Genomic DNA, 72089 nt, shown 5'->3' on the forward strand with positions numbered 1-72089 from the left:
TTTGAATCAGCTGCTTGGTGCTAGTTGGGGGGGGGGGGGGTATTTAGGGGACTGTATTGCCTAATTGTAAAATGAAAAGTAAAATGATAATCTGGAAAATGTATAAATCTGTATTCGGGAAGAAACATTTTCAGTCTATTGATTTGGTATTTTCTCATTTGAATTTCAAGGTTCTCCGTAGCACTTTCTGATCCCAAGACTACCTTCAACACTGTACGCTTCACGGAATGGGACTACAGACAATTCAGGACATTAATCAGTACTGCTCTGGACGTCAGTTCTTGACAACAAAGAATCATCATTATGGGGTGAAATGACACATAGTCCTAGGGATATGGGCCTACTATAGATATTGCTCTGAATGCATATTATATTGTTTTAGTTTTTTATTTATATATCAATTATTAATATAATCGCCATGTTATGTTATGTGAACTTTTTATGTTCTAGGATCAATATTATGTGGAAAGGCTATATTTTGTTATATAAACATATCGACATGTTAAGGTCCATTGTAGCTATTTTCTAGATTAGTCTCTGACGGAAATCCCAGAGGCCCCTGTCTGAACGGCAGGTAATTGAACACAGACTCTCCCCAAGCCAGACCCAGAAATGCAATCCCCTGCATTTTACCATTTTTGACACTACATAAAAACAGTAGTCAGGCAGGTTTGCCTGTGCCACAACAATTGCATTGCCAAAGCAGGCCGTAAACCCTCAACAAAACGTTGTGTGGCCTGGGGCACTGAGCTTGGTTTCACCTGCATGTTGACATTACATGGACATTTGGGCTATACTCGTAACTGTTCACTGAGTAGGCTGATTTAGTTTTTATTCATGTGCACAAACTTCTAAAATGTATATTCCACCAGACTGCATTTTTTTAAATGTGATTTATTTTATATTTTACTTCTTAATATTCTTTAGATTTCAGTTGCCTTACCAACATATAGCTTTTATCTAACATGACTGACAATGAGCATGTGCATATCAAGTCATTGTACTCAGGGCGTTGCCTGTCTGTATGCTTATGTTACCTAATCCTGGCCTGTTGACTCTGCTTTGCGGTCCTTGGTTGAATAGGTATTGCACAGAGGTAAACCAAACTCTCACGACTGTCTGACTGGTCAAACAAGGTACTTAGAGGGTGAGGTTTTTCACTGCAGTTCCTCTTTCTGTCATGATGTAGGAAGCATGAAATAGTAAATAATTGTGGAATGCATCCAGCAGACTAAATATAAACTGCTGATAGAATCACTGAAATATATCTTCCCAACATACAGTATCTTTTCCCACACTGTTCATAATGTTACATGTTATACATATATGTTGATGTCATCATTTTCATATCAAATGCATTATTATTTTATTTTTTATTTTATACACAGAGGCATGGTGCATTAGATTTTTATTTATTTTAAATATACATCCAATGATCTTGATAAGTATACAAAATAAAAATAGTTATCTAATGAGATTATCCATTTCAAGCACTGTCATTACATTGCTGCAAGTCAGGGATCGCTAAGGAATAAGGTTAGACCATTTGGCTTTTAAATTTGAATGGATCGTTCAGAGTAGTACAACCTGTTGATGTGGTTGGATACCAGTTTTGCTGCTGTTTCCTACAATGGAAGAATTTGAAGGCGTGCTGAAAATCAGAAGAATGCGACTTGCGTTTTAAAAAGGTTGTGGCTGGAAAGGCCTCTCCTCATTCTTGTAAAGTCCTCAGCCGACAGGAATCCAGACCGCGTCCATGTCCCTGCTATGGATACCTCTTCTATGGGTCGCTGTGTTTTCTTTCTCATCCTGGCTTTGGTCTTTGACGTTGTCGGTCTGATCCTATTTTTCCTGGGTATCTTTGCTCCTCTGAGTTTCTGGGACTTCTTTGTGCTGTCGGGGCCCCTGCTCATCTTCCTCAGCCTGGTCTTCTGGATATTCTGGTACCTGGGGAGTCTCACAGTGCCTTACGAAGAGCTCATCTTGCCAAAGTGACACCTTAACATGGTCAAAGGTGACTCACCTGACCAATGGCTGGTCCCCCTGGACTGACAGCTTGACCCTCACAACTTTAAGGAGTTGACAGAATTCTGGATTCGGGGTGTTTGATCATGTTTCTCATTGGACTGTGAACCGGAGGCCCTTGTTTTCTTTAAAGAAGGTTTGAGCTTTAGTTCAAGCGGTGTGTGTCTGTTTCTGATGATGAATAATGAATAATGAATAATGATGAAGACATGGCTGTTGTTTCAAAAAATATATATACTTTCCTCTATCCAGGAACCTGTTGGACCCTGGAACAACTCCAGTTGGAAGTGAAGAATGGCATATGCACCTTATTCTACCCCTATGATGTAGAATGACAAGATGTCATGTACAGACATCCAGGATTTCATCTGTGCTGGGTTGAAGTGGGACATGAACTCTAAAGCACTTGGGTCCATCCTTAAAGACTGCATCAGCACATATATTTAACGCCTTTTATAGAATGTGTAAAATAATAAATATTTGTTAAAATAAATGTTTATTTTTTTATGTTTATCCTCAAAAATAATATCAGAAAGAGAAGCTTCAAAATGTGACAGACTCAACATTTTGAATGACTCATTGACTCATGAAGTGCTTCGAGAGACTAGTCAAGGATCATATCACCTCCACCTTACCGGCCACCCTAGACCCACTTCAGTTTGCATACCGCCCCAACATGTCCACAGACGACGCAATCGTCATCACACTGCACACTGCCCTATCCCATCTGGACAAGAGGAATACCTATGTAAGAATGCTGTTCATTGACTACAGCTCAGCATTCAACACCATAGTACCCTCCAAGCTCATCATCAAGCTGGAGGCCCTGGGTCTCAACCCCGCCCTGTGCAATTGGGTCCTGGACTTTCTGACGGCCGCCCCCCAGGTGGTGAAGGTAGGAAACAACATCTCCACTTTGCTGACCCTCAACACTGTGGCCCCACAAGGGTGCGTGCTCAGCACCCTCCTGTACTTCCTGTTCACCCACGACTGCGTGGCCATGCACGCCTCCAACTCAATCATCAAGTTTGCAGACGACACAACAGTAGTGGGCTTGATCACCAACAATGACAAGACAGCCTACAGGGAGGAGGTGAGGGCACTCGGAGTGTGGTGTCAGGAAAACAACCTCTCACTCAACGTCAACAAAACAAAGGAGATGATCGTGGACTTCAGGAAACAGCAGAGGGAGCACCCCACTATCCACATCGAAGGGACAGCAGCGGAGAAGGTGGAAAGTTTTAAGTTCCTTGGCATACACATTACAGACAAACTGAAATGGTCCACTCACACAGACAGTGTGGTGAAGAAGGCGCAACAGTGCTTCTTCAACCTCAGGAGGCTGAAGAAATTTGGCTTGTCACCAAAATCCTGACAAACTTTTACAGATGCAGAATCGAGAGCATCTTGTCGAGCTGTATCACAGCCTGGTACGGCAACTGCACCGCCATCAACCGCAAGTTTCTCCAGAGGGTGGTGTGGTCTGCACAATGCATCACCGGGGGTAAACTACCTGCCCTCCATGACACCTACAGCACCCAATGTCACAGGAAGGCCAAAAAGATCATCAAGGACAACAACCACCTGAGCCACTGCCTGTTCACACCGCTACCAACTAGAAGGCGAGGTCAGTACAAGTGCATCAAAGCTGGGACCGAGAGACTGAAAAACAGCTTCTATCTCAAGGCCGCCAGACTGCTAAACAGCAATCATTAACTCAGAGAGGCTGCTGCCTACATTGAGACCCAATCACTGGCCACTTCAATAAATGGATCACTAGTCACTTTATACAATGCACTCTAAATAATGCCACTTTAATAATGTTTACATATCTTACATTACTCATATCATATGTATGTACTGTATTTTATACCATCTATTGCATCTTGCCTATGTTGCTTGGCCATCGCTCATCCATATACTTACATGTACATATTCTCATTCACCTCTTTAGATTTGTGTGTATTAGGTAGTTGTTGGGGAATTGTTAGATCATTTGTTAGATATTGCTGCATTGTCGGAACTAGAAGCACAAGCATTTCGCTACACTCACATTAACATCTGCTAACCACGTATATGTGACAAATAACATTTGATTTGATTTGGATTTATTTGAAGAAGATGAGTGCTAAATGTACACCGTCCTACAGTTAAAAGTTAAAACTTGTAGTTTGGCTTTATACCACAGCTTTTTGGATCAAATGTTTTATATGAGGCGACAGTATAGAATGTCATCTTTTATTTTAGGATATTTTCATACATATCTGTTTGACCATTTAGTAAATGAAAGAACTTTATGTATCTAGTTACCCCATTTGAAGGTTTCATAACTATTTAGACAAATCCACATTAATGTAAAAGTGTTTAAAAACATATATTCTTATTTACAATAAAAGTGACTCCAAAATGACACAATACAGTACATTACTTACCATTCATTTCTATTGGGCATAACATTATCTGAAACACATCCAAAACAACCTGCTTTTGCATCCAACAAGTTCGCAGAGTCACAAGCTTAATGTAGTCATTGTGTGCTAGGAATATGGAACCAAATACTAAAGTTTTGACTAAATGTAAAACACTATAAGTCAGGGGTAGACAACTAGATTCAGCCGCGGGACAATTTTTGTCGGTCGGTGGGGCTGAAACATAAATATAATAATTTGTCAAATTCAAATTATTTACAAGGAAGCCCAAAAAGAGATTGTATTTTTAAATAAAATCATTTCATACCTTGGTTATATTGAGACATGATCACATATGTCTCTCTTTTTATTTGAGGGAATAATTGGAAACAGATTTTAAACACGTTTTTTTTTTACAAAAAACTTGGGGGGGCAAAATAAATCACTTGTGGGACGGTTTTGGCACAAGTACTAATGACAACTCCTAATGGGGGACTAGACACAAAAAGTGTTTTCTTTTTTCTAATCGGTAAAACAGATATGTATGAAGAGACCCTAAAATTAAAGGTGACATTTTCTGTCGCCTCATATAAAACATTTTATCTCTAATCCAAAGTATTAGAGTATAGAATCAAATTAAAAGTTTTAGCTTCACTGTCTAAATAAATACATACGGGAGTGTATTAGTAGTGAGGCTGCCTGAAACTAGTCTAACTAGCAATGTAGGTTCTGCTTTAGGATGTGACAGTAGATCCACCCAACCAAGAGACAAACAAAAAGAGTAAACATCATTCTCCAGCAATGACTAAGGATTTCTAAAAGGACGGCGACAGAGACAAGTCTAGCTGAATAAAGCAGGGAGACTACAGAATCATTTGACTGACATATCAACCCTAGTGTGCACTGTTTTTAGTGACATAAAATTATATTTGTGTGACATGACAGAGAACACAAAATAGTGTTATAGTCAAACTTATTACCTTAAAATTATACTGAACAAAAAATATAAACACAACATGGAACATTTCAATGATTTTACTGAGTCACAATTCATATAAGGAAATCAGTCAATTGAAATAAATTAATTAGGCCCTAATCTGTGAATTTCAATTGACTGGGCAGGGCTGCAGTCATGGGTGGGCCTGGGAGGGCATAGGCCCACCCACTGGGGAGCCAGGTCCACTCACTGGGAAGCCAGGCCAAGCCAATCAGAATGAGTTTTATTACAGACAGAAATACTCCTCAGTTTCATCAACTGTCCGGGTGGCTGGTCTCAGACAATCCCACAGGTGAAGAAGCCAGATATGGAGGTCCTGGGCTGGAGTGGTTACATGTGGTTGTGAGGCCGGTTTGACGTTCTGCCAAATTCTCAAAACGACTTTGTAGGCGGCTTATGGTAGAGAATTTAACATTATATTATCTGGGAATAGCTCTGGTGGACATTCTTGCAATCAGAATGCCAGTTGCACGCTCCCTCAAAACTTGATACATCTTTGGCCTAATGATCCTGCTGTTTAATCAGCTTCACACGTGTCAGGTGGATGGATTATCTTGGCAAAGGAGGAATGCTCACTAATAGGGATATAAACAAATTTGTGCACAAAATTTGAGAGAAATAAGCTTTTTGTGCGTATGGAACATTTCTGGGATCTTTTATTTCAGCTCATGAAAAATGGAAGGTACATGTTGCGTTTATATTTATTGTTCAGTATAGTAGCATCTATTATAAGTACAGAATATTGCGCAATAGACGGTATACAAACATTCAGAATATTGATTCAGTCAAACTCAAACAAGTAACAATTACATGTGTGCTTGTGTTAGTTGTTGTATGTGTGTATACATTGTGTGTTCCCTTTATTCACTCTGAGTTGAAGTTTGACTAAGGAGAGGAAGTTTTCATTATGCCTATCCTCTGCCTCTCGCCCCCTGGGATTCCCCTTGCCCTAATCAGCACTCTGGGCAGCATTAGCTCCCTCTGACGCCCTCACGGAGAGTGTTATTAATGAGTCCATTTGGCTGTGGCCCCGGCCAGAGGTAATGGAGGAGAGGCATTAGAGCAGCTTCTCCTCAGGAGCAGTGGTATGGAAACCACGCTGATCAGAGCCTCGCGGGACCCTGGGTTTCCTGCTAATGCTCCATTTCAGGTTGCCATGGTGGCGTGAGTCATAAACATCAGTAGCACATTATCACTTCACACTCCAGTGGCAGAATATTATAAGGCCTTGACATGGAGAGGTGAGGCAAGAGTTATGTTGCCTGTTTTACACATTGTTTACAATTATGGGCTTGTCCATCAACCTACCACAAATATATACTCTAGCATATTCTCACACAGGTGAGGCAGTCTTTTAATACACCTGCGTATCACTCTTTGGTATACAAGCAGTTTGTATACAAATAAGTACAAGCTGTTACATACGAACCATAACAAAACAGAATAATCCTTTCACAAATATTTGCTCTTGTACCATGAAATATCAAATAATTTCGATTGTATGATTGCCAAATCTATTGAAAGGGTTACTGCCTACTGTATGTTGCCAGCATGTAAGAGATCCATATAGGAAAAATAAACATGTGTTGTAATGATCCACATTGTTCATATGGTTCATATGGCTTCTGACTTGAACACAAACAGCTAAAATGGAGAGTGCACGTCACATTCTATGGCCTGCTAAAACAAACTGGGTTTAGCAAAACACTAGCTGATGCAATACTGTCGTGTTTTTCATGTTACAAAAACAGTAACATAAGTCTTCAAAGCATTTCATGTTCATAAATAATGTTATGAAATGACTGAACATGATTTATCAAATCAGTTATTATGCCAGGATATGCATTATTCCTGTAAACCTCTGGTACAGTTTACCAGCATTCTGCTGCGGTTCTCCCATCTTGTGAATATTGTTAAGGAAGGTGCATGCCTCCCTCCAGTGGTAGCTGGATATTCATATAGTTTATTAGTGCATTCATCTCGAAATAATAGTTTCTGTGGTGGTCTGTCCAGAAACAACCACTCACCCCTACCCCTGGCACTTGTGTAGCTCTTAAAGAATTTAGGCATTTGTAAAATAACAGACTTTCTATGCATCTTGGAAAAACAGAATCCATCGGATTTGGTTCCAGAGTAAAGATTTCAAGGTTCCCTGGTTTAAGTGTCAAAGGGGGCTACTCGTGGTCTGCTACCATGGGTGTGAATTGGATAGGTACATGACTGGTGATACTATGGCACTGAAAGCTTTAACAAAGATAAACCAAAAAAGTACATTCCTAGCTCAGACCTAAAAAGGTCTTTATAGTGACTCTGGCATGTACACTGGTTCAGTGTCACCTTAATTATGCATGCACATAATGGTTCACCAGCATCCATAAACATCTAAAGAATAAGCTACAGACCAGCCAAAACAAGCATGGAAGAATTGTTCTTAACCCAGAGCCCCTGATATTGATTGTTTAAAACGTAAGATTCTATACGTAAGAATACCTTTCTATATATGAAGCTGTGGAGCGGAACAAACTACCACAACAACTTAAAGCCATACCGACCATAACTTCATTAAAAAGGACCTCAAAAGCTAGCTGATGATTGAACAATAGAACTATCTTCATGTCTGTACCTATGTAATAATGTATTTATGTCTGTACCTATGTAATAATGTATTTATGTCTGTACCTATGTAATAATGTATTTATGTCTGTACCTATGTAATAATGTATTTATGTCTGTACCTATGTAATAATGTATTTATGTCTGTACCTAGGTAATAATGTATTTATGTCTGTACCTATGTAATAATGTATTTATGTCTGTACCTATGTAATAATGTATTTATGTCTGTACCTATGTAATAATGTATTTATGTCTGTACCTATGTAATAATGTATGTATGTCTGTACCTATGTAATAATGTATTTATGTCTGTATCTATTGAATGTAAGAATGTTTCTATGTCTGTATCGACTGTATGTAATGGTTTTGAACCATGCACTTTAGGGACCTCAATGGAAGTAAGTCATTGACTTTTTACAATTTTATTTAACCTTTATTTAACTAGGCAAGTCAGTTAAGAACAAATTATGTGCCTAAGGTATGGGGTTGTTTTTGCACCAGACCTTATTCCTCACCTTTGGCAGAGAGGAAGAGGCAAATGATCTTTGTCTTTAGAGCATTGATCTTGAAGAACCATAGGGGAAAGCAAATCCCCTGGGTGGGCCACTTATCCTATATTCTGAACCAGTGACAACCCATCACTCAGGGCAGGTCACCTGTTTGAGCCCCACCTGTTTAGCTAAAAATATATATATATTTTTAATGTAGTTAATAAAGCCGCATTCAAACATTGTCTCTTTTTTGCTTTCTTGAGTAAGGCAGCTCCAAAATGCAGGTGTTTCAGCCTAGCTCAGTGCTTCTGTGGTGGTGGAACAGTCAGCGGAAAATACATGGCGTAGGGGTTGGTAATGTTCTCTAGTTGCGCCATGATTGGCTCAGTCTTCTGTCACTTATGGGGACACTACATAACTACAAAATCTACGGGGAGAGCTTGAAAATTCAAGCCCTTTGTGTGCTGCCGTAATGTTACATAATAAGTGCCCATCCAAGAAGGCTCAAGGTCATTGGCCACAGATAGAATTACATCAAATCACGTTATATGTACCGTAGCTTTGATTGGACCGATCATGTGTCACGCCCTGATCTGTTTCACCTGTCCTTGTGATTGTCTCCACCCCCCTCCAGGTGTCGCCCGTCTTCTCCATTATCCCCTGCCAGTTTGTCAAGCTTAACAGCGTTTGTCCTGTCAGCTCCTGTCTTTTTCACTGCCTCGCTTTCTCTCGTCCTCCTGGTTTTTGACCCTTGCTTGTCCTGACCTTGTACTCGCCAGCCTGACCACTCTGCCCGTCCCTGAGCCTCAACTGGAATCCTACCGGTATGTCATCTGTGCCCTTACAAGCACCTGGCATAGTGCTAAGAAAACACTAAGAATAAACAGTCCAACAGGTCCTCCACTACAATGCCAGACTTTGATGACAAAATTTTCCCACAAGGACCGCAGCGCCACCTTCCTGTTCAAGTGAGCACAGCACAACAAGGTGAGTCCAAAAATGTCTTGTATGCTGCTGCATAAATATGTTGTGTAGTAAGATGTTAGTAGCCCATGTGCCTCACTGTAATAATTTGGTCCCTTTCCCCCTCATAACTTAGCATACGGTTCTGACTTGGCGTACAGGGAGAATACTGTAAGAACAGCCCATGTTCTGAATTCTGTCGCTGTACATTTCAAAAGTACTGAACAAATAGTTATTTTGACTACGTCCGCACTAGCTCGCTCATTTATGTCTTAATCGAAATTAAGTATTTCCTCTTATCAACTCGTCATCCCTTTATGTTTGTACATCTCAATTGTCAGTAGAAACCACATTTGTTTAAACTTCTTATGGCTGCAGGGGGTGCAGGGGCAGCCATAAGAAGAAGCTTGGATGAAAGGTGCACAGAGGTGCCCATAGTAAACTGCCTGCTCCTCAGTCCCAGTTGCTAATATATGCATATTATTATTCGTATTGGATAGAAAACACTCTGAAGTTTCTAAAACTGTTTGAATGATGTCTGTGAGTATAACAGAATGTGGCAGGCAAAAACCTGAGAAAAAATCCAAACAGGAAGTGGGAATTCTGAGGCTGGTCGATTTTCAACCAAGATCCTATTTAATTCACAGCGAGATATGGATGAGTTTGCACTTCCTACGGCTTCCACTAGATGTCAACAGTCTGTAGAACTTTGTCTGATGCCTCTACTGTGAAGGGGGGCCGAATGAGAGGGGAATTAGGCAGGTCTGCCATGACCTGACCATGCTCTGACCATGCGCGTTCACATGAGAGGGAGCTCTGTTCCATCGCTCATCTGAAATCAATGTAATTCTCCGGTTGGAATGCTATTCAAGATTTATGTTAAAAACATTCTAAAGATTGATTCAATACATCGTTTGACATGTTTCTACTGACTGTTACGGAACTTTTGGACATTTCGTCAGCTTTTAGTGAATGCACTTCCTGACGTTAGATTTGTTTATCAAACACGCTAACAAAACAAAAATAGCTATTTGGACATAAATGATGGACATTACCGAACAAAACTAACATTTCTTGTGGAAGTGGGAGTCCTGGGAGTGCATTCCGACGAAGATCAGAAAAGGTAAGTGAAGATTTATAATGCTTTTTATATGAGTTTTGTTGACTGCACAATTTGGCGGGTATCTGTATGGCTTGCTTTTGTGGCTGAACGCTGTTTTCAGATTATTGAATATTGTTTTTTGCCGTAAAGATTTTTGAAATCTGACACAGCGGTTGCATTAAGAACAAGAGTATCTTTAATTATATATAAAACATGTATCTTTCATCAAAGTTTATGATGAGTATTTATGTTATTTGACGTGACTCTCTGCAATTTCTCAGAATATTTTGGAGGCATTTCTGAACATGGCGCCAATGTAAACTGAGGTTTTTGGATATAAATATTAACTTTATCGAACAAAACATATATGTATTGTGTAACATGAAGTCCTATGAGTGTCATCTGATGAAGATCATCAAAGGTTAGTGATTCATTTTATCTCTTCTGCTTTTTGTGACTCCTGTCTTTGGCTGGAAAAATTACTGTGTTTGTCTGTGATTTTGCGGTGACCTAACATAATCGTTTGTGGTGCTTTCGCTGAAAAGCCTATTTCAAATCGGACACTTCGGTGGGATTAACAACAAGATTACCTTTAAAATGGTATAAGATAATGTATGTTTGAGGAATTTTAATTATGAGATTTCTGTTTGAATTTGGCGCCCTGCACTTTCACTGGCTGTTGTCATATCATCCCATTAACGGGATTGCAGCCATAAGAAGTTTTAAGGAAGTCAGCCATATCAGCTATGTCTTTAAAAAAAGGCAGTAAATGAGGCTGAATGAACTGTTTTGCTGCCATACAAGTCTCTGCTGATAGCCAGGTGTAGCAATGTTAAGGATTCACTCCATGGTATCTGAAAAGAAAACAGTTTGTGGGAACCGTTTGTCACCGTTATAATGCAATTAATGTATTGTTTAGTGTTGTGTAGTGGCTTTGCTGGCATGCAGCTAAAAACACATTTTTAAGTTTGCCCCACCAAGATTTACATGCTAAAATCGACACTGTTTAGAACAACTAAGGAGAGGAGAGATAAGGAAAGCCACTATAGGATACTCCGATAGACCCCAGGTATGGTGTTCCACGGTGATCGTGTAAAATGCCCTTTAAGAAAGATATATGTTACACAAGGTATAAAACAGTAAAAAGCAGGGGTGGGTAATAATTTTGGCTCCAGGGCTACAATGGGAGTTCAAAATTCAACGGAGGGCCGCACATATTTATTTGGCCTGCTCGCCTCCCTACCTCTGAGGAAGTACAGTTCCCGCTCAGCCCAGTCAAAACTGTTCGCTGCTCTGGCACCCCAATGGTGGAACAAACTCCCTCACGACGCCAGGTCAGCGGAGTCAATCACCACCTTCCGGAGACACCTGAAACCCCAACTCTTTAAGGAATACCTAGGATAGGATAAAGTAATCCTTCTGACCCCCCCCCCCCCCCCCCCTTAAAAGATTTAGATGCACTATTGTAAAGTGGCTGTTCCACTGGATATAAGGTGAATGCACCAATTTGTAAGTCGCTCTGGATAAGAGCGTCTGCTAAATGACTTAAATGTAAATGTATTTTTGGCCCAATTTGTTTGTCAAAAGCAATTCAGGGGCCAGAAAAGAAGGCAGTTGGGCCTATTTGAAAATATATAAATCCATTACAATTCCTACATACTTTCTATCTAGTTTTATATGTTCAAGAGTGTGCAGGAGTGTTTTAAAAATATATATAAACAAATTATTATCCCCCTCCATTAATTTGTACAAAGAGCCAAGAACTTGTGTGTAGGGTTGTCTGACAAATCAAACATTATTTCTGATGTAAGCTGATGCTTCATGAAAAATATATTTGTCTCTCATTTGAAGGACAAGGTAGATATGCAATCCAAAGCCATACTGGCATACCCTGTTCAAATGAATGCCACTATCAGTACTTGTCACTAGAGGTGTGATCATGGTCTTCTTGCAAAGAGGTGTTGATGTTTTCACCCTCCCCTCCACCACCATCCTATGTTTACAAACAACCATGGACTGGGAGGGGCATTGATTCCAATTGGTGACGTCATCGTGAAACGCACATGTTTCCATGCTGCAAGGCCACAGCGAGTCCCAAAAGACGTTGGTTATTGCAGTAAAATCAACGAGCATTCGGTCCAGTCTCCGTACCTGGTGTTTGGGTCGAAATTGTATACTGTATTTTCGTAATGAATGTTGCTAAAATGATGTTAAAGCTCTCAGACTACTATGACCTCTATAATTTACGAGAGGGGTCTCAGGGCATTCTGGGTACCATAACACAAACCGGCACGCTGCTGCAAACGGTGTCCTATCAAATACCAGGCATGGAATCCGTAGTAGTCCTGGTGGTGGATCATAATGTATAGGCGTTGGATGGTGACTATTGTGGAAATTGTCTCAGTCTTTATTCTCGGCCTATACCAGCCATTCTTCCGGTTGGCAATTTGTTCATCCAAAATGTCAAGCTTGTTCATACTTTCGGTTATATGGGACGTTGCTTTGAATATGTAAACATACAGTGCAAAATCACAACGTCATCATCAACATAAATGTTGTTTTACGAATAATCCAATTCTATGGCAACAAAAAGAACACTCATAAAGCATGAAATCGTTGTCATTTTAGCAATGGCATCGTTTGAAGTTTTTTTTTAAAACGATAGTGCCGGGGCTTACATCTCGCCACGCATAATACGGGTCGTCACTACATACCACAGCCACAAAGTCATAAGCCCCGCCTATTTCTATAATTATCTTTTTAAAATGTGATTTTAAACCTAACCAAACTGTTAACCGTATGCCTAATCGTAATCTTAAATTAAGACCAAAAATCACATTTTCGTTTTCATTAATTTTTAAGATATAGCCAATTTTGACTTTCTGTATGTGGTAATTATTGACAACACAATGCGCGTACGCTACAGTTCAACCAACCTTGAGTCAATGATCAGCTGTTTCTTGTGTCTGATTGGTCTTCTCTTTGTAGCGTCAAGTGCCTGTTCATTTTTTATTGGGTTATTGGATTGTCAATCGTGGTATATCCACATGGTGTTTGTTTGGTTGGAGCCTTCTCCTACCCTTTCTCTCTGTGTCGCGGCGCTGGGTTGGAGCCGCTGTCCCTGGTCTGGCACGTTCCCTTAAATTTTTGTGTTAAATTTGATGCCCCTTTTTTTTGATTCGACAATTTGCAACGGCATTTAAAACACCTACACGGGCATCTCCATACCGGTGTTTTTTTTAAATAAGAATTTGTCAAATATACCCTTTATCCTGTAAAATGGCGGTGTTAAGCGGGTCGTCTGGGCCGGTTGCCCGGCTTGAGGGCCGTGAATTCGAATACTTGATGAAAAAGCGCTCGGTGACTATCGGGAGGAACTCGTCTCAGGGCTCGGTGGATGTGAGCATGGGTCATTCCAGTTTTATTTCTCGAAGACATCTCGAAATATTCACTGTTAGTGACGATACCACTGGTGGTGGAGATTTCTACTTGCGATGCCTCGGCAAAAATGGGGTGTTCGTGGATGGAGTGTTCCTCAGACGGGGTGCCCCTCCTCTACAACTACCACGAATGTAAGTTCAACATGTATCTGTATTTAGAATAACTAGCTATCTTATCTTTGTTTTGAATTACCACAAAGCACGTGCTGTTGCAGCAAGACTAATGGGTGGTGTTTGCCATGTAGGTTCATCTTTGCTAGCTAATTAACGTCATCTAGACAGTGTTTGTCAGATATTAGTAGCTACATGTTATGAACTGCCCTCCCATTGTTATAAAATATCTTCTGAATTAAGACAGCCAAATGTAGCTAGCGGTATTCGAACTTGATTCTACAGCACACTGTCTGTCGGCCAGCTTTCAGTTGATTTGCAATCACATAGTGGGTTATTATTGTAACTAGCTAGCTGTGTACTTGGTCATACAGGTAAACAATGTCATATAGTTCTGTGCAAGTGTTTTGTTAGTCAGGTGGATATGATCGATGTTTTGTTTATATTTAAGTTTGTGGATGGCTACTTTGCTTGTAGGCCTGTATCTTTATAACATGTGTGATGTGCATCACTAGGCCATCACTCAATTGAACATTTCTGATTCGGGTCATTACGGGTCAGCTTTGCACAACTCGGGAAGATGGATGTTTTGCTTCAGTTTGCTTCATTCACAAAATTATAATGGCAGGTCACAAAGGCCAACGCTAACGTTACAATACATAAGAAATAGTCTCCTCAATATTCACTGACCATTATTTTCCTCTTGCCATCACGGTAACATTACTCTATTCTCTTAGACCGATTTGAATTCCATAATACTAAAATGAGATAATATTTCTATGCCAAATTCCCGGTATGCATAGTTTGTTTTGTCAGATTTGGCCCATTTTATTCTAAAGAAACTTGCAAAATACACTCCAATCCAACTCAACCATTAAATCTGAAGACAACCCTGTATTTAATTAGGGAAAGTAACTATTGTGCCATAATCCACTTTTGAATGTTTATATTTGATGCATAATTCACAACAAAATGTAGTGGGCTGCTGGGGCTCATTCATTGGTCAGTTGCCTCAGTGACATACAAACACAAAGCGGCATTCTTAAAGCAGCAGTCAGCAGTAGAAACAATAACAAAGTGGCCTCTCTAACCCTGTTTCGGTAAAAAGCTAAGGGATGGGGCTGGAGAAATGTAACCACTCTCAAATTCATATATAGAGCTATATAGAGCTATGGATTTAAGGACTGACCATCTAAAATTATATTTTCTAACATGTTTTGAGGCTATGGATGTGTATATATATTCACTCTGGAGGGCCAGAGTGCGCACAAATTCAGAGTGTTGTCAGCGCACACTGGACGCTCTGCCTGAGGAGTAGGGTTGATCCAAGTGTTCTGACCTCACATCAGTCAATCACCCAAGCTAACTGGCTAAAGTTGGCTAACTTGCTAGCTACTTCCAGACACAAATGAGAGAACACATCACTCTGAGCATTTCTATCGCCCTAGCAGAGCTGGTTAGGCTGTTTGTTATCTAGAGCGTTGGTGACTGTAACTGTGCTGCTGGCAACAATTTTTATTTTATTTTTGCCAATGTTTACTGACAGGTCATATTCAACTGGTGTTGCACTATTTGTAAATTCATCAGTTATTCTGCACTCTGGTACATTCAGATGAGCGTGCTCTGAAATCGGCGTAGAAAGCCAGAGTGTATTTACGAATGCACCCTATATAGTGTTTGTTTGCATTTACTTTGACAAACATTGGAGTAAAACATGTTTATTTTGGGTTGTGATGAGGTACGACATGAGACAAGTTATATTATTCAAGAATCAGTGGGGTACATATAATTAATTTATACGTTCAAAAATGGATGTAGCAACTGCTCATTGCCCCTTTAACTAACCACCCAGTCTTCTTGCCCATTCATGCACTGTATCACAGCACTTTAGACTGAAGAGCTGTTGATTCCTAACTAAGAAGCACAGTGGGCTCAAATTCCCTTATCAATCAGGTTGACGTGACTAAAGAGCTTTAAATCAAGGGTGTGTTTTATACGTTCACATCTACAGCTTCATGAAAACCTTGTGATATCCTTATTTTGGAATTGGGCTTTATGGGTATAATGACTATAGTAGCCCACCCTACCTAAGGCAAAGAATGATCAGGGAAGTGGACAGACAGTCTTGGCTTGGAGAGCTCTGGACTGGGGTTCTTTATGTCCCCTTTATGATTTTTATGATTCCAATAGAATTACATAAATTGCCAGAATGAAGTAGTCACTGCTGCCCAACCCTCCATCTTGTTGCTCTCACACGCCTACAAAATTACTCCATGGCATAGTCTTGCTATGACTTTTTACATCCTAACTGAATCTGTGTAAAGCAGTTATATTAGTTTGATGCTCATTGTTTGATCTCATTGGGATGTTGTGTTTTTCGGATAATCTTTAGGGATGATGATTATCTTGGGCAAAAAAGTGAAAGAACTAGAGAATACTTGTTGTCTCTGCTGCCCTGAGCTTGGATACTTTATGATCTTTTGAGGGTCCATTGTGTTCTACATCCTGGCATAACATAGCAACTGTGCATTTGCTTTTACAAAATGTTTGGTCTCATTGAGCAAGGATGGAAATTGGCAAAGGAGCCTGAATGTTAAAATGCATTGAGACTGTGGGAAAACTCAGCTCTTTGCAAAATTACTTGGGATTTCCATGCAAGCTTATCCTCTTAACCAAGCTTCTGTTGTTGTTGAAAAGATTTAAGTATGAATTGATTGAAGCAGATAGTAGACTATATAATAACATTAATTGTCTGGTAGGGGGGTGGGTTTTGTGGTCTAGTGGAATTCTTTACCTCAGGTAGTAGAGATTGGGGGTCTGGTGGCAAAAGGAATTCTGTTTGTTGTTTGTATGCGTCTGTGCCTGACTGACAGAGGATCAGTGAGCCCACACACACACACACACACACACAACGTTGTAAAAGCAATGTGTGTTGCCTTTGGTCACACACAGCACTCTGCGAGGAATGTGATGTCTCAGAGCTCAGCATTCCTGAATCAAAGACACCCTGATGGTTGCCATGTGAGTGTGCTGCTGAGCACAATGTTGATGGTGCTGTTCTTGCTATTAGGTGATTTTCCCCTCAATAGCAGGAACAACACCATCAGTGGTCAGAACCAAGTAATATCAGGATGTAAGATGGCACATAAACCCAACAACTTCAATGACTAATTTCTCTGAACTAGAGGTCGACCGATTATGATTTTTCAACGCCGATACCGATTATTGGGGGCACCAAATAAAGCCGATGCCGATTTTTATGTGTGTAATAAATGACGATTACAACAATACTGAACAATGAAGACTTTTATTTTACCTTAATATAATACATAAAATCAATTTAGTCTCAAACAATGAAAATTTGTAAATTTGGTTTAAATAATGCAAAAACAGTGTTGGAGAAGAAAGTAAGTGCAGTATGTGCAATGTAAAAAAGCTAACGTTTAAGTTCCAGAACATATGAAAACTGGTGGTTCCTTTTAACATGAGTCTTCAATATTCCCAGTTAAGAAGTTTGCGTTTGGAGTTACTATAGGACTACTTCTCTATACCATTTGTATTTCATATACCTTTGACTATTGGATGTTCTTAAAGATAGTTTAGAATTACCAGCCTAATCTCGGGAGTTGATAGGCTTGAAGTCATAAACAGCGCTGTGCTTCAAGCATTGCTAAGAGCTGCTGTTTGAATGAATGCTTACGAGCCTGCTGCTGCCTACCACCGCTCAAACTGCTATATAAAATCATAGACTTAATATAATAAACACACAGAAATACGAGCCTTAGGTAACCCTAAGTCTAAATATTACTGTTACATTGCACAACCTTCAATGTTATGTCATAATTATGTAGAATTCTGGCAAAGTAATTACTGTCTTTGTTAGGAATAAATGGACTTTCAACAGTTCGCAACGAGCCAGCCGGCCCAAACTGCTGCATATACCCTGACTCGCTTGCACTGAACGCAAGAGAAATAACACACTTTCGCTAGATAATATTGCCTGCTCAACAATAATTTATTTTAACTATATATGCAGGTTTTAGAAAATATACTTGTGTATTGATTTTAAGAAAGGCATTGATGGTTAGGTACGTTATTATAACGATTGTGCTTTTTTTTCGCGAATGCACTTTTGTTAAATCATCACCTGTTTGGCGAAGTTGAAGTAAGCTGTGATTCGATGATAAATTAACAGGTACCGCATTGATTATATGCAACGCAGAGCAAGCTAGTTAACTACACATGGTTGAGGATATTACTAGTTTAACTAGTGATTATGTGAAGATTGAGTTTTTTTTCTAAGATAAGTTTAAGCTAGCAACTTACCTTGGATCCTTGCAGCCACAAGGTGCTTTTGATGCTGTGCTCGCGTAACAGGTGGTTAGCCTGCCACGCAGCCTCCTTGTGGATTGCAATTTAATCGCCGTCCAAAAAGGCCTATTACCGGTTGTTATGAACACTTGAAATTGGCCCTAATTAATCGGCCATGCCTCTACTCTGAACATCACCAAATTCACTGAGGATACATTACATAGGATGAAGAAACAATACGCCGATCCTCAGCCCCTTACTACATGGAGAACGAATACTGTATACTCGTTATTGAGTGGGATCTGCATGGGGTGTGTGTGTGTGTGTGTGTGTGGGGGGGTCCTTGGTGGCTTCACACCATTTCTTTGGATATCTCATGGCTAACTCATTGTTAGAAAAAAGTTTGATCCAAATCAAATCTTAGGTGCTATATTTATTGAATATTATATGAATCCTATAAATTAAAATGACCAGTTGGGTTCAATCGATTAGCTCAATGTTGCAGGAATGCTAATCTTATCTGTTTCTAACATAAATTATTTCAGAACAATCTGAGATGGTGGGTGTCAATCCTCTTGTGCTTTTTAAGTTTGAGCGATCCAAAGGCATCATTAGGCCTATTGAATATTGCTACCTGCCTCTACCATCAGGGATGCAAACTAGTCACCTTTTGGTGAAATTTGCAGTTTTGAATCCAAATTCGGTGACCTACGTGATCCGTATAGATCTAATGATAAAAGTTTGTGGGGAGGGGGGGGGGAGGGGGGGTTGGATCACTACTGGCTGTAAGGGAACGAGTAATACAAGTTTGGAGCAATACTGGCTGTATCCAAGCCTCAGCCAATCGTTTACATAACAGAATGCAGCGCAGCACGCGACTGAAGAAAGAGAACCAACTTACTAGTTACCGCATCAGCGAGCGCTCTGGAAAGGCAGCTTGCCAGTTACAGCAGCACATCCCCTGAACGATAACAAAGAGGTAACGTTAGATGAGAAGCCTGACCATGGAGATGGGGGTGAGAAGGTGATGAAGTGCACTTCATGAGCTGTAATTGAAAAACTAATGGCGTTTGGAAAGTTTGTGGTGAGGGAGAAAGTGTGGTGGAACTGGTATTAGCATTGTTAAATATCTTGCTAGCTGGATCGAATTCTCAGTTAGCTAGCCAGAGAAATGTTGAGCAACATTAGCCAACTTAACTGGTCAAATAATTGAGTTTATGGTGTGAAAACTAGCTTGCTAACATTAGTAACCTAACCAATTCTCTATAGTATTAACTGGTGTACGACTCCTTGCCGTTCCTCAAGTTATAACGCGTTGCTTACTGGACCCTGGCAATCTGTGTGAAATGTTAACTAGCTAAAGAACTAACCACTATCTGTTAACTAATGTTTTCCCTCTACAGTATGTGGTTAATTTTCAGAATGAGAGAATTAGGTGAAAATGAGGCGTTAATTGTTAAACAAGTACATTCAGGGTGTGGAGCTGGGCCTGGCTTAAGCTGGATGCCACGATAGAGGTGAAAGGAACACCACACACTTTCTCACTTTTGCTGGCACATTGTAGAACAGATGTCCACAGGCAGAAGGTGTACAATGTAATAATGTGCAGTGCAGCCCAAAGATATTGTTTTTGTTCTGTTGAACTTGACAGTAACACGTGGGGGGGATTATAATTTAATTCGGTGAATGTTATTTTTGCACACATGTAGCCTTGTGCACTTGATCAATGTCTATAGTGACCACAATATTAGGGAAAAAATAGAATGCCTGTTTGTTTCATTCTATTTCTACTTTAAAATGTATTCTTCCCATGTGCAATGTGTGTGTGTGGTCACAAGCGTTCTATTATAAAGGCTGTCATGGTCACAAGCGTTCTATTATAAAGGCTGTCATGGCTAACTGCAATATTAGTGTATTGTTTTTTCTCAAGACTTGAGTGTCATTTGCAGTAAAGTCTAGGCAACAAATAACATTGGATTGCTTTCTTTACATTTTTTAGCTGTGAGTTAGGTTCACAATTACCACTTTATTTTACACTGAGACTGATCATGTAGATCATATTCTTTGTTTAATTAGTTAAAACCTGTGTTTCCCCCTAGCAGGGATGTTTTGCATGTTTCAGTGCAGCAAAAAAAAGTGTCACCTTTTTGGACCCTCACCAGTTTGCATCCCTGTACCATGCTGGTAACTAGTTTTGAAAAAACATGTTTTCCCACTAGACACTAGCTACGTGTGGTCTGCATAATGAGGTCATCAACATCCCCCTATTTCATCAAATCATTTAGTTTCCCATGCTCTTTGTTGACAGGGGTATTACATTGGTCCTGAAAGGGTGTTGGAGTGCATATGCATAATTGAAGTGTCTGACTTCACCAGGCTGGCTCCCAGCAGTTTTTCACCCTCTGAGTAGCAATGCTAATTTGAGACTTGGGTGTCAGGGACACTGTTCTCTCTGAATGTGCTCTATGCCAGCTCTGTTGGGGCTTGGCAACAAGTGCTGTAGCACCTGGCATCCGGACCAAAAGAAAGCAGGGCTGGCATAACAATCTGGCCCTCAGTCTCTCTCTGGGGTGTGGTGATGGAGCCTGATCCTGCACTGATTGAACCTTGGTGTATATGGACATCTCCATTCTAGGCATTCACACTGCTTGTTGTTTACCCCACAATGAGAATGTGTGTTTGATTAGGCTACCACAGCCTATATTTAGCCTGAGCCTCTGGAAGCAACGTCAGCACAAGAACCGTTTGTCAGGAGCTTCATAAAATGTGTTTCCATGACCGAGCAGCCTTACACAAGCCTAAGATCACCATGCGCAATGCCAAGTGTCGGCTGGAGTGGTGTGAAGCTCGCCGCCATTGTACTCTGGAGCAGTGGAAACTCGTTCTCTGGAGTGATGAATCACACTTCACCATCTGACAGTCCGACGGACAAATCTGGGTTTGGTTGATGCCAGGAGAACACTACCTGCCCCAATGCATAGTGCCAACTTTAAACCTTGGTGGCGGAATAATGGTCTTGAGCTGTTTTTCATGGTTTGGGCTAGGCCCCTTAGTTCCAGTGAAGGGATATCTTAACGTTACAGCATACAATGACATTCTAGACTTCTGTGCTTCCATCTTTGTGACAACAGTTTGGGGAAGGACCTTTTCTGTTTCAGCATTACAATGCTCCCATGCACAATGTGAGGTCCATATAGAAATTATTTGTTGATCGATGTGGAAGAACTTGACTGGCCTTTACAGAGCCCTGACCTCAACCCCATCAAACACCTTTGGGATGAATTGGAATGCTGACTGCGAGCCAGGCCTAATCGCCCAACATCAGTGCCCGACCTCAGTAATGCTTTTGTGGCTCAATAGAAGCAAGTCCCCGCAGCAATGTTCTAACATCTGGTGGAAAGCCTTCCCAGAAGAGTGGAGGCTGTTATAGCAGCAAAAGGGGAACCAACTCCATATTAATGTCCATGATTTTGGAATAAGATGTTCAATGAACAGGTGTCCATATAATGTAGTGTAAAACGAAAAATACATTACATACAAAATACTTTTTACAGTTTACATACATTTAAAAACATTAACATGTAGTGTGTGGATGCTCAGAGTCCACATAGACTGGAAGGTTGCATTACGTTGTGTTGTAGGTGAATTTGAACCTTTTGTCTCGTTTTCTCTGCAGGTGCACTTTCAGGTTTCCCAGCACAAACATCAAGATCACATTCACAGCCCTGTCCAGTGGGAAGAGGGAGAAGCATGAGGCGCCTGAGTCTCCAGTAAAACCAGTCCACATCTCTCCACTCACCATAAACATTCCAGACAACATCGCCCACCTCATGAGCCCTCTGCCCTCGCCCACCGGCACCATCAGGTACAGTAACAGTAGGCCTGGGCCTCAGTTAACCTTGAGATAACTTATCATACTGGCCTGGCGGCTAATGCTTACTTTATTGAACTCTAGGGGAAGCTGTGAACCAGGCTCAGCTTGCAGATTAGGTTACCTCCTAACCTACACAATCTGTCCAACACAGCTTTATTGCATGTACTTGTTAAGCCTAGTCTGTGTGTAGCCATTGGCAGTCTTTACTTAGCTGCTGTGTGTGTGTTGACTGAAAATACATGGCTTCTAGCAATGTTAATTTTGACAGCTGTTTTAGTTTTAATACCTTTTTAAATACCTTTTTTCAGTCACATTTTAGTCATTTCATCCTTTGTTAGTTATTATTAGTCGACCAAAACTCTGGGCAGTTTGTCTAGTTTAAGTCACAGCCATTTAGGTCACATAGTAAGTGCATTTTTCCCCCCGGTTTTAAATTATGAATATTTAGGCTACCTCTAACTGAGCCTTACAAAAATGCAAAGAAGTATTACTGTACTACTAATATTCAACAAATAGCATTTGTTTTTTCCATAGGAAAGGTTAGTTACAAGTCAAGTATCCTGTAGGCTTGGGTGGTATACTGTAAAACGGGGTATTTGGAAGAAGCCACGGGAGGATTTTTCAAAACCTAACCTAAAACTATTTCTTTGAAGTTTCAGTGAATTTGAATATTTGTAGCAACTTTTTATGTTAATACCTGCAGTCAACTTGTGCAATACATTACGAGATAAAGCATATCGCATTCTTCATTTCACCTGTCACATTATTTTACGTGATGAAGCTTACCGTAGTTCCCCAGAACAGTTGAGCCAGTCACGTGTTTGTTTGTAAGTAGCACAATTGGAGAAAGCCATCTGGTGAGTCCACAGCCTTCTATATCGATCGGCGAGTCTCTGTTGTGCAGCGCACATGAGGTGATGAAGCCATCAGATATCTTATAATGGCTTTCTGCCAGAAGTCAGAGCGCTAGATGAGTTCTGTACAGCTGCCATTTTTCCCCCTGTGCTTTCTACTAGTGTTTTTTTATTTTATTTTTTCTTCTCCCATCTGCTCCATGTACACATGCTTCTCTTCCTTCGGAAAAGCATGCATCACAACTTTGTTCATTTGCACAATTTCTCTCGTTCGCTTTCACTTGTAAATGTCCATACAGATCAAAAAGGACATTCGGTAGCTACTTTTGTTTAACTTTGTGAGCTGTATTTGCTGGTCTTTGTAATTAGTTTGTTTTGCTCGTTGGCATTTCGCAATTAGTTTGCTAATTTTTATTTGCATTCTGGTAAGAAGCCCAGTTGACTTTTCTTGTTTGTAGCGCCCTCTTGTGTGCTATGCTGGTAATACCGTAAATCCTGGAACGAGAGAAGGGACTGTATGACGACATGAAAATCTGTATACCGCACAAGCCTACTGTCCTGGCTTTGCATCAGTTTAAAAGATTGAACGAGTGACTGAAGTGACCACCTGGGAACTGTGTGGGAGAGCATGGCAGATCAACTCAATCAGACCGTGCAGCTCAAATATGTAATGAGAGGATTGAATGAAATATTCTGCACTCATGCATGCTTAGGATGGGACAAAACAGTTGAAAGGAGCTTCATGTCAAATGAAATGTGAGACTAATGGACGTGGAATTCTCTTTACACATTTTCGTAGACTAAAATGAAAATTAATTTGTAATAGTTATATTTTATTACAGTGCATTTCATTATCGTACTAGTTTTAGACAGGAAAAATAGGTTGTTGATTAGTTATTGTTGACTAAATTAACACTGGCTTCTAGGGGTGTGAACGTTTAAATGTAATTGGGATCCTTAACGTTAGGAAACATTTTTTAAATTCACATTGCCGTTATCACGCAACATATTTTGTGTTATTGCCGAACTAGACGATAGGCTATATAGGCCTGGGGAAAGTTGTGTAACGGTTGACTCAGCGATATGACTTAGCTGCAGAAAGTAAACTGCATAGTGGGTAAATATCCGCAACATCTAAGAGTGTTGAAGTGCTAGGCTCAACTTCTCAGCTGTTTTTGTCCTCTTTCTGCCTGGTGGGCGACCTGCCTATACTGTGCCCCTCCCCTCTCTCTCCGTCCCTCGCTATCCAGGGCTCTACAGTGCGACCATTTCGCTCGCACATGCGCCTAAATATTTTTCTGTGTGACCTGGGCATTTTGTTTAGAAGCGCCTGGAACATTTGAAGGATTCTAGCTTTAATATCTCAAATATTGTTAATTGTGCTCAGTTGTAATCAGGCTCCTCCATTCCAAAATTCCTGGCGGAATTGAATCGTAGCTCTCCAGAAATGGGGAGTTGACGTGCAAGTCTGAGTAAATTATTTTGGCGTCAACTGTCCACCACTGCGTCATTATTGTTAACAGTTGGAAAAATGGCAGAGAAAGGCAAGCGACAGCACTGAAGCCCTGTATGGCAACACTTTGAGAAGTTAATGACAAGGAAATGCACATTTTGTGAGGTGGAATTGAAGTACAGTAATAAGTAGTACAGGTGCAATGCTGAACCATCTGAAAGGGGCCAAACCGTTGTGGGCAGCAGCGCAGCTGAATTGTGAATTCACTTGGAATGTTTTTTTTGCTATCGTTTTAACGGAAAACCCATGATAAAAATTGCAGTTTAAACATTAAGAACTTTTCCCCCCATTTGTCACATCCTTAATAGCTTCTGCTGTGTTCAAATGTAAACTACCCCTATATAGTATGTGAAATTAAAGTTGTAGCAGTGCTAATTAGAGGTCGACCGATTCTGATTTTTCAACGCCGATACCTATGTATGTGTGTATTTCACAAAAGTGAGTACACCCCTCACATTTTTGTAAATTTGAGTATATCTTTTCATGTGACAACACTGAAGAAATGACACTTTGCTACAATGTAAAGTAGTGAGTGTACAGCTTGTATAACAGTAAATTTGCTGTCCCCTCAATAACTTGACACACAGTCATTAATGTCTAAACCGCTGGCAACAAAAGTGAGTACACCCCTAAGTGAAAATGTCCAAATTGGGCCCAATTAGCCATTTTCACTCCCCGGTGTCATGTGACTCATTAGTGTTACAAGGTCTCAGGTGTGAATGGGGAGCAGGTGTGTTAAATTTGAAATCACATTGTATGATTTTTAAGTAATTAATTTGCATTTTATTGCATGACAAGTATTTGGTCACCTACCAACCAGTAAGAATTCCGGCTCTCGCAGACCTGTTAGTTTTTCTTTAAGAAGCCCTCCTGTTCTCCACTCATTAACTGCACCTGTTTGAACTCGTTACCTGTATAAAAGAGAACCTATCCACACACTCAAACAGACCCCAACTTCTCCACAATGGCCAAGACCAGAGAGCTCTGTAAGGACATCAGGGCTAAATTGTAGACCTGCACAAGGCTGGGATGGGCTACAGGACAATAGGCAAGAAGCCTGGTGAGAAGTCAACAACTGTTGGCGCAATTATTAGAAAATGGAATTAGTTGATGACGGTCAATCACCCTCGGTCTGGGGCTCCATGCAAGATCTCACCTCGTGGGGCATCAATGATCATGAGGAAGGTGAGGGATCAGCCCAGAACTACACGGCCGGACCTGGTCAATGACCTGAAGAGAGCTGGGACCACAGTCTCAAAGAAAACCATTAGTAACACACTACGCCGTCATGGATTAAAATCCTGCAGCGCACGCAAGGTCCCCCTGCTCAAGCCAGCGCATGTCCAGGCCCGTCTGAAGTTTGCCAATGACCATCTGGATGATCCAGAGGAGGAATGGGAGAAGGTCATGTGGTCTGATGAGACAAAAATTTAGCTTTTTGGTCTAAACTCCACTCGCCGTGTTTGGAGGAAGAAGAAGGATGAGTACAACCCCAAGAACACCATCCCAACCGTGAAGCATGGAGGTGGAAACATCATTCTTTGGGGATGCTTTTCTGCAAAGGGGACAGGACGACTGCACTGTATTGAGGGGAGGATGGATGGGGCCATGTATCACGAGATCTTGGCCAACAACCTCCTTCCCTCAGTAAGAGCATTGAAGATGGGTCGTGGCTGGGTCTTCCAGCATGACAACAACCCGAAACACACAGCCAGGGCAACTAAGGAGTGGCTCCGTAAGAAGCATCTCAAGGTCCTGGAGTGGCCTAGCCAGTCTCCAGACCTGAACCCAATAGAAAATCTTTGGAGGGAGCTGAAAGTCCGTATTGCCCAGCGACAGCCCCGAAACCTGAAGGATCTGGAGAAGGTCTGTATGGAGGAGTGGGCCAAAATCCCTGCTGCAGTGTGTGCAAACCTGGTCAAGAACTACAGGAAACGTATGATCTCTGTAATTGCAAACAAAGGTTTCTGTACCAAATATTAAGTTCTGCTTTTCTGATGTATCAAATACTTATGTCATGCAAATGAATTACTTAAAAAATCATACAATGTGATTTTCTGGATTTTTGTTTTAGATTCCGTCTCTCAAAGTTGAAGTGTACCTATGATAAAAAATGACAGACCTCTGCATGCTTTGTAAGTAGGAAAACCTGCAAAATCGGCAGTGTATCAAATACTTGTTCTCCCTGCTGTACGTGTGTAATAATGACAATTACAACAATACTTAATGAACACTTTTTTTTAATTTTAACTTAATATAATACTTCAATAAAATCAATTTAGTCTCAAATAAATAATGAAACATGTTCAATTTGGGTTAAATTATGCAAAAACAGTGTTGGAGAAGAAAGTAAAAGTGCAATATGTGCCAGAACATATCAAAGCTGGTGGTTCCTTTTAACACGAGTCTTCAATATTCCCAGTTAAGTTTTAGGTTGTAGTTATTATAGGATTATTTCTCTCTCTACCATTTGTATTTCACAGATGTTGACTATTGGATGTTTCTTATAGGCACTTTAGTATTGCCAGCCTAATCTCAGGAGTTGATAGGCTTGAAGTCATAAACAGTGCTGTGCTTCAAGCATTGCGAAAAGCTGCTGGCAAACGGAGAAAAGTGTGGTTTGAATGAATGCTTACGAGCCTGCTGCTGCCTACCACCGCTCAGACTGCTCTATCAAATATCAAATCATAGACTTAATTATAATATAATAAGCACACAGAAATACGAGCCTTAGGTCATTAATGTGGTCAAATCTGGAAACAATCATTTCTAAAACAAAATGTTTATTCTTTCAGTGAAACACGGAACCGTTCCGTATTTTATCGAACGGGTGGCAACCCTAAGTCTAAATATTACTGTTACATTGCACAACCTTCAATGTTATATCATAACTATGTACAATTCTGGCAAATTAATTACAGTCTTTGTTAGGAAGAAATGGTCAGTTCGCAACGAGCCAGGCGGCCCAAACTGCTGCATATACCCAGACTCTGCTTACACTGAACGCAAGAGAAGTGACACAATTTCAGGCACCGCATTAATTATATGCAACGCAGGACAAGCTAGTTAAACTAGTAATATCATCAACCATCTGTAGGTAACTAGTGATTATGTTAAGATTGTTTTTTTTTATAAGATAAGTTTAATGCTAGCTAGCAACTTACCATGGCTCCTTGCTGCCTGCACTCGCGTGACAGGTGGTCAGCCTGCCATGCAGTCTCCTCGTGGATTGCAATATAATCGGCGTCCAAAAATGCCGATTACCGATTGTTATGAACACTTGAAATCGGCCCTAATTAATTTGCCATTACGATTAATCGGTCGACCTCTAGTGCTAATCCAACCATGAATTCCTACTAGCACATCTGCCAATCAGCTACGGCGCATTGCACCGATGATACTGCTCCAGATACATTGAAGAATGGAAAAAATAATATTGATGTTTTAATTTAATTCTAGTCAATCATCAGTGTTTATCTCCAGATTATTCATGTTTGCTTCAGCTAATGACACATCCTTAGGCTTTTTCTGCTGTTTTAACTATCAACTTAATGCCTCATGAAATGGTTTTGCTCTCCTTTCAATATGGGTTAGATAATGTGAGGCTATTTGCATAGGTGGTGTGTACCACTCTGACCGCAGGCTACTGCAGGAAAGGGTACAGATAAGCTGAGCCAATATATTTATTTTACTGAGGCCCCCTATTCCTCAGAATAGCTTGGCTAATTGTAAACCATTGCTTGATTTAAAAAAAGAAAAACATCAGTAAATCAATTAGGCAGTTTTGTTTGTAGCCTAAAAGTATTGCATTATTCTTAGTCAGATAATTTGATATGTACTGTGTTTGCCATCATGCTGACAGAGACTTGGTGACTAACAGTCTGGTTCTCTTCTTCCCCAAAGTGCTGCCAACTCGTGCCCCTCCAGTCCCAGGGGAGCGGGCTTGTCCGGCTACAGGATGGGTCGCATGGTCAGCTCTGCAGAGCTACAGCTCATAAACGACAACTCCCAGTCAGAGAACGACAAGGAGGCCTCAGGAGGGGACAGCCCCAAGGTGAGCACCACATACAGAGAATCTCCATTGAACATCCTTTTAGTCTAAGGCTTACATTCATCTGTGTCTGTGAAACTGGCATTTTTAATTTAGTGGCAATCAGCAGTTGCAACCATAACATGTTATCCCCGCCACTGTTTTGGTAAAAAGCTGAGGGATGGGGCTGGAGAAATGTAACCACTCTCAAATTCAGAGATGGAGCTATGGATGCAAGAATTGACCAACCATGATATCAATATAGTTTTAATGTTATGAGGGTGTACAGTGTTTGTTTACATTTACTTTGTTTTAGTGCTGAGTAGGGTTGCACATTTTGGGGAATATTCAGAGGTGGAAACTTTCTGTGTGAATTAACGGGAATATTATGGTAATTAACGGATATCTATGCAAATTAATATTAATACCATTTAAATGTTTTTTTGCTCTGGATATATTTACCATATCATATGGAGACAGAAACATAAACCCTTTACCTTATCATAAGTACACATAATTGCAAATGGTTAAATCCTTCCAATAGAGAAAAAAAATACAAATTGAACTTTAATTAAATGAATTTTTTTCAACTCTTGTATTGGTCAGCCTGTTGCGTGCTTTGGTGTGTGTGTTCCCAAACCAAGGACCAGTTGCGATCTGAGATGGCTGATGTTGGTGGGATTTGGAGGCAACAGGGGAAAGAGCCTCATATCCACAAAGTCCCTTCCACCAGTTGGCTGATGAGATATGTTGTCATGACTGCCATGTTGCATCTCCATGCCAAAGCCCTTGCTTAGAAGTTTACTTCGCCAGACTGCAAAGAACCTTGCCCTTATCAAGGCCAAGGTGGCGAGACACGGTAGTGATGACACCATAGGCCTTGTTGATCTCTGCACCAGACAGGATGCTCTTGCCAGCATACTTGGGGTCCAACATGTACGCTCGGCGTGTATAGGCTTCAGGAAGTAGTCTTCACGCTTTCTGATGTTTTTCAGAACTGCAGTTTCCTCTGCTTGGTGCAACAGTGAAGTGGACAGGGCAGCACAGATTTCTTCTCTTACATCTGCAAGCAGAGTCTGAACATCAGACAGGATGGCATTGTCTCCCTCAATCTGTGCAATGGCTACCGTTTTAGGTTTCAGATCTTCTTGAATGGGCTGTCCATAGCGGCAGACTGTGATATATTCTTGGAGAGACTCCTTCCCCTCCAGGTTGTCATCAAACATGATGACAACACCACCCCAACGAGTGTTGCTGGGAAGCTTCAATGTGGTGCTCTTATTCTTCTCACTTTGCTTGGTGAGGTAGATTGCTTCTATAACTTGATGACCCTTCACATACCTAACCATTTCCTTGGCTCTCTCCATTGTTTTCAGTGCTATGATGTCCTTGAGGAGCAGATTCAATGCATGAGCAGCACAGCCAATGGGTGTGCTGTGAGGGTAGGACTCTCCACTTTAGACCAAGCAGCGTTCATGTTCGCAGCATTGTCTGTCACCAGTGGAAATACCTTCTGTGGTCCAAGGTCATTGATGACTGCCTTCAGCTCATCTGCAATGTAGAGACCGGTGTGTCTGTGCTCTTGGTGAATACTGGTTGAGGTGTGGAGATGTAGTTAATTATTCCTTGCCCACGAACATTCGACCACCCATCAGAGATGATTGCAATAGTCTGCTTTCTCTATGATTTGATTGACCTTCACTTGAACTCTGATCTCTGCATCCAGCAAATTAGTAGATAAAGCATGTCTGGTTGGAGGGGTGTATGCTGGGCGAAAAACATTCAGAAATCTCTTCCAATACACATTGCCCGTGAGCACAAGTTGCATACACATCTTGAGCAAGACATTAACTTCTCTGGAATATGTGGGATGCAAGTGTCCCACAAGGCCAACATCCAGTGAAAATTCAGAGCGCCAAATTCAAATAAATTACTATAAAAATTCAACTTTCATGAAATCACACATGCAATACACCAAATTAAAGCTACACTTGTTGTAAATCCAGCCAAAGTGTCAGATTTCAAAAAGGCTTTACGACGAAAGCACACCAAACGATTGTTAGGTCAGTACATAGTCACAGAAAAGCACAGCCACTTTTCCAGCCAAAGAGAGGAGTCCCAAAAAGCAGAAATAGAGAAAATTAAATAGAGAAAATCTTCATCAGATGACACTCATAGGACTTCATGTTACACAATACATGTATGTTTGGTTCGATAAAGTTCATATTTATATCCAAAATTCTTATTTTACATTGGCGTGTTAGATACAGTAGTTCTAAAACATGCAGTGATATTGCAGAGACACATGAATTCACAGAAATACGCATAATGAATGTTGATGAAAATACAGCTATTATACATGAAACTTTAGATACAGCGGTTGCATTAAGGAGAAGTGTCAGATTTCAAAAGAACTTTACAGAAAAAGCATAATCTGAGAACGGTGATCAGAGCCCAAACCAGCCAGAGAAATATCTGCCATGTTGGGTAGTCAACATTATTGATAAAGAAAATTATAAAAATGCACTTACCTTTGATCTTCAACAGAATGCACTCCCAGGAATCGCAGTTCCACAATAAATGCTTGTTTTGTTCGATAATGTCCATCATTTATGTCCATTTATGTTCAATAGCTTCTTTTGTTAGGGCGTTTGGTAAACAATCCAAAAAAGCGATCTGGTCCATTCGGACAAAACGTTCAAAAGTTATATTACAGGTCGAAGAAACTTGTCAAACTAAGTATAGAATCAATCATTAGGATCATAAATGTTCAATATTGTTCCAACCGGAGAATTCTATTGTCTGTAGAAAAGCACCGGAATGAGAGAGACCTCATGTGAAAGCGCGTGACTGAGAACAAGGCTGTAGGCAGACCCCGTAGTAAAACATCTCTCATCCGGCCCCCCTTCACATGAGCAGCCTGAAACCACGTTCTAAAAACGGTTGACATCTAGTGGAAGCTTTAGGAAGTGAAAAAATACCCATATCTCAAAGTGTATTTTTGATAGGGGTGAGTTCAAAAACTACAAACCTCAGATTTTCCATCTCCTGTTTGGATTTTTTCTCAGGTTTTTGCCAGCCACATGAGTTATGTTATACTCAGACTTGATTCAAACAGTTTTAGAAACTTCAGAGTGTTTTCTATCCAATACTAATATTAGTATGCATATGTTAGCATCTGGGGCTGAGAAGGAGGCAGTTCACTCTGGGCACGCAATTCATCCAAAAGTGAAAATGCTGCTCCCTATCCGAAACAAGTTAAGCATGGAACTTTAGATAAACTTCTCCTTAATGCAACCGCTGTGTCAGATTTCAAAAAAGCTTTACTGAAAAAGCACACCATGCAATAATCTGAGTACAGAGCTCAAACAAGCCATACAGATATCCGCCATGTTATGGAGTCAACAAAGTCAGAAATAGCATTATACATATTCACTTGCCTTTGATGATCTTCATCAGAATGGCTCAGACAGTGTAGTAGTGTGGGCTCAATAGCATCTCATTAGTGTGCAAGATCTTGAGAATCAGCTGTACATGTGATGGAAGAATGCACTGTGCATGCAGAGGGTTGCAACTCCATTGAATTGGGGATAGACCTAAATATGCCACAAGACCTAGAATTGCCTTGTGTATCCCTCAAAAAGGTTCACTGTTATAAGCAAACTTTTTTTTTTTTTTTTTTTTAAAGAAAAGTTCCAAATATTCCTGGGCTTAACTTCCCAATTTCTGGAAAGTTTCCGCCACTTTGCAACTCTATTGCTGAGGGATTAGTGCTTTTTGGGGTCGTTTTGGCTCTATTATAAATTTAAAAAATCATGGTTTTGATAATACAATTGTCATTAAATGCACTATGCGTTATGTGGATTGAATGATGTAACAACACAGAATAAAACATTTAACAAAAGTCCCATGATGGTAGTGACTGCCCCTGTACTTATTAACCATTTATTTACATTACTATTTACTTTATAAATATTTAAAATATTTCAGTTGTTGGGTATATTACATTTAGTTTTATTTGATGACTTTTTATTATTTAATTCCAAGTCATTGTCTCATCTCTATAAGAGCTGCTGTCTGACATAATCAGTATTTTAATAGTTCTTGAGTAAATAATGCATACTTTTACAACTGCTGAATATCAACTATCAATCACTTAGATCATGTATTTTCAGGTAGAGATACCTCTCAAAGCAACTGCTCCCTATGCCGCTCGCTCGCTTGTCTTCTGTCTCTTCTCTCCCTCTGTGTGCCCCACACAGACTGGACAAGTAGGCGTGACATTAGTTATGGTCATGTTGGTTAATTACTGCGCTAATCTATGTGGAATATTGGCCCGTTGGAAACTACAACTCTACTATATCACACAGTTTGGACTTGATCCGATTTATCTCGATTGTTTTTTTTACATATCTGATCTTTCGGTTAGTTGCTCAACACTACTTTGTTTACAAACATTGGAGTAAATCAAGTTTGTTTGGAGTTTGGATGGTGTATGACAGTTGAACTAAGCTCGAGGAATTTCTAAGTTATATTCTTCAAGAATCAATGGGTACTGCAACTGTAGATTGCCCTTTTTAAATAACTGCACACTTGAATTAATTGGAGAGGAAAGGTAGTCGTGTCTGCCTGTTTTGGCATTTTAACTGATGCATGTGACAAAACAAACCCATGATTTGTTGTCATCAAGTTTAATTTGTTACATGCTTCGTAGACTAACAGTGAAATGCTTACTTACGGATTATTTTCCAACAATGCAGAGTCAAAGATGAGATGGAGACACGAAGAATAAAAACATAGTGAATAACAAATAGAAATAGCATGGCTATACATATAGGGAGTACCTGTACCGAGTCGATGTGCAAGGTTACGAGGTAATTGAGGTAGCTATGTAATGTACATACAGGTAGGGGTAAAGTGACTAGGCAACAGGATAGATAATGGGCAGTAGCAGATGTGCAAAAAAGGGTAAATGCAGGTAGTCCTGGTAGCCATTTGATTAGCTATTTAGCAGTCTTGTTTAGATGTCTTGGGGATAGAAGCTGTTCAGGGTTCTGTTGATTTCAGACTTGGTGCATTGGTACTGCTTGCTGTGCAGTAGCAAAGAGAACACGTCTGTGGCTTGGGTGGGTGGCTGTCTTTGAGAATGTTTTGGGCCTTCCTCTGACACCGTCTGGTATAGAGGCCCCAAGTGAGTCAAGATGCTGTCGATGGTGCCGGTGTAGAACTTTTAGAGGATCTGAGGGCCCATGCCAAATCTTTTCAGCCTCCTGAGGGGGAAGAGGCGTTGTCGTGCCCTCTTCACAACTGTTGGTGTGTTTGGACCATGATAGATCCTTCATGATGTGGACACCGAGGAACTTGAACCTCTCGATCCACTACAGCCCTGTCGATGTGAATGGGGGTGTGCTCACCCCTACGTTTCCTCTAGTCCACGATCAACTCACTTGTCTTAGACGTTGAGGGAAAGGTTGTTGTCCTTGTCCTGTGAATTGGAGTGTGTCCAGGGTTTCTGAGATGATTGTGTTGATGTGAGTCATGACCAGCCTTTCAAAGCATTTGATTGCTACAGATGTGAGTGCTACGGGGTGATCGTCATTTAGACAGGTTACCTTGGCGTTCTTGGGCACAGGGACTATGCTGCCCTACCAAGCAAAAAGGCAGTAACTGCTCATGGCGTGAAACTGAGAAATATGTTTTTTTATTTACGTTGGTTTCACAGTAACGTTATGCAGTTACTGCTAACATGACCCGCATTTTCTCCAAAACACAATACAATAGAGGCAGGATACTTGTCCACATGATTAAGCATGTATTTAATGTAGCAAAAAATGACTAACTCATTTTTGACCAAATGAGCAGTTACTGCCTTTGATTGATAGGGCAGAATTGTGGTCTGCTTGAAACCTGTATTACAGGGAGAGGTTGAAAATATCAGTGAAGACCCTTTCCTGCTTGGCAGCTCATGCTCTGAGGATGTGTCCTGGTAATCTGTCTGGCCTTATGAATGTTTACCTGTTTAAAGGTCTTACTCACATTGGCTATGGAGAGTGTGATCACACAGTCATTTGGAACAGCTGGTGCTCTCACGCATGGTTCAGTGTATCTTGCCTCAAAGTGAGCATAGAAGGCATTTAGCTCGTCTGGTAGGCTCTCATCACTGAGCAGCTCATGGCTGGGTTTCCCTTCATAACCTGTGATAGTTTGTAAGCCCTGCCACATCTGACGTGTGTCAGAGCTGGTGTAGTAGGATTTGATCTTAGTTCTGTATTGACGCTTTGCTTGTTTAATGGTTCGTCGGAGGGTGTGGTGAAATTTCTTGCAAGCATTTGGGTTTGTGTCCCGCTCCCTGAAAGCAGCAACTCTAGCCTTTAGCGCAGTGCTGATGTTGCCTGTAATCCATGGCTTCTGGTTGGGATATGTACATATGGTCACTGTGGGCATGTCGTTTGAGTTTGTTTTATTTTTACAGGGACAGTGCACATTAATCAACGCTTCAATAAAAGTGCCGGTTTTAGCCAGCCGGCAAATTCTTTAACCGCAGTCCCTGGAAAGGTTTTCGATGCACGTATTAATGAAGCCAGTGACTGATGCCATCGGATGAAGCCCGGTACATATTCCAGTCTGTGCCTTCAAAACAGACCTGTAGCTTAGCATCCGCTTCACCGGACCACTTCCGGTCACTTGAGTGAGTCACTGGTACTTCCTGTTTTGAGTTTTTGCTTATAAGCAGGAATCAAGAGGATAGACTTATGGTCAGATTTGCTAAATGGAGAGAGAGAGATGTGCATTTCTGTGTTTGGAGTAAAGGTGATCTCGAGTTTTTTTCATCTCTAGTTGCACAGGTGACATGCTGGTAGAAATTAGGTAAAACGTATTTCAGTTTCCTGCATTCAAATCACGGCCACTAGGAATGTCACCTCTGGGTGAGCATTTTCTTGTTTGCTTAGGCTCTTATACAGCTCATTGAGTCCAGTCTTATTGCCAGCATCGGTTTATGGTGGTAGAAAAATATAATGATAACTCTCTTGGTAAATAGTATGGTCTACAGCTTATCATAAGGTATTCTAATGTGAGCAGAACCTCGAAGAGACGCACACTCCCTTCCCCGATGCTGCCGTTCTGTCATGCCGAGGTATAGAAATACCAGCTAGATTAATATTTTCCTTGTTCCACCACGACTCAGAGAACATAGGATATTACAGTTCTTCAGATCACGTTGATGGGATAGTCTCAAACAGAGCTCGTCCAGTGATTGCACATTAGCCAGTAGCGCCGCCTACTTCTCAGTGTCATGGATTTGGGCCTGGTCTGGGATAATCAATATGTCCTTCGACTCATTGCAGTAAAAGTCCTCATCCAAATCGAGGTTGGTGATGGCTTTTCTGGTTTCCAGAAGCTCTTTTCGGTCATAGGAAACGATGGTGTAAACATTGACGTAAACATTATGTACAAAAAAAGTTAAGATCAACGCCCAAAAACACACAATAGTTCAATTGGCCAGGAGCCCGTGAAACGGCTGCTATTCCCTCCAGTGCCATTGCTCACAATATGTGCTTTGCTACCTAGTAAATGACACCCTTTCTTCCTTCCTCTTCTTCTTCCCTTTAGGATGATTCCAAACCGCCATACTCATATGCACAACTGATAGTCCAAGCCATTACAATGGCACAGGACAAGCAGCTCACACTAAACGGAATATACACTCACATCACCAAAAACTACCCCTACTACAGGACTGCAGACAAAGGCTGGCAGGTGAGAAATGGCGTCTTTCAATACAAATAATTTCAGTGAAAATGGTGCATGTGAGGGAGAAGATCTGAACCTGTTTTGAATAGCATTAGGATACCACCACATGGTTATATTTGAAATATCTCAAAAACCAGAGCATAGACCCTTTATTTTTCCCCACATTTTCTTGTTTCAACATTGTAGTTACTCCACAATACTAACTTAATTGACAGAGGGTAGTCTACAGAATACAAATATACCAAAACATGCATCCTGTTTGCAACTAGGCACTAAAGTAATACTTGGCAAAGCAATTCAATTTTTGTCCTGAATACAAAGTGTTTGGGGCAAATCCAATCCAATACAACACATTACTTAGTACCACACTCCATATTTTCAAGCATAGTGGTGGCTGCATCATGTTATGGGTATGCTTGTAATTGTTAAGAACTGGAGAATAAATGGAATGGAGCTAAACACAGGCGTAATCCTAGAGCGGGGGTACTCTACTCTTAGCGTATGAGGTCCAGAGCCTGCTGGTTTACAGTTCTACCTGATAATTAATTGCACACACCTGGTGTCCCAGGTCTAAATCAGTCCCTGATTAGAGGGAAACAATGGAAAAAATGCAGTGGAACTGGTTTTGAGGTCGAGAGTCCTAGAGGAAAACCTGTGACACTGGGAGATGAATTCACCTTTCAGCAGGACAGTAATCTAAAACACAAGGCCAAGTCTTCACTGGAGTTGCTTACAAAGAAGTCCGTGAATGTGGCGGAGTTAGTTTTGACCTAAATCTGCTTGAAAATTTATGGCAAGACCTGAAAATGGTTGTCTAGCAATGATCAACAACCAATTTTGACAGAGCTTGAAGAATTTTGAAAAGAATAATGGGCAAGTGTTGCACAATCCAGGTGTGGAAAGCTCTTCGAGACGTACCCAGAAAGACTCAAAGCCCTAATTGCTGCCAAAGGTGTTTCTACAAAGTATTGACTCACTTAATAATTATGTAAATTAGATTACTATTTAATTTTCAATCGATCAGCAAAGATTTCTAAAAACAGGTTTATTGTGTGTAGATGAGTGAGACTTTTTAAATACATTTTGAATTCAAGCTGTAACACAACAAAATGTGGAATAAGTAAAGGGGTATGAATACTTTCTGAAGGCACTGTATATTAAGATGTGCTTTGACTAATATGCAACCTTGTAAAAGTACACATTCACTTTGGCTTCAAACTGAAGGGCGGTACATGGCTTATCCCATCTGTTTCCATGTTGGTTTTGAGCATGTGCCATTGATGAACTGTGACGTGAATAACAGCCTTGGCTGCAGTGTGTTCGTACTAACACGACGGCGTATTCTGTTGTAGAACTCGATCCGTCACAATCTGTCACTGAACCGCTACTTTATTAAAGTAGCCAGATCGCAGGAGGAACCGGGCAAGGGCTCGTTCTGGAGGATAGACCCGTCCTCAGAGGGCAAGCTCATGGAGCAGGCCTTCAGGAAACGAAGGCCGCGGGGTGTGCCCTGCTTCAGGACCCCCCTCGGACCCCTCTCCTCCAGGTATGGACCTACTCTCTCAGGTTTCAGTCACACGATGAGCTCGCTGCATGCTTTACTGCAGGGGTCTCCATCCGGTTGCTCGCAGCCCATCTATCCACAAATCCTCATTTGACATTATCCCATCCCTAGTTAGCTCCAATTGGCCTAAACAAGCCAAATGTAACACTATCTGCCAATTAATTTCCAGCAATAGTTCCCCTGTATGTCTGTGTAGTGCACATATTTCTCTTCCATTCACTTTGTGTAGCCAAGCCAGTAAGAGATAATGATAACTGTCTTCTGGGTAGATGGTAGGCTTGGGCGGCATACCGTATACCGGGATATTTGGAAACAGCCAAGGCATAGTTTTTCAGTACCGTCAATACCATTGAAACTATTTCTTTTAAGTTTTTCAATATTTTGTTACTTTTTAAGTAAATACCTGCAGTTAGCTTGTGTAATATGTTAGGAGATGAAGCATATTGCGTTCTTAATTTCACCTGTCACAATATTTTACATTATGAAGCATAGTTCCCAGAACAGTTGAGCCAGTCATGTGGGGCGGCAGGTAGGTGGTTAGAGTTGGGCCAGTAACCGAAAAGGTTGCTAGATCGAGTCCCTGAGCTGCCACGGTAAAAATCTGTCATTCTGCTCCTGAACTGTTGCTAAGCCATCATTATAAATAGAAATTTGTTCTTAACTGACTTGCCTAGTTAAATGAAATAAAAAATAAAATAAAGTGTTTGTAAATAACACAATGGGTGAAAGCGCGAGCAGTTGGTTCCAGCTGTGTATTGACAGGGGTCGCGTTTTATATTGACAGTCAAGTGTTTTTTTCTTTTTTTTCTTCAATAGAGGGATCAGGGACATGCAACTATAGTTTTCCTTCACAGAAAACACATTCGGCAGAAAATAGCTTCATTTTCATCAGATGACAACAGAAGTGCAACTCTATTTAGCAAGTAAATGGGCTTACAATGAAAAAGCAAGGTCTTTTTTGCAAAAAAAGCTACATTTCCTAATGTTTTGCTTAAAGTTAATCTTGCATTTTACTGGAGGAAAGTAGTCTGGCTACACTGAGGAAAGTAGTCTGGCTACACTGAGTAAAGTAGTCTGGCTACACTGAGTAAAGTAGTCTGGCTACACTGAGAAAAGTACTGGAGAAAAGTAGTCTGGCTACACTGAGTAAAGTACTGGAGAAAGGTAGTCTGGCTACACTGAGTAAAGTACTGTGGAGAAAAGCAGGTCAACATCAGTCAGTGCTGTCTGCTGATAGAAAGCCTATGAATTCTCATCTAAGTGGAGAAATGCAACTGAAGCACAAAATGTGTCTGATGCCGAGCAGAAATTACAATAAGAAGCATTTTACATCTGCGTTTACAAAACGCAGCAAGATAATCATTTTTTTATTTTTTTCCTGTGAGAAAAAGCAGAATTCTGCGTTAAAGCACAATACTATGTTTAACTTGCTAGTTATCGAAGTATGTGGCTGAATTAATAGGGTGACGGGGCATCATATAGTGTTAGAACTCAAAGCCCTTTGGATTAGTTATTTGTACAGCTGCCACTATCTTGATATCCTTGTGCTTTTTCTCCTCTCCGTTCTCGGGCCGCCTTCTCCTCCCAGGGCCCGTTGCCCTAGTGACTCCAGACTCCACATACACAGCATGTACACATGCTGCTGCAGAGCCAGTTCTGTTCGTCCTTCAGACAAGCATGTTTCAAAACTTTGTTCATTTGCACAATGTCTCTCATTTACATTTGCTTGTAAATGTCCAAACTCACCAAAAATGACATTCAGTAGCTCCTATCTAGGCAATCCAGCTCATAAAGTTATACGTGTATGTCTTTGCAATTTGTTTGCGCTCTTTAGCGTATTTAGTTGGCATCCTCCATAGAAATGTTCCATTACTTGTGCAAATTTTGTTAATAGAGGGCCAATTGTTTTTTTTATTTATAAAAAAAAAAATGATAATAATTGGTGCGTCCTTGTGTACTAAGCCGGTAATACCGTATATCCCGGGATGCAAGCAAAGCGGTATGACAATATGAAAGTATGGATACTGCCCAACTCTAGGGTACAAAAATACTTTCCCCAAAACCTTCTCAATTAAATGTTAATGGAAAAGCAGGCTTACCTGGCAGAATTCTATCATGATTATTTGATCAATCGGGTGGGCTTTTTTTGTGTGCAAACTCTGTCATGACTTGCAGCAGCAAAAACATTGCTAGACCAGCACAGTCCTCTCTCGCAAAATTCTCAATTAGTGGTATTGCATGCAAATCAAAATGATTTTTTTTCCAGACCCCAAAAATGATCTTAAATGTGATTTTAAGTATTGGGTGGACTCAGAACATCACATTTCATTGTTTCTCTAAGAATAATTGTAATTTTGAGTGAAAAACGGTAAAAAAAATCCCAAACCGGGAAAAATATAACGGGACTGAATTTGGGAAAATATTGTGTATTTGATGCTAGGAAAAAGTGTAGTATTTTGTGATATGTTTCATAATTTAAAGTAGCTCTCATGATAAAAGGTTGGACACCTCAGCTTTACTGTTAGATTGACATGTTTGTGCCATCCCCTTGTTGCCATATGTGGTCACTATAATATTCCCATTGGGAAAGTGTGACTATGGTGGAGTGTGACTAGGGTGGTAAATTTCAATGCATATGTAAATCTAGTGCATTTATAAAGTCTATCTGCTTTTCCCTTTCACAGGAGTGCCCCAGTCTCCCCTAATCACTCTGGGGTGCTCTCGGCCCACTCGAGTGGGGTACAGACCCCTGACAGCCTATCCCGAGAGGGTTCCCCTGTCCCCATGGAACCAGAGCCCGCTCCGGCCCCGCCCCCTGCCACAGCAGTCCAGCCCAAACTAGCTGTCATCCAGGAGGCCCGCTTTGCACAGAGTACACCAGGTGAGAGACGCCCATTTTTGTCCAATCACATTGTTGGAGTCTTCTCCAGTCCTATGTACAAATGTGCAGTCGTCACATGTGGATCCTCCGTTAAAGAAAGCTATTGTTTGTCCAGGCTCCCCTCTCAACAGCCAGCCAGTGCTCATCACGGTTCAGCGTCAATTACCTCAGACCATAAAGCCGGTGACCTATGCCATGGCCACGCCTGTGACTACCAGCACCAACCAGAACCAGCAGCCCGTCATGCAGACGGTGCACGTCGTCCACCAGATCCCTGCCATGTCTGTCACCAGCGTGGCCGGGCTCAGCACCGCCACCACCTACACAGTGGCCACCCCTGCCATGGTCACCCTCCAGACTGAGCCCCTGGAGAACGGAGACTACTCAGAGGCCAAAGGTGAGGGCAGGGAAGGAGTATGGTGTGTGTGTAGATGGACAGATTGTGTTGACTCAAGTTAGTAGTGGTTTCAGCCAGGTTTACGTAGGTCTGTTTTACCCTTGGCCAAGGCACCTGTGTCTGTGTGTGTATGTGTTGTTTTAGTAAATGTGAAATGTATCTCATGTTGATCAGTTATTGTAGTGCTTGTTTGGTGTTAGTTATGTTATTAGAAGTCATTGACATCTCTTTTTTTTTTCTATGTTTGTCTCTAGTAAAAGTAGAATCTGTTCCAACCATCTCCCACGCCTCTATAGGCGGTGGCAGTCGCATCATCCAGACAACTCAGTCGACCACCCCCTTACAGACGCTGACCTTAGTGCAGCAGCAGCCGCCCCTGGGCCAGCACCAGCTCCCCATAAAGACCATCACACAGAACGGCACCCACCTGATGCCAATGCAGGCCGCTGCAGGTGAGACACTGACTTAGAATGGATCCTGTCAAAGTGCTTTATCCCCATCTGTAGTCTACCACTGCTCTGACCCCATCTGTAGTCTACCACTGCTCTGACCCCATCTGTAGTCTACCACTGCTCTGACCCCATCTGTAGTCTACCACTGCTCTGACCCCATCTGTAGTCTACCACTGCTCTGACCCCATCTGTAGTCTACCACTGCTCTGACCCCATCTGTAGTCTACCACTGCTCTGACCCCATCTGTAGTCTACCACTGCTCTGACCCCATCTGTAGTCTACCACTGCTCTGACCCCATCTGTAGTCTACCACTGCTCTGACCCCATCTGTAGTCTACCACTGCTCTGACCCCATCTGTAGTCTACCACTGCTCTGACCCCATCTGTAGTCTACCACTGCTCTGACCCCATCTGTAGTCTACCACTGCTCTGACCCCATCTGTAGTCTACCACTGTTGTGAGTAGTCCCTAGTAGTTTGTTTAATTAACTAGAATTCATGCAGCATACTTGTCAGTGCTGCTCTGTAGTGTGTTTGTATCTCGAAGGGCCATATGAATCCCTGTCTGGCTAGAGTTTCCTACACTGTTTGGAAAAGTACACTTTTTATTGGCATATGTTCTAAGACGTTAGATTACTTAGCAGAGTATTCCATCAATTCCGCCACTGAAATATTTCAATTTTTTCCCTCATCTTCCTCCCTATGTTCAGCCACAGCTGTTGCGAGTCCTCTCCACTTGCTGGCCACTCACGCCTCCGCTTCAGCCTCCCTCCCGACCAAACGACAGAACGGAGCCCAGGCGGCCAGCGATCAGCCCAGCGCTAAGCGCATCAAAACAGAGGAAGGGGACAGCGCCACCCCCACCGCAACACGCGCAGCAGACACGGACTCGTCGGCAGCCAATGACCAAGCCAGCCACCACAACTAGTCTTCTACAACTACACCACCATCTTGTTTTTTTTCTCCTTTCCTACCATTTATTCCCCCTTCTTCCATTGACTCCCAAGGTGCCAAAAGGAGAAGATTTTCAGTTGGGTTTAACCATTGTAGAGGATTGGAAAATATGACCACCCCTTTAAAAAAACAGACTGAAGAGAATATTTAGTTGAGATTTGAAAAATGGACAACTAGGACAAAGAAGAACTCTAATTTGAAGGTACCCCTGTGAGACATCGCCACGGAGGAGGATGACGACTACTCCAAGACCACAGGAAGCCTTAACAACAATTAACCTTTAACATGATGAGCTGAACTTTGACCACCTGCAGCGAGCAGTTTGACTGAGGCCCATGTTAGCCCGGCGGTCGCGCGGCACCTCTGTCTCAACTACCTCAGTGCAGATTGGGGCCACGGCCAAGGGCACCACTCAACGGACCCATGGGATGACTGGATGAAGTGACCAACTAGCAGCATGACAAGCATTTGACGCAGACATGAAATGTCAGAGTGCATTCAGAAAAAGGGATCAAAACAGTCGGAGCCAATTCCTGGACCTTTGGCAGCTAGTCTTTCATATACTGACCTAGCCTTATTGCAGCTGCAAGTAGAAATGCAGTATTTTGTTGTTCGTATGTGGACCATAGGATCTGTTGTGGATGCATTTTCATTTATATAGGTAAAAAAAGTAACAATAATTGAAATAAAGCATACAGCAGTGGGGTCAATGACATTTCAATCACTCTACCTGAACTTTAAAATCCTCGCTGTTAGTTTGTATGTGTTTTTTTCCCCTGTTAAGTGTAGTTTCTTTTTACAATTCTATCAATGGAGTGTTTTTTTCCCCCTGTCAAATCCACGTTCTGTCATATCCAAATCAATTTGCTTTGTTACACTTACATATTTTCATACTTGCACAGATAACCAGTAAGATATAAACATATTAATTCCATGTGTAGTTGATCAGATGCCTCCTCATCGAGCTTTCATGTAACAGACTACAGAAAAGTACCTGAGCCGTTAACTCTTGAATCCTTAGTTGAAACAATACTAAAGTGGTCACTCCGCCTCTGTTTTTGGTAAAAAGCTGAGGGATGGGCCTGGAGAAATGTAACCACTCTCAAATTGACAGACGGGCCTATGGATGCAAGGACCGACTATCCGTGATATCAAAATTGTGATTTTAACCATGTTTTGAGACTACCGTGCTTTACATTTACATTGTTTACAAACATTGGCGTAGAACAAGATTATATTCTGGATTCTGATGTGGTACCAGAGTTGAACTAAGCTCATTAGGCGTTTATAAGTTATTATTCAAGAATCGATGGGTATATATCATTCATTTAAGTCAGAAAATGTATGTAGCAACTAAGGATTCTAGCTTTAACTGTACATTTAACAGAAGAAAAGAGCTGCTTAAAACCAGACCAGATCTGCACTTGGTAAAATGTTTTTCTCTCGTTATCCTTGGCTGTGGTGACTTCGGTGTGGACAGACCCTTTGCTTGATTTATTTTATTCTGTTCCGACAACCTGACGAGTTTGTCTTCAGATTGTATATGTTCCAAACTTAAGAAGATACGAGTGATAGATATTTGTTCCACTTCAGTGGATAAATGCTTTTTTTATTTTATATAAATTAATTTAAAACCTTTCACACTCTATTTGACTTGTCCAAAGGTTTCACCACAACAGTGATCAGATCTTCTGCTCTTAGTGCACATTTAATTCACACATGTTTCAGGGACAACACGCCAGAGCAGTTGATGGCAGACTTTACTTAGAAGCAGCGCGTGGCCATTCTATTGCCTCTGACCAGATTATCGTCCTTCAGTTATACATGTTGAATCGCTGCCGTTCATCAACAACCAGCAGGTGATTGCTAACAGCCCACGGCCACCCGTTCCTTTTAGCCGTTCATCTTTCTGGTGTTCCCCCCCCTAACAATACAACTAGAGAATGACACACCATAGCCTCTTTGGCTGAGGATTTGCCATTTAGCACATAAGACATTCACTTGTGATTGAAGCGTTGTTTAGTTGCCTTTTGACAGCTTCCGTAGGGAAATTCAAGATCTGCAAAATTAGACATGCTTTCTTTTAAACCCCTTTTATTGTATTGGTCATTGTGTGAATTAAGATTTTGACAGTGCCCCAATTGACCACAGAGGGGCAGTATTGGCATGGTAAGCCAAACCTGCCTTCGCATCACATACACTGTGCACAAAACATAAAATCACCTTCCTAATACTGAGTTGCAGAACCCTCCCCACCCAGGACTTTGCTCTCAGAACAGACTCAATTCGTCGGGGCATGGACTCTACAAGGTGTCGAAAGCGTTCCACAGGGATTCCACAAGCATTTCGCTACACCCGCAATAACATCTGCAAAATGTGTATGTGACCAATTTGATTTGATTTGATTTGGCCCATGTTGACTCCAATACTTCCCACAGTTGTCAAGTTGGCTGGATGTCCTTTTGGTGGTGGACTTCTTGATACACATGGGAAATTGAGCTTGAAAAACCCAGCAGCGTTGCAGTTCTTGACAAACCGGTGCACCTAGCACTTACTACCATAACCTGTTCAAAGGCACTCATTATTTTGTCTTGCCCATTCACCCTCAATGGCACACACACAATCTGTCACAATTGACTCAAGGCTTAAAAAATATTCTTTAACCGGTCACCCCCCCCTTCATCTACACTGATTTGAAGTAGATGACAAGTGACATCAATTAAGGAATTGTAGCTTTCAGCTGGATTCACCTGGTCAGTCTGTCATGGAAAGAGCAGATGTTCCTAATGATATGTACATGATATGTATATCATCACCTGTGACCTGACGACAAACATGTAAAACAAGCAGCATTTGCATGCTTGACTAAAATGTTTCACTCATTAGTATGATTCTGTCATACTCTATTTGGCATGACATTGTTGCATTGTCATAGCCCGGGTTTGTTAGAATTCTAGCTTGGTATTAGGTGTGTGTGTGATTCAGTTCAGCCTTTCTTTCTGATTGGGCAAACCCCTAGAATGCTCCTGTCAGATTTGTATGACTTCAGAAGCAACGATTAATGCAGTCATGACACGCATGCTAAATGAAACGCAATGCTTGTCTTTCATCCTAATAGCAAAGCCAACTGAAACAGGAGTACAAGTTGGAAATGTGGATAATCAAGCAGGTTCTAGATACCGTGCCTTCAAAGTATTCATGCCCCTTGACTTATTCCATATTTTGTGAGTCAATTCAAAATTGATTAAAAAATATATATATTCTTCTCGTTTTTAGACATTTTAGTGAATTTTTGAATATATGTACTTGCATACAGTGAGTGCATTCGGAAAGTATTCAGACCTCTTGGCTTTTTTTACATCTGTTACATTACAGCCTTATTCTAAAATTGATTAAATCATCCCCCCCCCATCAATCTACACACAATACCCCATAATGACAAAGCAAAAACGTTTTTTAGAAATACCTTATTTACATAAGTATTCAGACCCTTTGCTATGACAATCAAATTTGAGCTCAGGTGGATACTGTTTCCTTTGATAGTCCTTGATATTTCTACAACTTGACTGGAGTCCACCTGCAGTAAATTCAATTGATAGGACATTAATCGGAAAGACACACACCTGTCTATATAAGATCCCATAGTTGACAGTGCATGTCAGAGCAAAAACCAAGCCAAGAGGTTGAAGGAATTGTCCGTAGCGGTTCGAGACAGGATTGTGTCCAGGTACACATCTGGGGAAGGGTACCAAAAAAATGACTGCAGCATTGAAGGTGTTCAAGAACACAGTGGCCTCCATCATTCTTAAATGGAAGAAGTTTTGAACCACCAACACTCTTCCTAGAGCCGGCCGCCTGGTTCAACTGAGCAATCGGGGGAGAAGGGCCTTAGTCACCTGATGATCACTGACAGAGCTCCAGAGTTCCTCTGTGGAGATGGGAGAACCTTCCAGAAGAACAGCCATCTCTGCAGCACTCCACCAATCAGGTCTTTATGGTAGAGTGGCAAGATGGAAGCCACTCCTCAGTAAAAGGCACATGACAGGCCACTTGGAGTTTGCCAAAAGAACCTAAATGATTTTCAGACCATGAGAACAAAGGTTATCGGGTCTGATGAAACCAAGATTGAACTCTTTGGACTGAATGCCAAGCTTCACGTCTGGAGGAAACCTGGCACCATCCCTACGGGGAATCATGGTGGCGGCAGCATCATGCTGTGGGGATGTTTTTCAGCGGCAGGGACTGGGAGACTAGTCAGGATCGAGAGAAAGATGAAAAGAGCAAAGTACAGGGAGATTATTGATGAAAACCTGCTCAGGACCTCAGACTGGGGGCGAAGGTTCACCAGGACAACGCAGGAGTGGCTTCGGGACAAGTCTCTGAATATCCTTGAGTGGCCCAGCCACAGTCTGGACTTGAACCCGATCGAACATCTCTGGAGAGATCTGAAAGTAGCTGTGCAGCGACACTCCCTATCCAACCTGACAAAGCTTGAGAGGATCTGTAGAGAATAATTGGAGAAACTCCCCAAATACAGGTATGCCAAGCTTGTAGCCTCATACCCAAGAAGACTCAAGGCTGTAATTGTTGCCACAGGTGCTTTAACAAAGTACTGAGTGAAGAGTCTGAATACTTATGTAAATGTGATATTTCAGTTTTTTATTGGTAATTGATTTGCAAAAATGTCAAACCTGTTTTTGCTTTATCACTATGGGTATTGTGTGTAGATTGACGAGGGAAAATAACTATTTAATCAATTTTAGAATAAGGATGTAACGTAACAATGTGGGAAAAGTTAAGGGGTCTGAATACTTTCTGAATGCACTGTAAGTGGCATTCCCACAGATTGGATGTCATGATGTTCCCTGTTTGTGCCTGATTTTGGTCTAGTGCACCCCCTCTGCCTGCAACATCGCAGCACAGGTACTATGTAAAAATGTTACTTATTAGTGACCTCATAAGACTGATTTGCATGATAAAACAGAGACAAATGGAGAATAATCTATGGATGATTCCACATAGAACACCACTGGGATTCTAGAAAACTGTTACTGTTTATATTACACTACTATAGCCTGAGTGCCAGTCTTTTTGTGCTATCATGCCAACTCGTCAATAATTGTCATGCCAAAATTTGGCTTTGCAATGTAGTTGGTAAGAGCACAAACCGACTGGCACTCAGGCTAACACTACTGAACTTATTTATGGTGAAACACTAAAAGAAATAGTTGGTTCAACGATGTGAGTAAACCTCTATTAGCTACTCACGTTTTCACACAAATAGCACTACTAATCTCAAATGATTAGCTGTCTCAAAAAAAGTGGTTTGTCTTGAAGATACCATGGTCAAAAACAACATGAAGATATGGGCTTCATGTACATACTACCAACTGGTAAAAGCATTCACTGCTGTAAAAAAACAAGATAATGTGACTGTGATCGTTTAGGCTGCTGGGACCGCAGTGTTTCCTCACCTGTAACGCTTGTCATTTAGTAGGCAGTGTTAACAGATGCTGTTTACAAACTAATGACCTCATGAAATGAAAAGAAAACAACGAGCTTAGATATGTCCTTGTGACGCTAAACTTCACTTTTGTATACATAGTCTACTGAGAGCTCAGAGAGAACAAGTCGGTTTGGTCTTTTTGGGACTCATAACCTTAAAGGTCACTGATAATTCAATGAAGAAGAGGACAAACTGCATTTCACTAACCTGGAATGTTGTGTCTTATCAAATGTGACCCAATTATTTTAGGAGTGTAATGGCTGTTGTGTTGGGAGTTACACTTCTTGATTGTCCAGGTGTACGTCAGTGGTGTCATTTCAGGTAATGCAAACAAGGCCTGATACCCCACAGCTCTAAGTAACTAGGTGTGGACACCAGGAAGAATAGCTGCTGCTTTGGCAAAAGATAATCGGGATCTGAATAAACCAATAAACAAACATTTTGATAACTCCATAAAATATATTTTTTAAGAAGAGTAGTATCTCTATTCAAGAAAAGATTGACACAAAGTTACTTGATCATTTTATGATCTCGGAACAAATGTTATACCAAAGGCCTGTCGTTGTTTAATGAGCATGAGCACCAGACCAGAGATCACACCCTCTGGGTCTGCCTCCTAAGGAAAGAGAGAATTCACAAATATGCAGACCAAAAGGTGGAGTGCAGTTATGAATGTCTTTGACACAGAGCTGCCCCAGTAATTCAACTGAAATCCAATCAGGTGTAATAGTCTGTATGTTATTGCCCATGGTGATAATCATCTACTGTATAGTGCTCCTTTTTTAATTAGCACTATAGGTTAGCGGTGTTGGTAAACACAGTTAGTGCAGAGACAGGTGGGCACCAAGGGCATTCAAAGCAACAGAGTTACAGCGTAATGAACACATCTCTGTTGCCTCAGCTGGCTGTGTAGGTGGTGTTTCCATAGAAACCAGGAGCTTGGAGCAACTGCTTTATTGAACATGTGATCCACTGTCATTTTAGTTGGGGGATGGATACGCGATTCGATTGATGGAGGGAAGTCATCTGAAAAATAGATCCTGGAAGTCAGATTTATTTATATGGATAATATTAACATATTTTTGTGTGTCTGCCCAAAAAGAGAGCAAACATTTCCTAAAAAAGCCAACATACATATGAGCATTTCTTTCAGAACAAGTTAGCCAGTAAATGGCAAAGATCACTGGGACCAACAACCATTTTAAGCCTGACTGACACATGGCTTTGAACAGGAAAAGAAAGTGTAAATGGTTCTCTTGTGTCTGCCATTTTCTCTAAGAATGTAACTATGTTAAGGTTCCAATCCTCTGATACCTTCTCATCCTGCTCCATGATGAACAGCTCTGTGGATTTCTAGTAAAAACCATGTTATGCACAATGGTTATATACAAAGTGTGATAGAATTAATTAAACAAATAATCACATCCAGCATCCAGACTAATGATTTACTGTGAGTGCTTCTACCATTCCAAACACATCTATCAGCTTCATGGAGTTTTCATTGTGATCCTGCTATTTTAAAATACAATCCAATTATTCACTTGTGGTTCTTGTTGTGAAGTAACGAATGCAGAACAACAATCCCTTTTGTGAGCGCCATGTAATTCTCTGGAATTCTCAGCTAGAGACAGCATTCAGAGAGCTCCAAGATCAGAGAACCTACTGGTCAAGACTGGTTGGTTGTTCAAATGGATGTTGTTGAGATTACATTACATAACAGATTTAAGCTATTATGAGGATAAGTTCATGCTAACTGGTTTTGGCACCTGGCATTTCAGTTTTTTGTTTGGTCTTGTCATTAGAGAAAGTCAACTTTCTTTGGAACCACTTGTTGGATTTTGATAATTCATTCTCCCTGATTTGAGGGCAACCTCACAGCACAGGGTATATCGGGTTGCAGTTCCTCCATGTACCACATGGTGGCAGTGCAGAGCAAGGTACACAAACGCCTGTCTGACCTAAATCCATGTGCAGAGATTCACAATATCTATTATGCTGTGTGCGCTCTCTGTCTTTCTCAAACTCATGCACATACACCTTAATGACAGCATATAGAGAAGTGCTTAGAACACATCACCCACGGTGAAAGTGCCAAGAACATGTATCTCAGCCTAATCTCCAAATTGTATTAGATCCTCGATGCATGTCTTTCACCCATGAGAAACAGAAAGAGAGATCGGTGAGTGGTTAGAGATGCAGTGGAGAGATGGGGAGTTTGTGTGGGTGTGCTCGGTCATCAAGAACTCTGAAGAACCCTGCCAGAAACTGGTTTGGAGATTAGAGTAGATGGCTGCCGCTGATCTTGTCTTACGGGCCCTGGGTAAAAAGGCAGCTCTCCAACTGATCTGGACAGAATCCTAAAGCCCTAGATGCAGGATTGCATACATCTCTGAGCTTAAATACGCCCTCACAACACCCAGAGATGGACACTAAGAGAACTCAATGACCATCCCTCAATGAGCCTAAGGGCCTTGAGTAATGTATTGAGTGTATACTCTATTAAACCAACCATGTTATAGTGGAGCCGTTTACACTAGAAATGTGAAGTATGAGGAGGTTTGTTACCATGTTTTGACTGACTCCACATTGTAGTGCTTTACTGGCTGAGTCATTCTGGTCCTCTCTCGGTAATGGAGAGCATGGTTGACTGGGTTCTGACATGCGCTCTGCAGCATCCTGCGCTCTACTGGAAGGCTGTCGGTCAAGCAGTGCTTCTGGGTCATCACGGAGTGGTCTGAAAACATCACATGAGCTCCACATGGGCCTTCATGTTAGACCGCATTAGTCAGGCTCTTATAACGTTTTGATTGTGATGCTTCATAGCTCTTTTGTAATGCTCCAGAATGCATTGGGTCCGTGACTATCAGAGTAACAACAATGAGAAACCTTGAATATTCTGACGTGAAAATGTAAAGGCACTATTGTGTAAAACACAGAACAACCTCTTACAATCTTTTTGGAATATGCAACAATTTCAAAAATGTCACTGAGTTACAGTTCATATAAGGAAATCCGTCAATTGAAATAAATTCATTAGGCCCTAATCTATAGATTTCACATGACTGGGAATACAGATATGCATATGTATGTCACAGATAGCTTAAAAAAAAGGTAGGGGTGTGGATCAGAAAACCAGTTAGTATCTGGATTTTGGCGGAAACTGGAACACACAGTCATACATGTTGATCCAGAGCATCCCAAACATGCTCAATGGGTGACATGTCTGGTGAGTATTCAGTCCATGGAAGAACTGGGACATTTTCAGCTTCCAGGAATTGTGTACAGATCATTGTGACATGGGGCTGTGCATTTACATGCTGAAACATGAGGTGACATGAGGTGATGCCTTCCAGGAATTGTGCTTTCTAAACAGCTTCTTGAAATCCCACATCTCTCTGGGGGATGGATTATCTTGGCAAAGGAGAAATACTCACTAACAGGGATGTAAACAAATTTGTGCATAACATTTGAGAGAAATAAGCTTTTTATGCATATGGAACATTTCTGGGATCTTTTATTTCAGCTCATGAAACATGGGACCAACACTTTACATGTTGCGTTTATATTTTTGTTTTCATATAATTACCTTGTGGAAGGTTTCCCAGTGTCCCCTAATTTGCTCCAGGGGTGCCGTACTACCATAGCTGACCCTGTAAAACAACATGCGACAATAAAACATCCTGTTTTTATTTACTTTTGTGAACCACAATCATGTCAATTCAAGGTATCACTACTCCTTTTGTTAGGGCAATAATTCAAATAACTCCAATGTCACACAAAACCCTTGTAAAATATAAGTTATCTTTTAGAGAGAAAGAAGACCGTGTCATGGGTGAAGAAGTGGTTTAGAATGCCTAAATCATGGCTATTCGCCACCATTTATTTTCTCACTACTCTCAATCATGTTAGCTCCTTACACATGTTTCACCCCTCCCTAACACACACACACACACACACACACCTAGCCCTCAGTGAGTATGTGCAGCAGAAAGGCCTGGAGCATTCATCTCTGAGTCGGGCAGAAGCATAGGGGCTGTGTCCACTCCTCTAGCCACGGCATGAGAACTACAGGCAACAGCCAGAGAGGAATGTCGGCGGGAGGGGACACATGGTCCCCTACAGCCAGAATCCACCAACCAGCAGCATCCCATGTCTTGGCCCATTCACAAATACACTGAGTGTACAAAACATGAACACTTTCCTAATATTAAGTTGCACCCCCCCCCCCCCCCCCCCCTTGCACTCAGAACAGACTCAATTGATCGGGGCATGGACTCTACAAGGTTTCGAATGCGTTTCACAAAGATGCTGGCTTCCACTGTTGTGTCAAGTTGGCTGGATGTCGTTTGTGTGGTGGACCATTCTTGATACACACAGGAAACTGTTCAGCTTGGAAAAACCCAGCAGAGTTGCAGTTATTGACACAAACCAGTACGCCTGGCACCTACTACCATACCCCATTCAAATGCACTTAAAATGTTTGTCTTGCCCATTCACCCTCTGAATGGCACATATACACAATGCATGTCTCAATTGTCTCAAGGCTTAAAAATCCTTCTTTAACCTGTCGTCTCCCCTTCATCTACACTGATTGAAGTAGATTTAACAAGTGACATCAACAAGAGATCATAGCTTTCACCTGGATTCACCTGGTCAGTCTATGTCATGGAAAGAGCAATTGTCCTTCATGTTTTGTACACTCAGTGTATTTGCCCATGCACAATAACAGGCTGGCATCTGTACCATAAGAACAGTACTGTGCATACCAATGTTAGGAAGTGGTGTTTTGACTGAGTGTAAATGACTCCTGACAGGTGCTGCAGGTGCAAGGTGCTGTGGGTGAAAGCTTGTGTTGGTGTACTGAGGACAGCAATGTCTCACCATGCGGGTAGAGACACATTATGAGAAAGTGAACAAGAGGTTCCTGCTAGTCATTTTTTGGATTGGCAGCAGTGTTGCAGATCTTGCCCCTGCATCCTGATCGATCGAATGCATTTCACTTCAAGAACCTGACCAAAATACCTGTTTAGATGGATATTTGCGGATGCTTTTTCTAATGACTCAATGAAAGACTGACTGTTTGGTGGTAGGGGATGACAGATCTCATTAGCTGTAATTGCTTCTGGTTAGAATGACATAAAGTCACACAACATAAAAAGAGCAGTGGGAGATATTGCTGATTTTGCCTCCTCTCCTGTTGTGAGAGCTGTTTCCTGCTGGGTTAATTACTGGAGGATGCTTTCAGAACTGTCTTTGTGTTGTTTGTTAGGCTACCTTTCAAGTATAGTAGCTACTCACATTAGAATATTTTCAAAATATGTCATCGTTGTACTTTTTATTATTGTTTTACCTGGACAAATTGTGTCTCTGTAGACTAGAGAAATATTGGTAGCTATTTTATGAGCGACCTGTGTGTGATGTGATTATAAACTGTTACGTACGCTCATAGCGAGTTTTGTAATGTTCAACTCATCCCCTTCATATAGGCTGGTTCAAGGAGCCATAAGTTGCAGTGAATTCTTATGGCAAGAATGCATGAGGTTATAGAATAAAATAAAGCATTCATTATGCACAGGTGGTTCAAAAAAAGTGGTACTGAAATATTTGGATATGCTTGTACATGATAAAAGCCATCAAAAGCTCCAATGGTTAATATTTTGTGTCTAATTCTCTGCATGCGTTTTAATTGCATTCTTCAGTGAAGTGATTGAAAAGGCTATGCTGGGTAATTTGTGCAGGGCGTCTGAGAGGCACAAAGCCACCCGTCCTTCAGTGTTCTAATTGGTCATCAGTTTTATTCCCCCACCACTCTGCTTCTGACAGGCCTTACATATGGAAAGCCTGTCTACTGTTCCCAAGGAAACAGTAAGACTTATTTTACACTGCAACAGCCTCTTGGAGCTAACGCCAAGGTAGCACTCTTAGTCGCCCATGTTTCACGCTGTAGATGAGGTGGAATTGGAAAAACAATTGTTCTACACTCTGGCTGGTTGGTGAATGATCTTGATAACAATCTGCCAGATAGTAAATATACTGAAGAAAAATATAAACGCAACATGTAAAGTGCTGATCCCCTGTTTCATGAGCTGAAATAAAAGATCCCAGAAATGTTCCATACTCACAAAAAGCTTATTTCTCTCAAATGTTGTGCACAAATTTGTTTACATCCCTGTTAGTGAGCATTTCTCCTTTGCCAAGATAATCCATCCACCTGACAGGTGTGGCATATCAAGAAGCTGATTAAACAGCATGCCCATTACACAGTGCTGGGGACAATAAAATGCCACTATAAAATGTGCAGTTTTGTCACACAACACAATGCCACAGATATCTCATGTTTTGAGGGAGCGGGCAATTGGCATGCGGACTGTAGGAATGTCCACCAGACCTGTTGCCAGATAATTTAATGCTAATTTCTCTACCATAAACCGCCTCCAATGTCATTTTAGAGAATTTGGTTAGTTTGTCCAACCGGCCTCACAAATGCAGACCACGTGTAACCACGCCAGCCCAGGACCTCCACATCCAACTTTGTCTGAGACCAGCCACCCGGACCGCTGATGTAACTATTGGTTTACACAATGTCTGCACAAACTGTCAGAAACCGTCTCAGGGAGGCCCATCTGCATGCTTGCTGTCTTCAACAGGGTCTTGACCTGACTGCAGTTTGGCGTCGTAACCGACTTCAGTGGGCAAATGCTTACCTTAGATGTCCACTGGCATGCTGGATAAGTGTGCTCTTCATGGATGAATCACAGTTTCAACTACACCGGGCAGATGGCAGACAGTGTATATGGCGTCGTGTGGGCGAGCGGTTTGCTGATGTCAACGTTGTGAACAGAGTGCCCCATGGTGGCAGTGGGGTTATGGTATGTGCAGGCATAAGCTACGTACAACGAACACAATTGCATTTTATCAATCGCAATTTAAAAGCACAGAGATACCGTGACGAGATCTGAGATACCATGACGAGATCTTGAGGCCCATTGTAGTGCCATTCATCCGCCGCCATCACCTCATGTTACAGCATGATAATGTACGGCCCCATGTCGCAATGGTCTGTACACAATTCCTGGAAGCTGAAAATGTCCCAGTTCTTCCATAGCCTGCACACTTACCAGACATGTCACCCATTGAGCATGTTTGGGATGCTCTGGATCGACGCGTATGACAGTGTGTTCCAATCCCCCCAGCAACTTCGCACAGCCATTGAAGAGGAGTGGGACAACATTCCACAAGCCACAATCAACAGCCTGATCCACTTAATGTGAAGGAGATGTGTCGCACTGCATAAGGCAAATGGTGGTCACACCAGATACTGACTGGTTTTCTGATTCACACCCCTGCCTTTTTTTTAAGAAATCTGTGACCAATAGATGCATATCTGTATTCCCAGTCATGTGAAACCCATAGATTAGCGCCTAATGAATTTATTTCAATTGACTGATTTCCTTATATGAACTGTAACTTGCATGTTGCATTTATATTTTTCTTCAGTGTAGAATCAATGCCCTCCATGAACTGATTCAGAACACTGCATGGAGAAGGTAGAGGCTTTTCCCACACAGAAAACGTGTGGGAATTTGTGCCATCATGTCTCCAAGGCTACCCACCCTTATCTCAGTAAAGCCATATAATATCACTGTACCTTTTATAGCAGGAGAGTTTAGACCACACCTGGCTGTGCCTGACTGTAAACAACTAGGTGCCATTCAATAATGTTACCCTCTCAATAGCCTTATCAGAGAACCTTGCAATAGTCACGGTGGGTAGATTATAAAATGTGGCAAAGTCTCAGGATCACTGGGTTTGCAACCTGGGACGTGAATGAACAGCACTGAACAGCTGGTGTGAACAGTGTTGAGTGGACTTCTTAGAACCTGGGTTTTGTGCCATGCACTTTGCTTCAATCTTCGCAATTATGTTCATTAACGTTACAGTGCATTAGGTCAGTGGTTCCCAAACCTTTTCGCTCATGCCCCCCTTTCATCATTGGGTAGCATTCCACTCTGAGTGTATTTTAATGTTCTGAATCAGTTTTAAAATGGCCACCTGGACTATTTACATTGACCCCCCCCCCCCCCTTTGTTTTTCCACTGCTTCTACTCGCTGTTTATTTATCTATGCGTAGTCACTTTGACTCGGTACCGGTACCACCCGTATATAGCCTCGTTATTGTTACAGTATGTACGTATGTACAGTATGTACAGTATGTACATTTTTTGTGTTACCTTTTGATTGATTGGATTTTTTTTACTTTAGTTTATTTAGTAAATAGTTTTTAAACTCTATTTCTTGAACTGCATTGTTGGTTTAGGGTTTGTAAGTAAGCATTTCACGGTAAGGGCTACACCTGTTGTATTCGGTGCATGTGACTAATGAAATTTGTCCTTGACTTGTATTTCCCTCAGTGACACACTAGGCCCTATTCCTCAATGGTTCAGACCTAGTCTGGTGGTCATCTTATTCAGCAGCTGGTCCCTTGGTTAGTGAGTTCAGACGATCATCTCCAGTCTATAGTCTGAGGTGTCTTACATCTTTGTGAATAGAGAAAAGGATTTGAAGACAAAAAAGCTGGAACACTATAACATTTGTCATACCACCTGGGAAGATGTCTGAGGATTGTTCTTTGTTAGGTCAGAACATACATTTGTACAGGTTGTACTTTTTTGTGATCAAATGATTTTTAGCCTACTTACTCTACCAGCTACAGTATCTCTAGCAGGTATAGTATCTCTCAAATGTGACATGAGTCTTGAACAGGAAGAACTCCTGGCCCTGATATAGTATTACATTTGAGGAGGTTAGGGATAGGCCCGCTAGGGTTTCCCTTTACTATGAGTACAGTAGCAGGGGGCTTTGACAGTGACAGACCGATGACACAGTGGCCTATCACAGTTCACCCACTCCACATCCAGTCTGTACATTCACTCTATTTTTATACAGACTGAAACCTCAGAACAGGGATCACAACAGCAGGGACATGGCCTGCCCTACATTTAGTTCTGCTTACGGATGTGCATTTTTCATTTTCCCTTCTGCTCTGTCTAGTTTCCACAAGCCTCTTAAGTCAAACTGAGTGGGAGAGTGCATAAAACGAAGATAGACTGCGGAAAAATAAATCATGGGCTTTACAGTGATGTATAAGTAAAACTTTGATTCATACCTTACCACTCGGCAATAAATACTAAAGATTTGTAAATAGCTCCAGTCATGAGCTCTTGATTTGCTTGTTATGTCCTTCCTCAAATCTGTTTGTATTTTAACCACAACCATGCCATATTTGGTTTCGAATTGTGTGTGTGTGTGTGTGTGTGTGTGTGTGTGTGTGTGTGTGTGTGTGTGTGTGTGTGTGTGTGTGTGTGTGTGTGTGTGTGTGTGTGTGTGTGTGTGTGTGTGTGTGTGTGTGTGTGTGTGTGTGCGTGCGTGCGTGCGTGCGTGCGTGCGTGCGTGCGTGTAGACGTGTTTAACTATTCTTGTGGGGACCAGAAGTGCCTACAAGAATAATAAACGAACAAAAAGTTGACCAGCTGGGGACATTTTGTTAGTCCCCACAAGGTCAAATGCTATTTCTAGGGGGTTTAGGGATAAGGTTAGAATTAGTGTTAGGGTTAGAATTAAGTTAAATATTAAGGTTAGGAGCTAGGGTTAGTTGTAGGGTTAGGGTTAGGAGCTAGGGTTAGGTTTAGGGTTAGGATAAAGTTTAGGTTTTTGGGTTAGGGTTAGGGTTAAGGTTAGGGTTAGGGTAAGAGTACGGGCTAGGATTAGGGTTAGGTTTAGGGTTAGGGGTTAGGGAAAATAGGATTTTGAATGGGACTGACTTGTATGTCCCCACAAGGTTAGCTGTACAAGACTGTGTGTGTGTGTGTGTGTGTGTGTGTGTGTGTGTGTGTGTGTGTGTGTGTGTGTGTGTGTGTGTGTGTGTGTGTGTGTGTGTGTGTGTGTGTGTGTGTGTGTGTGTGTGTGTGTGTGTGTGTGTGTGTGTGTGTGTGTGTGTGGTTATAGTTACCATACATTTTTGTTGGAACATTTTGACATGCATCTGCTTGTCATTTCACTTCACAGGGTACACCCTGGCAACAAGTAGACAATAGGAGACAACTGGGACCACAAAACAGGGGTCAAATGAAACAAAAACAAAAGAGAAAATGGATAGAACATTCTACGAAAGAGTAGGATCTGAAGGCGTTGGCCTACATTGCCCAGATTGATGATGTGACACATGTGTGAGGCCCTCTTTCTATGAAATGCATTCCTTGTGCCTGGAGGCCTTCAGGATAGGGGCTAGTTGTGGTATTCTTGTGCCTGTGTGTTTAATCACATTACAGAAGCCAACAAGCTGTGGCTGGTACACAGCAGCCTTCTGGACTGGAGTACCACTTCTCATGGGAGCTCCTGGTGTAGACCCCGCCTGGTGAGCTCCATTTAGACAGAGGGTGTATACTAAGCCTTTCACACCCTCTACTGTACCAGCCTGTCAGCGCCAACACAGCAAACCCGCCCTCTCCCTTGTTAATGCACTCTAGTTTCTCTCTCCACTTCCTCAATCCAGCTCCTTTCCCCAGACTCCACTTCGTGTTTTCTCTCTCTCATGTTCCCTGCTTGAAAAAGTAGGTCACTGTTTGCTTTGTATTATTCAGCAACTGGAATGATTGAGCAGCAAGTGCTCCTTGCTCCTGCCTGTGATCTGGGTGAGGTGCGGTGTGGCCAGGTTGTGGTGTGTGTGCAGGGCTGCGAGAAGAAGACCAGCAATATCGTGGCTCATTAGTGCATCTGACAGCTCATCAGGGAGCTAATATAGTGTTTGACATTTGGTGTTCGAGCGGCCTCACTCTGTGCCCCTGCTACAAACAACTTGGCTGTATCCTGATGTGCCCTCCTGCCCTTCAGCCTGCCAGGCCCTCCCCACTATGTTCTAATGTGTAATTGCCCTATGTTCCTCTCCTCCCATTATGTATAATACAGTCCTCTGTTGATGTGAAGGAAACAGAAAACAGGAAGAGAGGCTGAGGAAGCTCAACAGAGATGTTATTATTGTGGGAATGGGCTATGTACACAGAACAGAAAGAAAGTAACATTCACTTTGGGCTACTGCATTTTTTAAACATGTTCGTGTCAGAAGATCAAAATGAGATACATCCTAAATGAGAAGAAATAAAGATACGGTAGATAATTGGGAACAATGTCCTGTTCTTCGCTGAGGTGGGGAACGGAATGGTCACAGCGGCTTAGCAGGGGTCATGTCATCTTGGTGTGTTCACAGGAAAGGAGGATATGAAAAGGGAACTGTTTCACAGAGTCAACCACACATGTTGTAGTACAAAGAAAAGGTCAGGTGTCACATCAAGTTCATCGATGCATTGGATGCTGAACATCAATAAAACCATGGGTGTGTACTTTTGGGATATTCAAACAGGAAAATGAACCCCAGGTACAGCTGTGTGTGTGTGTGTGTGTGTGTGTGTGTGTGTGTGTGTGTGTGTGTGTGTGTGTGTGTGTGTGTGTGTGTGTGTGTGTGTGTGTGTGTGTGTGTGTGTGTGTGTGTGTGTGTGTGTGTGTGTGCGTGTGTGCGCGTGTGCGCGTGTGCGCGTGCGATTACATTGCAGTGGCAATTGGCCCTGCTGTCATCCTGGATTGGAAAGGTATTATACAACCTTAAGGTGCCCAGATGAACTCCGGTTTAGGGCTTATCGTGACAGGCCCTTTGGCATGGCTCCACCAGAAACAGTTACTGCACTGGCTGCTCCATCAGCATCTGTCTGTGATCTGGCTGTTTATGGTTGAACATGAGTCATTGTAGGCCTTCGCTTGTGATCAGATCAACTACCATTGTCATGACCAGTGTATTTTTTCCATTTAAACATGATGTCTCCCTAAACTGAACTCAGTAGGTAGCTACTATTGATGTTGACTGTTCACTATTGATTGGAAAACGACACAACAATGTCCCTTTGTAGTTGGTCAGCAAGTGACACAATTGATTTGTTGGCCAGTCTTTGTGCATAATAAAACAGGAAGATATGCAATAACCGGTTACCGATTCAGAGACATCCTTAAGAATCCATTTCCCAGCCATTCAGAGAGAGACCACAGCGTGCTACAAGGTCCCTGTGGTAGCTTTCACACATCTGGATGTCCCTAGTTTGTCCCATTAGTTAGAATCCCGACAGCTCCTCAGTCAATCACTCTTGTGTTTTTTACAGTCCCGCCTCCAGCCAGTGAGTTGTGTTGAATACAAGTGGACAGACTTTTCTCACCATGCGGTGGTCACGTGTTCTCTCGGGCCACATTATACTTTACAGTCTATGTGAGCATGTTGAATCTGTATTATGTAGCAGTAAATACTGCAGCTTTATCCTGCTATTGTCAATCATATTCTTATATGCTGCATTGTCATTCAGTAAGGACAAGTCAAGGTGTATCTGTGTATAGCCTTACCTCTTTTACATATTATTGTGTACTACTGTATAATATGTCCTTTCTCTTCTACCCTTGTAGAACCACTATCTAAAGTTATTCATTGACGTCAGCCATGTGTCTGTATGTGTGTCTGTGTCTGTGTCTGTGTCTGTATGTGTGTTTGTGTGGATCTTTGCTGTCAATTAACCCCCCTTACTTGGACATTGTGACTCCTCATGGTTGTGGACAGACATTCTGTAGTGGTTACTACCGGCCTGATACCAGCACCTAACTTTTCCTCTATTTTAATGGTCCTTCGACTCTACAACCAAGCAATATTTTTCACACACTCTTCAACATTGTGTTATATCAAATCACATTTTATTTGTCACTGTCACGATCGTCTTTAGGAGCGAATGAGGACCAAGGCGCAGCGCGTGGAAAGTACACCTTCTCTTTATTAGAAGAAGGACAAAACGAAACAAAAAACAACAAACACAGACGAACGTGAAGCTATAAATGACTAAGTGCAAAAACATGCAACATAGACACCGACATAGACAATTCCCCACAAACAGCTAAAGCCTATGGTTGCCTTAAATATGGCTCCCAATCAGAGACAACAATAACCAGCTGTCTCTAATTGAGACCCAATTCAGGCAACCATAGACTTTCCTAGAACCTACACTCAACCATAGACACAGCTAGACACATTCACTCAACACAAACCCATACACTACACCCAACACCCCCTTTACCATATAACCACCCAAAACCGACAAAACACAAACATTCCCCATGTCACACCCTGACCCAACTAAAATAATAAAGAAAACAAAGAATACTAAGGCCAGGGCGTGACATAACCCCCCCCTTAAGGTGCAAACTCCGGGCGCACCAGCACAAAGTCTAGGGGAGGGTCTGGGTGGGCTTTCTTCCACGGCGGCGGCTCCGGCACTGGTCGTGGTCCCCACCCCACCACAGTCACTATCCGCCTCCATAGCCTCCTCCAAATGGCCACCCTCCACCTTAACCCCACCGGACTAAGGGGCAGCACCGGACTAAGGGGCAGCACCGGACTAAGGGGCAGCACCGGACTAAGGGGCAGCACCGGACTAAGGGGCAGCACCGGACTAAGGGGCAGCACCAGGGTAAGGGGCAGCACCAGGGTAAGGGGCAGCACCAGGGTAAGGGGCAGCTCCGGACTGAGGGACGGCAGCTCCGGACTGAGGGACGGATCCTGGCTGGATGGCTCATGGTTGGCTGACGGATCTGGCTGCTCATGGCTGGCTGGCGGATCTGGCTGCTCATGGCTGGCTGACAGATCTGGCTGCTCATGGCTGGCTGACGGATCTGGCTGCTCATGGCTGGCTGACGGATCTGGCTGCTCATGGCTGGCTGACGGATCTGGCTGCACATGGCTGGCTGACGGATCTGGCAGATCCTGTCTGGTTGGCGGCTCTGGCAGATCCTGTCTGGTTGGCGGCTCTGGCAGATCCTGTCTGGTTGGCGGATCTGGCAGATCTTGTCTGGTTGGCGGCTCTGGCAGATCCTGTCTGGTTGGCGGCTCTGGCAGATCCTGTCTGGTTGGCGGCTCTGGCAGATCCTGACTGACGAACGCCTCTAGCGGCTCCTGACTGTTGAACGGCTCGGGACAGACGGGCGGCTCAGATGGCGCTGGGTAGACTGATGGCTCAGATGGCGCTGGGCAGACAGATGGCTCAGATGGCGCTGGGCAGACAGATGGCTCAGATGGCGCTTGGCAGACGGGCAGTTCAGGCACCGCTGTGCAGACGGCAGACTCTGGCCGGCTGAGACGCACTGTAGGCCTGGTGCGTGGTGCCGGAACTGGTGTTACCGGGCTGGGGACACGCACCTTCAGGCTAGTGCGGGGAGAAGGAACAGGGCATACTGGACCCTGGGGATGCACATTAGGCCTAGTGCGTGGTGCCGGAACTGGTGGTACCGGGCTGGGGACACGCATCTCAGGGCTAGTGCGGGGAGCAGCAACAGGATGCACAGGACTCTGGAGACGCACAGGAGGCTTGGTGCGTGGCGCCGGAATTGGTGGTACCGGGCTGGAGACACGCACCATAGGACGAGTACGTGGAGGAGGAACAGGGCTCTGGAGACACACTGGAAGCCTGGTGCGTGGTGTAGGCACTGGTGGAACTGGACTGGGGCGGGGAGGTGGCGCCGGAAATACCGGACCGTGCAGGCGTACTGGTTCCCTTGAGCACCGAGCCTGCCCAACCTTACCTGGTTGAATGCTCCCCGTCGCCCTACCAGTGCGGGGAGGTGGAATAACCTGCACCGGGCTATGTAGGCGAACCGGGGACACCATGCATAAGGCTGGTGCCATGTATGCCGGCCCGAGGAGACTCACTGGAGACCAGACACGTTGAGCCGGCTTCATGACACCTGGCTCAATGCCCAATCTAGCCCTACCAGTGCTGGGAGGTAGAACAACCCGCACCGGGCTATGAACACATACAGGAGACACCGTGCGCTCTACTGCGTAACACGGTGTTCGCCCGTACTCCCGCTCTCCACGGTTAGCCTGGGGAGTGGGCGCAGGTCTCCTACCTGCCCTCGGCCCACTACCTCTAGGCTCACTACCTCTAAGCCCCCCTCCAAGAAATTTTTTGGGCTGACTCACAGGCTTCCTACCGCGTTGTGTTGTCGTGCTGCCTCCATTCGCCGGTATCCATCCTCGCACTGCGCCAGAGAATCCCAGGCTGGCTCCGGCACTCGCCCTGGGTCGATTGCCCACCTGTCGATCTCCTCCCACTGTAGTGTAGTCCAGATTATGCTCCCATTTCCATGCCTCCTTGCGCTGCTCCTGTTGCCGCTTTTCAGCTGCTTGATCCCATATTGGTGGGGAATTCTGTCACGATTGTCTTTATGAGAGAATGAGGACCAAGGCGCAGCGCGTGGAAAGTACACCTTCTCTTTATTAGAAGAAGGACAAAACGAAACAAAAACAACAAACAGACGACCGTGAAGCTATAAATGACTAAGTGCAAAACCATGCACCATAGACACCGACATAGACAATTCCCCACAAACAGCTAAAGCCTATGGTTGCCTGAATTGGGTCTCAATTAGAGACAGCTGGTTATTGTTGTCTCTGATTGGGAGCCATATTTAAGGCAACCATAGGCTTTAGCTGTTTGTGGGGAATTGTCTATGTCGGTGTCTATGGTGCATGGTTTTGCACTTAGTCATTTATAGCTTCACGGTCGTCTGTTTGTTGTTTTTGTTTCGTTTTGTCCTTCTTCTAATAAAGAGAAGATGTACTTTCCACGCGCTGCGCCTTGGTCCTCATTCTCTCCTAAAGACGACCGTGACAGTCACATGCGCCGAATACAATACCGTGAAATTCTTACTTACAAGCCCTTAACCAACAATGCAGTTTTAAGAAACACAATAAAAAGTAACACAATAAAATAATAATGACGAGGCTATATACAGGAGGTACCGGTACCAAGTCAATGTGCGGGGGTACAGGTTAGTCGAGATAATTTGTACAGGGGTAAAGTGATTATGCATAGATAATAAACAGCGAGGGTGGGGGTCAATGTAAATAGTATGGGTGGCCATCTGATTAATTGTTCAGCAGTCTTATGGCTTGGGGTAAAAGCTGTTAAGGAGCCTTTTGGACCTAGACTTGGCACTCCGGTACCGCTTGCCGTGCGGTAGCAGAGAGAACAGTCTATGACTAGGGTGACTGGAGACTTTGACAATTTTTTAGGGCCTTCCTCTGACACAGCCTAGTATAGAGGTCCTGGATGTCAGGAAGCTTGGCCCCAGTGATGTACTGGGCCGTACGCAGTACCATCTGTAGCGCCTTACGGTCGGATGCCGAGCAGTTGCCATACCAGGCGGTGATGCAACCTGTCAGGATGCTCTCGATGGTGCAGCTGTAGAACTTTTACAGGATCTGGGGACCCATGCCAAATATTTTCAGTCTCCTGAGGGGGAAAAGGTGTTGTTGTGCCCTCTTCATGACTGTCTTGATGTGTTTTGACCATGATAGTTTGTTGGGGTTAAGGACATCAAGGAACTTAACTCTCAACCCACTCTACTACAGCCCCATCGATGTGAATGGGGGCCTGTTTGGCCCTCCTTTTCCTGTAATCCACGATCAGCTCCTATGTCTTGCTCACGTTGAGGGAGAGGTTGTTGTCCTGAAACCAGACTGCCAGATCTTTGACCTCCTCCCTATAGGCTGTTTCATCGTTGTCGGTGATCAAGCTTACCACTGTTGTGTCGTCAGCAAACTTAATGATGGTGAACAGGGAGTACAGGAGGGGACTAAGCACGCACCCCTGAGGGGCCCCGTGTTGAGGATCAGCGTGGCAGATGTGTTGTGCCTACCCTCACCACCTGGCGGCAACCCGTTAGGAAGTCCAGGATCCAGTTGCAGAGGAGGGTGTTCAGTCCCAGGGTCCTTAGCTTAGTGATGAGCTTTGTGGGCACTATGGTGTTGAACGCTGAGCTGTAATCAATGAACAGCATTCTCACATAGGTGTTCCTTTTGTCCAGGTGGCAAAGGGCAGCGTGGAGTGCGATTGTGTCATCTGTGGATTTGTTGGGGTGGTATGCAAAATGGAGTAGGTCTAGGGTTTCCAGGATGATGGTGTTGATGTTGATGTGACCTAGACTTGGCATTCCGGTACCGCTTGCCGTGCGGTACCGTGTTGATGTGAGCCATGACCTAGACCTAGACTCCAACTTAATTGAGGAAAATAAGAACAATCTGAAATTTATTTTTGATACTGTCGCAAAGCTAACTAAAAAGCAGCATTCCCCAAGTGAGGATGGCTTTCACTTCAGCAGTAATACATTCATGAACTTCTTTGAGGAAAAGATCATGATCATTAGAAAGCAAATTACGGACTTCTCTTTAAATCTGCGTATTCCTCCAAAGCTCAGCTGTCCTGAGTCTGCACAACTCTGCCAGGACCTAGGATCAAGAGAGACAATTAAGTGTTTTAGCACTATATCTCTTGACACAATGATGAAAATAATCATGGCCTCTAAACCTTCAACCTTCATACTGGACCATATTCCAACTAAACTACTGAAAGAGCTGCTTCCTGTGCTTGGCCCTCCTATGTTGAACATAATAAACGGCTCTCTATCCACCGGATGTGTACCAAACTCCCTAAAAGTGGCAGTAATAAAGCCTCTCTTGAAAAAGCCAATCCATGACCCAGAAAATGTTAAAAACTATCGGCCGATATCGAATCTTCCATTCCTCTCAAAAAAAAATGAAAAAGCTGTTGCCTTCCTGAAGACAAACAATGTAAACGAAATGCGTCAGTCTGGTTTTAAACCCAATCATAGCACTGAGACTGCACTTGTGAAGGTGGTAAGTTACCTTTTAATGGCGTCAGACCGAGGCTCTGCATCTGTCCTCGTGCTCCTAGACCTCAGTGCTGCCTTTGATACCATCGATCACCACATTCTTTTGGAGAGATTGGAAACCCAAATTGGTCTACACGGACAAGTTCTGGCCTGGTTTAGATCATATCTGTCGGAAAGATATCAGTTTGTCTCTGTGGTGTGGTTTGTCCTCTGACAAATCAACTGTACATTTCGGTGTTCCTCAAGGTTCCGTTTTAGGACCCCTATTGTTTTCACTATATATTTTACCTCTTGGGGATGTCATTCGAAAACATAATGTTAACTTTCACTGCTATGCGGATGACACACAGCTGTACATTTCAATGAAACATGGTGAAGCCCCAAAATTGCCCTCGCTAGAAGCCTGTGTTTCAGACATAAGGAAGTGGATGGCTGCAAACGTTCTACTTTTAAACTCGGACAAAACAGAGATGCTTGTTCTAGGTCCCAAGAAACAAAGAGATCTTCTGTTGAATCTGACAATTCATCTTGATGGTTGTAAAGTCGTCTCAAATAAAACTGTGATGGACCTCGGCGTTACTCTGGACCCTAATCTCTCTTTAGACGAACATATCAAGACTGTTTCAAGGACAGCTTTTTTCAATCTACGTAACTTGGCAAAAATCAGAAACTTTCTGTCCAAAAATGATGCAGAAAAATTAATCCATGCTTTTGTTACTTCTAGGTTAGACTACTGCAATGCTCTACTTTCCGGCTACATGGATAAAGCACTAAATAAACTTCAGTTAGTGCTAAATACGTCTGCTAGAATCCTGACTAGAACCCAAAAATGTGATCATATTACTCCAGTGCAAGCCTGCCTACACTGGCTTCCTGTTAAGGCAAGGGATGATTTCAAGGTTTTACTGCTAACCTACAAAGCATTACATGGGCTTGCTCCTACCTATCTTTCCGATTTGGTCCTGCCGTACATACCTACATGTACGCTACGGTCACAAGACGCAGGCCTCCTAATTTCCCTAGAATTCCTAAGCAAACAGCTGGAGGCAGGGCTTTCTCCTATAGAGCTACAATTTTATGGAATGGTCTGCCTACCCATGTGAGAGACGCAGACTCGGTCTCAACTTTTAAGTCTTTACTGAAGACTCATCTCTTCAGTGGGTCATATGATTGAGTGTAGTCTGGTCCAGGAGTGTGAAGGTGAACAGAAAGGCTCTGGAGCAACGAACCGCCCTTGCTGTCTCTGCCTGGCCGGTTACCCTCTCTCCACTGGGATTCTCTGCCTCTAACCCTATTACAGGGGCTGAGTCACTGGCTTACTGGTGCACTTTCATGCCGTCCCTAGGAGGGGTGCGTCACTTGAGTGGGTTGAGCCCCTTGGGTTGTGCCGTGGCGGAGATCTTTGTGGGATATCTTTGTGGGCCTTGTCTCAGGATGGTAAGTTGGTGGTTGAATATATCCCTCTACTGGTGTGGGAGCTGTGCTTTGGCTAAGTGGGTGGGGTTATATCCTTCCTGTTTGGCCCTGTCCGGGGGTATCATCGGATGGGGCCACAGTGTCTCCTGACCCCTCCTGTCTCAGCCTCCAGTATTTATGCTGCAGTAGTTTATGTGTCGGGGGGCTAGGGTCAGTTTGTTATATCTGGAGTACTTCTCCTGTCTTATCCAGTGTCCTGTGTGAATTTAACTATGCTCTCTCTAATTCTCTCTTTCTCTCTTTCTTTCTCTCTCTCGGAGGACCTGAGCCCAAGGACCATGCCTCAGGACTACCTGGCATGATGACTCCTTGCTGTCCCCAGTCCACCTGGCCGTGCTGCTGCTCCAGTTTCAACTGTTCTGCCTGCGGCTATGGAACCCTGACCTGTTCACCGGACGTGCTACCTGTCCCAGACCTGCTGTTTTCAACTCTCTAGAGACAGCAGGAGCGGTAGAGATACTCTTAATGATCGGCTATGAAAAGCCAACTGACTCCTGAGGTGCTGACTTGCTGCACCCTCGACAACTACTGTGATTATTATTATTTGACCATGCTGGTCTTTTATGAACATTTGAACATCTTGGCCTTGTTCTGTTATAATCTCCACCCGGCACAGCCAGAAGAGGACTGGCCACCCCTCATAGCCTGGTTCCTCTTTAGGTTTCTTCCTAGGTTTTGGCCTTTCTAGGGAGTTTTTCCTAGCCACAGTGCTTCTACACCTGCATTGCTTGCTGTTTGGGGTTTTAGGCTGGGTTTCTGTACAGCACTTTGAGATATCAGCTGATTTAAGAAGGGCTATATAAATACATTTGATTTGATTTGATGATCAGCCTTTCAAAGCACTTTATGGCTACCGACGTGAGTGCTATGGGGCGGTAGTCATTTAGGGAGGTTACCTTCGCTTTCATGTTCACATGTAGCATAACCTTCTGATGTGAGCACGTTATAGCATGAATGCAATGCAGAAAATATGGAGATGTGGCCTGGAGACTTGTTGCCAATGGCAACTCATCATCAGACATTTTTTATTTCTGTCCTCTTAATAAGTTGGCAATCTCCCTCTCCAGTGTTCAGCATGCATATAGCTATTGTAGTATGGTTTTTATATCTTAACAAGACAAAGGCAGAGACTCTTTTTTTCTAATTTACACTGATCACAATCAACCAGATCCTAAAATAATTTAATGTTTGAATAGATGAAAGATGTCTGCTACGTATGCTCATAACGTACCGTTGGTCTGATACTGTCTCCATTAGATGGTACATCTACACTGGAGAATATATTCACAGCCACGCTGCCAAGTTTAACATGGAAGGTGCTGCTACAAATAGGTCTGCATATGAGGAAATCCATTCCCTGTTCCTTTCAGCTTTCTGATAACCTTTTATTTTCTTCATTAACAGTTCAGATAAGAGCCGGTTCCCTTTCTGGAAATCTGCCACTTTCCTGTCTGTCTACACCTTATCAACGTCAATCAACAGGCTGTCATGTCTCATTCAAACTACTGCAGCGGAGGTTGGGTTGACCTTAATTGAAATCATTTATTTGAAGCTTCTCCTGGACAGTACATGTGTTAGGATGACAATTAGGTGCCAGCAGACTGTGGTTATGTTGAGTCCTTCCAGTTTCCATAGGGACAAGGCAGTTTATTTTCTCACCACTGTTAGCAACTGAGATGCACTTCCCTTTTCTATAATATCTAGGTCAGCTTGTACTGTTTTCATAAAGTGATAACAAGACAACGTCTCGCCATATTATATGATAGAGGAACTTGTTAACAACACTCAGTTTTATAGGCTAAAAATGTTATAGCACGTGTTATAGTACATGTTATAGCACACTTAGGCCAAGGCTGGAAACCCCTTTCTCAGTGAAGAATTGATTCACCCCTACCACATGTTTTGAGAAATGAGTTCAGCTTTGACTCATCATTCATCCTTTTAAGACATCTTTGCAAGAACTAACCTTTTACAATATGTCTCAATATCCATCTATGGCATATCCCAACCAACCAACCTCTCTTCAGCTCCTTAATAGAAAAATAGCTTACAGCACACAGCAAAAGTTTAAATTAAACCGACTTTCAAATGTTGGGATCCAAAAGGGTGTTGATCCTTTCCAACCCCCTCAGGAGCACCTGCCTACACAGCCCCCTCTAGCTTTTGTTATGCTCCACCACTCACTCATCCTCTCTACTGCCTGGAGTGGGTTTATCTATAGACACTGCTGCCTCTGTCTCCATGGGGAACAGGCTAGCATCCTGCAGTGTGGGAGGGTGAGGGCACTCCTGGCTAAACAACATTCCAAGTTTCACTTCCTACATTAATTCCAATATAGATCTCCCTGAAATCGATCTATTGTTTAAATTTTGAGCATTGGTGACAAATAAAAAGTTTAACAGCAAATGGCCTAGGAATTTACAATGACCTAACCAGCTTCCATTTTCAATAGATTTAACTATTTTAAAAACATGTTGAGACAGTCACTCATTTGCTGTAATTCTTTGTTAAACATACAGTGCATTCAGAAAGTATTCAGACCCCTTGACTTTTTCCACATTTTGTTGCATTACAGCCTTATTCTAAAATGCATTAAATCGTTTTTGTTCCCTCATCAATCTACACAGAATTCCGCATAATGACAAAGCAGAAACATGTTTTTAAATCTATTTAAAATAAATAACTGAAATATCACATTTACATAAGTATTCAGACCATTTACTCAGTACTTTGTTGAAGCACCTTTGGCAGTGATTACAGCCTCGAGTTTTCTTGGGTATGACACTACAAGCCTGGCACACCTGTATTTGGGGAGTTTCTCCCATTCTTCTCTGCAGATCCTCTCAAGTTCTGTCAGGTTGGATGAGGAGCGTCGCTGCACAGCTATTTTTAGGTCTCTCCAGAAATGTTCGATCGGGTTCAAGTCCGGGATCTGGCTGGGCCACTCAAGGACATTCAGAGACTTGTCCCAAAGCCACTCCTGCGTTGTCTTGGCTGTGTGCTTAGGGTCGTTGTCCTGTTGGAAGGTGAACCTTCGCCCCAGTCTGAGGTCCTTAGCGCTGTGGAGCAGGTTTTCATCAAGGATCTCTCTGTACTTTGCTCCGTTCATCTTTTCCTCTATCCTGACGAGTCTCCCAGTCCCTGCCGCTGAAAAACATCCCACAGTATGATGCTGCCACCACCATGCTTCACCGTAGGGATGGAGCCAGGTTTCCTCCAGACGTCACGCTTGGCATTCAGGTTAAAGAGTTCAATCTTGGTTTCATCAGACCAGAGAATCTTGTTTCTCATTGTCTCAGTCCTTTAGGTGCCTTTTGCTAAACTCCAAGTGGGCTGTCATGTGCCTTTTACTGAGGTGTGGCTTCCATCTGGCCACTCTACCATAAAGACCTGATTGGCGGAGTGCTGCAGAGATGGTTGTCCTTCTGGAAGGTTCTCCCATCTCCACAAAGGAACTCTGGAGCTCTGTCAGAGTGACCATCGGGTTCTTGGTCACCTCCCAGACCAAGGCCCTTCTCCCCTGTTTGCTCTGAGTGACAAGGCGGTCAGCTCTAGGAAGAGTCTTGGTGGTTCTAAACTTATTCCATTTAAGAATAATGGAGGCCATTGAGTTCTTGGGGACTTTCAATGCTGCAGACATTTTTTGGTACCCTTCCCCCAGATCTGTGCCTCGACACAATTCCGGAGAATTCCTTCGACCTCATGACTTGGTTTTTGCTCTGACATACACTGTCAACTGTGGGATCTTATATAGATAGGCGTGTCCCTTTTCCAAATCATGTCCATTCAATTGAATTTACCACAGGTGGACTCCAATCAAGTTGTGGAAACATCTCAAGGATGATCATTGGAAACAGGATGCGCCTGAGCTCAATTTAGAGTCTCATAGCAAAGAGTCTGAATATTTATGTATATAAATTTACGTCTTAATTTTTTAAATTATTAGCAAACATTTCTAAAAACCTGTTTTCACTTTGTCATTATGGGGTATTGTGTGTAGATTGATGAGGAACATTTTTTGTTTAATCAATTTTACAATAAGGCTGTAACGTAGCAAAATGTGGAAAAAGGGAAGGGGTCTGAATACTTTACGAATGCACTGTATGTACATAAACCATATCATCCATGACTACAAACGTTGTTTTTTCACACATATCATTTACAGAAGTCATCATGGCCCATACGGTCACCCTCCATCATAAGAGATGACTGTAGACATAACAAAGAGACATGATGGGCCCACTACCACCACCTCACTGCTGTGTGTTGTACTGTACTGCAGGCAGGCATGCAGTGCTGACATGCCACCAGGTTAAACCGGGGCATAGTTCTGAACCTGCAGCAAGCTGCTATCTGCTGTGTGCCCTGGGTCCTCCACTCAGCCCTTAAAGAGACACTAACGAGATGCACTATAGACTACTGTACTAACGATACCTCTATGAGCCTTGTGCCACAACAGACATTCTCCCACGCTCCGCCCCCTCAAAACCCAACTAAAGGATTATTATGAGGGATCCTTGGATCATTAGGAAACAGGCTTTTATTGAACTCTGTTGTTCTTCAGATACTGGTAGCCTCATTATAACTGTAAACATCTGAC

General features: G+C 42.5%; 1 protein-coding gene across 2 annotated transcripts; it reads left to right on the forward strand.

Annotated features, from left to right (window-relative positions):
- The first annotated feature begins 13673 nt into the window (after positions 1-13673).
- LOC129833493 (forkhead box protein K2-like) lies at positions 13674-44931 on the forward strand. 2 transcript variants are annotated; one of them, XM_055898141.1, is made up of 9 exons: positions 13674-14174; positions 22141-22329; positions 28609-28759; positions 36347-36493; positions 37840-38033; positions 40736-40932; positions 41048-41329; positions 41584-41781; positions 42492-44931. In XM_055898141.1, the coding sequence occupies exons 1-9, from the start codon at positions 13882-13884 to the stop codon at positions 42707-42709; spliced, it is 1869 nt and encodes a 622-aa protein (XP_055754116.1). In that variant the 5' UTR covers positions 13674-13881; the 3' UTR covers positions 42710-44931. The 2 variants fall into 2 exon arrangements, with proteins under 2 accessions (XP_055754116.1, XP_055754117.1); XM_055898142.1 differs by having other exon boundaries at positions 41626-41781.
- Positions 44932-72089: the final 27158 nt, after the last annotated feature.

The sequence above is a fragment of the Salvelinus fontinalis genome, chromosome 34 (assembly GCF_029448725.1).
Source record: "Salvelinus fontinalis isolate EN_2023a chromosome 34, ASM2944872v1, whole genome shotgun sequence".
NCBI lineage: Eukaryota > Metazoa > Chordata > Actinopteri > Salmoniformes > Salmonidae > Salvelinus > Salvelinus fontinalis.

Coding starts and splice junctions, on each gene's coding strand:
- LOC129833493 (XM_055898141.1), top strand. CDS start 13,882: ATGGCGGTGTTAAGCGGGTCGTCTGGGCCGGTTGCCCGGCTTGAGGGC. Junction 22,330..28,608: donor TCGCCCACCGGCACCATCAG/GTACAGTAACAG, acceptor TCTTCCCCAAAG/TGCTGCCAACTCGTGCCCCT. Junction 28,760..36,346: donor CAGGAGGGGACAGCCCCAAG/GTGAGCACCACA, acceptor TCTTCCCTTTAG/GATGATTCCAAACCGCCATA.